The following is a 64,663-nucleotide window of genomic DNA, read 5'->3' as shown; positions in this document are numbered from 1 at the left end:
AGAACCCAGATGTCCCTCAACAGAGGAATGGATACAGAAATTATGGTACATTTACACAATGGAGTACCACTCAGCTATTAAAAAGAATGAATTTATGAAATTCCTAGCCAAATGGATAGACCTGGAGGGCATCATCCTGAGTGAAGTAACACAATCACAAAAGAACTCACACAATATGTATTCACTGATAAGTGGATATTAGCCCAAAACTTAGGATACCCAAGATATGAGATACAATTTGCTAAACGCATGAAACTCAAGAAGAATGAAGACCAAAGTGTGGACACTGTGCCCCTTCTTAGAATTGGGAACAAAACACCCAGGGAAGGAGTTACAGAGACAAAGTTCGTAGCTGTGATGAAAGGATGGACCATTTAGAGACTGCCGTATCCAGGGATCCATCCCATAATCAGCTTCTAAACGCTGACACCATTGCATACACTAGCAAGATTTTGCTGAAAGGACCCAAATATAGCTGTCGCTTGTGAGACGATGCCGGGGCCTAGCAAACACAGGAGTGGATGTTCACAGTCAGCTATTGGATGTATCACAGGGCTCCCAATGGAGAAGCTAGAGAAAGTACCCAAGGAGCTAAAGGGATCTGCAACCCTATTGTTGGAACAACATGATGTACTAACCAGAACCCCGGAGCTCTTGTCTCTAGCTGCATATGTATCGAAAGATGGCCTAGTCGGCCATCAATGGAAAAAGAGGCCCATTGGACTTGCAAACTTTATATGCCCCAATATAGGGGAATGCCAGGGCCACAAGAATGGGAATGGGTGGGTAGGGAAGTGGGGGGCGCTATGGGGGACTTTTGGGATAGCGTTGGAAATGTAATTGAGGAAAATATGTAATAAAAATATTAAAAATAAAAAATAAATAAATAAAACAATACTGAAGAAAAGCAAGCAAAACGCTCAGGGATAAATCTGAAACACATCTGTGTTACAGGATGCCAAAGAACTTCCAGGAGACCCGTTTCCATGAAACTTTTTGCCTCAGGACTGAGGCCAAACTTTTGGGCTTGACACACAGATTCCACTGGATTGGGTGTGGCATACTACACCATCCTTCCATTCATAATCATTGTTATTAGTCTTAAAGTACCCTTCACATGTGTTTTTCCTTATAAATATAAAAGGAGTAACCAGTCTGATTTCTCTTTACACATAATTTTAATATAAGCCAATGAGGGAAGAGAGGGATTTAGATGTGAGACACGTGCAAAGGTTTCACAAGGTTTTTGCTCTAAGAATTCATAGACACTTCATCCAAACTATCTTCGCTTACTAGATGACATTATCCCATACCACTATGACTTCTAACACACATATTGACTCTAGTCCTCCCGCTCTCAAGTGTACTCTGACAGTGACACTACTTTGCCTGTTACATCCAGTCACTTTCTATGAATATTTATCACTTTCACTTTTAACTCTTTTCCCAGAATCCCACTCTATCTATGATAATAAATTTCTTCCTTTTCCCACTCAATAAGCCAGAAAACTTCCACCCAGCTAATGCCTTTTTCTTTACCTTCTTGTGTGTGACTTCTTTATGCTCCTATCTCAGCAGCTTGAAATTCTATTACACATTTCTGTACTAGGGATCCTAAACAGGAGGATAGCCTCAGACTCATACTGAGAGTTGTTGATTTCCAGACTCCCTGGGATACTTTTCAGAGTAAACTGCTTCAGAATAGTCTCAAGTAGGCATTTCAGACAGGAAGAAAGCTTCTGACCTGGCACTACCCCTGAAAACAATCTGGTGTCTCTAAGGGACATGGGTGAACATGGGTGAGCTGATGTACCAAGTTCTTAAGTGACAGGAGCAGAGCCCTCTTACAGCCCAGTGGGACTTAGCGGAAACCACACCAGGCTTTCCCGATGTACATCTACCCTATGCCATTTGTCTCTCATTCATCATGTGAATCTTTCTCCATTGCCTTATATTTAATATTAGTAATTATGCTAGGGGTAGATGAAAGTGTATGGTGGGAAAGTTAATGAGAGCAACTTACACTGACCTCAGAAGGAGAGCAGGCCCAGGCCTGGTTAGCAGTTGGAGGAGGGAATTCTTACCCTGAGACATTTGTATAACGTTATTTCCCACTTTATCGGTCCCCTGCAAACTCTGCTCTCCATGTGTCTCACATTCCTTTCATAGGCAATGCTCCACTTAGCTTGATTTGTCAATTCAAGCCTAGAGTCATCTAGGAAAAGCCTAGATCTTGTTGCCCTGTGGAGAGCCTGTGAGGAATTGTCTTGATAGTTAACTGAGGTAGAAGGGCCCAGCCACTGTGGGTGACACCATTCCCTGGGCAGGTGATCTTGAGCTGTAAGAAAACTAGCTAAAAATGACTCAGAGAGTGGACCAGCAAGCAGTATTCCTCCACAGTTTCTAGTTCAAGTTCCTGCCATGCTGGAAGCCCTGACCTGCTTGGGCTTCTGCCTTAACTTCCCCTAACAATGGACTATGATATGGAAGTGTAAACTGAGTAAACTCTGCACCTCCCCCCACCCCCACCGCCCCGATTTGACTTTGGTCAGTGCTTTGTCACAGCAATATAAGTCACACTATAACTGCCAATAACTTCATTTTGTTTAAAGTAAAACTCATTGCAGTGGCATTTATGTGCATTCCTGTCATCCATGTTCCATATCACTATCTGTGCCCAAATACTCAGCTTTATCTGTGCTACCATAGCTGAATGTCATATGCTCCTAGCCCAGGAAAAATCATCTACTTGTGTACCACTGGAGGATCTAACTCGAAGCCTGTGGGCCACCTGTGGTCCAAGACAGCTGTGAATGCAGCCCTACACAAAGTTGTAAACATTGAGGTATTTTTCTTTTTTTATAGTTTCTTTGTAACTCTAGTACCCAGTTCTAAAGAGTGAACTTTGTGGATGACAACATCATGCCCCAGTGTGATAAAATATAAACCTACATAGACTCTCACTATTTAGAGGTTTATATGGCTTCGGTTTTATCGTGATGTCTGGCCTCCAGCACTATCTTCCAAGCATAGTCAGTCAAATTGGTACCAGAAGGCATCGCTGAGCCTTGGCAGTGAAAGGCCATGATTATCAATTACAAGCAGTAAGTATTTAATGTTGTTTAAAGGGCAGGTAAGCATTCTCACTTCATTAGTAAGTGTCCTTCTGCACCTGAGCCATGTCTCATGCATCATCCCCTCCCCCATGCTGTACGATGAGCCTCTCCATGTCACTACATTAGCAGCTGGGAAGTGGAGGGACACAAATCTTGCTTTCTATGTTCCTGTCAATTAATTTTCATTCTATAAATAAATATAGACTCTTCCTTATAACTATTTTTTAAAATCTCAGCATCAATTTTATAACCTCTCAAGTAATAACAGACCCCTTCCAGCCCTCCAACAAAAAAAGAGAAAAATTACAACAAAAGGAAACTTGTTCAACAAAATGTTGACAAATGGCCTTTTTTTTTTCTTTCTTTTTTTTTTTTTGTTGGTTTTTTTTTTTGTCAAGATAAGCAATAAGGTGTGTGTGCTGCCTAATTTGTAGGGAATTTGACTATCAAATTGCATACATACCAAGGATTGTGTCATTGTACTGGCTAGTTTTGTGTCAGCTTGACACAGCTGGGGTTATCACAGAAAAAGGAGCTTCAGTTGAGGAAATGCCTCCATGAGATCCAACTGTAAAGCATTTTCTCAATTAGTGATCAAGGGGGAAAGGCCCCTTGTGGGTGGGACCATCTCTGGGCTGGTCTTGGGTTCTATAAGAGAGCGGGCTGAGCAAGCCAGGGGAAGCAAGCAGAACATCCCTCCATGGCTTTTGCATCAGCTCCTGCTTCCTGCCCTGCTTGAGTTCCAGTCCTGACTTCCTTGGTGATGAACAGCAATGTGGAAGTGTTAGCCAAATAAACCCTTTCCTCCCCAACTTGCTTCTTGGTCATGATGTTTGTGCAGGAATAGAAACCCTGACTAAGACAGTCATAAAGATGAATTTTTTAAAAATTAACAAGAGCCTGTCCTTTCAGAAAAAGTTTGTTGCAACTGAAATGGATTCTATTATAAAAGCTAGTAATGCATTAGTATATTTAATATCAAAAACAAAGCTATTTACAGAGAGTGAATGTATAAGCAATATATGAGAGCATGGTAGATAGAACATGCTCTTGAAAAAAGTGGAGGGCAATGCATTTAAAACCAGTTTATTTTGCTGGACTATAGCCAGACCGGTTGAAAACACTGGACAACTAATCAAAGGAAGTATGAAGAGTCGCTGATGGCTTTAAATTCTGTACTCTGGGGGTAAGTATTGCACTGATACATTGAATATGGCTCTACTTGCCACCATTACTGGCAGTATTAATGTCAAATGTAATGTCACTGAAGGGAAAGCTTCTTCAATGTCATTACAAAACACAACTAAGGGGGCAGGAGAGATGGCTCTGCTCTTCCAGATCCTGAGTTCAATTCCCAGCAACCACATGGTGATCCTATGCCGCTTTTTGTGTGTCTGAAGACAGTGACAGTGTACTCATATAAAATACATAAATACATAAATAAATAAATCTTTAAAACAACTCAATTAAGAGACTTCTACAAAGCATAAACTGGTGACTGGTAGTACCTCAGTAATGACTGGAAAAGAAGAAGGACTTGTAAAGTTATTAGCAAATGATACAATTACTACCCAAAACTGACTTGCAGTGAAATATCATTGCACAATATAGAAGAAAATGTATGAGCAAAAGTCATTAAAAATGGATATTGGGCAAACCATCATCAAGACTTTGAATTTCACAAGTAACAAAGAATTAAAGGTTCACCAATTTCAAGAATCCCTTGAAGTGCTGATACAGACGTCTCAGTTAGGGTTTTATTGCTGGGAATAGACACCATGACCACAGCAACTCTTATAAAGGAAAACATTTCACTGGGACTGTTTTACCATTTTAGAAGTTTAGTCCATTATTGTGGTGGGAAACATGGTGGTATGCGTGGTGCTGGAGAAGCTGAGAATTCTACATCTTGATCCAAAGGCAGCAGAAGAAGACTGTGTGCCACACTGAACATAACTTGAGACCTCAAAACTCTCCCTTATAGTGACATACTTCCTTCAACAAGGCAACACCTACTCCAACAAGACCACATCTAAGAGTGCCACTCGTTATGGGCCAAGCATTCTAAGGCATGAGTCTATTGAAGCCATACCTATTCAAACGAACAAACAATGACAATTGACTTTTCGGAAGTAAGTCAAATACTAAAAGGAGTTTGAATTGTAGTATCTAATCAGGTCAATTACCATACTAGAAACAAATATCTGTGCCAGAACTTGACAATGAAAACCAGCTTAGAGATTTAGCATTGTTAGTGAATTTGGCCAATTCTTTTGAAGGAGTTGAACATGTATCTTCAAGGTGAAAAACAGCCTATGAACAAAGTGTTTCAATTCATAATAGTGTTGCAAAGGATACTAAAGTAATAGCAAGGGATTAGGGAGAAACAATTATGTGCATTTTGACACACTGGCTAAATACAGTCAAGAGCAGCAACAAATATGTACTATAGCCGTGATTCTTTTTTTTTTAATTCTTTTTTTTAAGATTTATTTATTATTATATCTAAGTACACTGTAGCTGCCTTCAGGTGCACCAGAAGACGGCGTCAGATCTCATTGCGGATGGTTGTGAGCCACCATATGGTTGCTGGGATTTGAACTCAGGACCTTCGGAAGAGCAGTAGGTGCTCTTAGCCACTGAGCCATCTCTCCAGCCCGCCATGCTTCTTTATTTGATAGAAGAAGTTGAAACACATTTCAAGGTTTCTGGAAAGCAGTCAGTACTTTCGTAAATTTGCAACTCTGTCTTTACTTGACATAAACATGTTACCTGCCAGTGTTCAAGTGGAATTGACAGAGTGATCTGATTCAGCTAAAAGGAAAATGGGGTCATGTGTCTTCAGGGGAACTTTGACAGGCTCTATCTTCCTAGAGAAACATATCTCCACTTGACAATCACCTCTTGTTTATGCCACCACCTTTTGACAGCACCCACATTTGTGAACAACTATTTTGAAGAATGAAGCACACTAGGGGTTGAGTTAGAAAGGAAACATCTGCTGAGTTCCTGGAGAACTACTGAGAACTGTAGCTGCTTCCATTGAAGCAGATATTGGTATATTAATTTCTCAAATAAGATGACCATTGTCCCACAGGTGGCTTGTTGATATATTAATTTCTCAAATAAGATGACCATTGTCCCACTAGTGGCTTGTTGCCCTCCTTTTTTTTTTTTAACTTTCACAATTAAAAAAATCAAAAGTGAAGTTTTATAACTTAGATGTGTTCACTCTTGTTGTTGTTGTTAGTGGTGGTGGTGGTGGTGCTGGTGCTGGTGGTGGTGGTGGTGGTGGTGGTGGTGGTGGTGGTGCTGGTTTGTGGTTCGTGCTTGGGACCTGCACAAAGATTTCAAAGGCCTCAGATCAGGGCACTGCATAATTATAGGATTATGATGTAGGGATGTTTTTGCTGATCTGGATTTGTTTGGTTTTGTTTGGTTTTATTGGAGACAGGGTTTCTTTTTGTAGTGGAACTCACTCTATAGACCAGGCTGGCCTCAAACTGAGAGATCTGCCTGCTTCTGCCTCCAGGATTAAAGGCATGAACCACCACAGTCAAGTTGGTTTTTGCTTATCTATAGTGGCAATTATTGCAAAACAATTATACACAGACCTATTTCTTGCTCATCAGTTTTTGTTAGGGTCCATGTATTTAATTCTTCCAATGTGGCTCAGAGAAGCTAAATATTGGACACACCTCACCTAGTAAATACAATGTTGTCCATTCACAACAGAAAACAGAAAAGCCAGCCCCAGATCTCCTTTTAAAATGGTGGTGATACAGGCCTGTAATCTCAGAAAATGAGAGGCTGAGGCAAGTTTGAGTTCAGCCTGAACTACATAGCAAGACTCTGTCTCAAAGCATAGAATTCAGTCTGGATGGTGGTACCTTTCCTTAGTCCCAGCACTGGGGAGACAGAAGGAAGAAAAACTCTACGACGTCAACGCCAGGCTGGTATACATAGTGGATTCTGGGTACAGTGGAAAGAGATGTCATGTGACCCTTTAAGCATTTGGTTAAAGAGGCTGAGTTTCTGGGACTCAGCAATGCTTCGCATGGGCACACAGTAGGTATGCAGAGAGTTGTGCTGAGTGAGTCAGTTCTAGACACAATCTGCAACCCACAGTTTCTCACTTGTGCAGGAAAAAAAAAAAAAACACTTTCCTTAATGCTCAATCTGTTACTGATGAACGCCTTCAGTAAAGTACTATATAAAGTAGCCAGGCGATGGTGGTGCACGCCTTTAATCCCAGCACTTGGGAGGCAGAGGCAGGCGGATTTCTGAGTTCGAGGCCAGCCAGGTCTACAGAGTGAGTTCCAGGACAGCCAGAGCTACACAGAGAAACCCTGTCTCGACAACAAAAACAAAAACAAGTACTATATAAAGTATCTGGAAGTGACCCACACCAAAAGGGGACAAAAGGTATCTCCCAAAGTCCAATTGTTTCTGTATCATGAGTGACTGTCCTCCAGGCTGAGCAACCTCCATCCTGGAACGCCACAGATGAGTTTGTTGATAGTTGGCACCTAAGAATGGAGGGACAAAGGAGACACACAATTCTCACCTGAGTATCCAGCTACTCCCTACCATCTGCTGAGCACAACTCTTCCTCGCAGAGCATAGGTGTGGAGTTATGTACAAGGATGTGAGCACTTTCCCCCACAGCTAGCTGCTCCTGAAAAGTCTTCCCCAGTCAGCATGAGGGCTTTCCCATAGCTGCCTAGCCCCATCTCTAGTCTTCCCTGGCATGTGTATACATATGTGTATATGTATGTATAAATTGTCATCCCGGGGCTGGTGAGATGGCTCAGTGGGTAAGAGCACCCGACTGCTCTTCCGAAGGTCCAGAGTTCAAATCCCAGCAACCACATGGTGGCTCACAACCATCCGTAACGAGATCTGGCATCCTCTTCTGGAGTGTCTGAAGACAGCTACAGTGTACTTACATATAATAAATAAATAAATCTTTAAAAAAAAATTGTCATCCCACTCTCAGTCTACAATCAAGGAGTGGCACTATTTGAGAAGGGTTAGAACAATTGGAGGAGTGGCCTTGTTGGAATACATGTGGCCTCATTGAAGGAAATGTGCCACTGGAAATGGGCTTTGAGGTTTCAAAAACTTAGGCCAGGTGCTCTATCTATCTATGTATCTACGTATCATCTATCTCTCTACCTATCATCTATCTATCTATCTATCTATCTATGCTTGAAGTTTAGGATATAGGTCTCAGTTATTGATCCAGCACCATGGTTGCCCCATGCTCCCTGCCATAATGACAATGAATGGACCCTCTGAAACTATAAGCAAGCCCCTAGTGAAATGCTTTCTTTTATAAGAGTTGGCATGGCCATGGTTGTCTCTTCACAGTCATAGAACAGTGGGTGACTAAGATACCACTATCTCCCGGATTAAGACTTTAAGGATAAGCATATGTGTTTTTACAAGACTAGGCAAGCACACACTGTTCTAGAGTAATCATCTTTGCCATCCGGTCTTGGGTGGAGCAGCTAGCTACAATCCACTTCTCTTTTCTTCATCTACCACCAGATTATTCCCAGAACACAGAAGGCAGCTGATACTGTGAAGACTTGTGGAATAAGGAGAATGGGAAAGCCTGAACGACTTGTGAAGAGTCAACAGATCTTGCACTATTTGAAGTGCTGAAGAATATATCCGTGAGTAGAGTGCTTGGCATGCAAGCATGAGGACCCGAGCTGTGTCTCTAGCACTCATATAAAAGGGAACCTAGACACAATGGCATACACTTGTAACCCCAGTACTGGAGAAGCAGACATAATGGATCCTGGGTCTTACTGGCTCCTCAGTTTAGCCTACTAGGTAAGCTCCCTACCATTGAGTGACCCTGTCTCAAAAAAGAGAGGTGGCTTTTCTGAAAATGATACATGAAGTTGTCCTCTAACCCCACACGTATGTACATACATGTCCCTGCACATATGTATGAACACACATGCATCCACATATAAAAATACATACACTTTAAAAGATTTTATAAGATATAAAGTGACTAGAATGTTCTGAAGCTAAGACATACTGGATGATCTCCCACAGGAGGATGCCATCATGATAGCCAGGGATGGTACTGGTAGGCAAGGTCTGCTGTATACCAAGACTCAGAGCCAATGGTTGATATAGTATGGGTACAAGAGAGCTGATATCACATATACTGGGACTCTCACTCTGTGCCCTGACTGGCCAGGAACTTATAATCCAGACTGATTTGAACTTACAAGATCTGCCTGCCTCTGGTTTTGCCTCCCAAGTGCTGGAATTAAAATCATATGCCACCATACCTAGCATGGAAAATTATTTTAAAGATTGTTTTAGTACATTTTCTGTTATTATAACAGGACATCTGAAACTGGATATTTTATAAAGAAAGGAATTTCTAGAGGGGGCAAAGTGCTGTCCTGAACAGGGCAGAAAAGCAAAACAAATAAACAAAAAGAAAAGGTGGGTGGATAGGGTAGAAATCAGCTGGATATCCTATGATAGCTGCCCCCACTCTCATGAGAGAAGCCTCATTGAGCATCCACTCCCCAATGCCCACTTACCCTTCCATCACCATTCCATTGAAGAACTAAGCTTTAAGATGCATTTCAAAAGGGCCACATTACATCATACCACAGCAAATATGGAGAGGAAAACCCCTTTTTGAGGTACACACCCCCAAACTGCCAAAACTTAGGCAGAGCCTCTGTGCTTGCAAGGTACAGAGAAGAAAAATCATCTCAGTGTGGTCTGACCAGAAATGGAAAACAGGCAATCATGTAGACCTCCATACTTAGTCAGGGAGTCAATGGTACCTTGGGAAATCTCTGGTACCATTTTAGCCAAGGTGGGTTTTATTTATAGAATAAAGGAAAAACATCAGACGGCTTGTATCCTGCCTGGTCCAATGTGTTTTGATTACTTAATGTTGGGCAGATGAAGAATGGCGTCAGTTGTGTACACAGAAGTGAAATAGCTCACATAGAATTAATAAGTGTCTACATAGGAAAAATCATTGGCTAGACAAGCCTGACACCCTGATTTCAACCCCTGAAACCCAAGATGAACAATGATAACTGACTCCTGAAAATGTCTTCTGCCTAGCCCACGTGTGCTGTGGCACATAAGTACTGTGTTTACATACACACAGCCTCATCACCATCACCATAATAAATAAACTCTCAAATGTTGCAAGATCCTAATTTATGTTAGCATTTATTTTTCTTTCTCATTAAGCTTAACCTCCCTGGCCCACTTACAAAGCTACAGGATGTATTAGAGTGTGTGTTATAAAAATAGCAAGTTTTGGAGGGCTGGAGAAACGGCTCAGAGGTTAAGTGGTTAAGTGACTCATAACCATTTATAATGAGATCTAGTGCCCTCTTCTGATGTGTAGATATATATGTAGGCAGAACACTGTATACATAGTAAATAAGTAAATCCTTTTCTTTTAAAAAGGAATATTTAAAAAAAAAATGGCCATTTTGGAACACTAAAAATCAAAAGAAAAATATATGCAAATAGAGATAATTTTTCTTATTCTACTCATTGTCTCTATAGTAACTCTTATCAAAAATTGATGTGAGAAAAGCACCGGGGCAGCTGGGGCGCAGGGTCGGCTGACACCCGCCAGCTACCCACAACACCCGCCACAGGATCTTAAAACTTCTGGTGAGTGGAGCACAGTTTCTGCTCCAATCCAATTGCACGCGGGACCTGAGACTGCATTAGTTAGGGAAGCAGAAACCGGCCTGAGTAGGGCCACAGGCCTCATCCGGCAGGATCAGCGCCAGTGTAGCTGGAGCGCAGGGTTGCCTGACACCCGCCAGCTACCCACAACCCCCGCCACAGGATTTTGGGACTGCTGGTGAGTGGAACACAGCTTCTGCTCCAGTCCAATCACGCGGGACCTGAGACTGCTCTGGTTGGGGAGAGAGAAATCCGGCCTACATAGGGCCACAACCCTCTTCCGGTCAGAAAAGCACCGGGGCAGCTGGGGCGCAGGGTCGGCTGACACTCGCCAGCTACCCACATCACCTGCCACAGGATCTTAAGACTTCTGGAGAGTGGAACACAGCTTCTGCTCCAATCCAATTGCACGCGGGACCAGAGACTGCATTAGTTAGGGAAGCAGAAAACCGGCCTGAGTAGGACCACAGTCCTCTTCCGGCTAGACCAGCACCGGGGTACCGTCAGCTACCCACGACCCCCGCCGCAGGATTTAGAGACTGCTGGTGAGTGGAACACAGCTTCTGCTCCAATCTTTAAACAGTGACAACGATAACAACTAACCCCAGAGATTACCAGATGGCGAAAGGTAAACGTAATAATCTTACTAACAGAAACCAAGACCACTCACCATCATCAGAACCCAGCACCCCCACTTCGCCCAGTCCAGGGCACCCCAACACACCGGAAAAGCTAGACACGGATCTAAAAGCATATCTCCTGATGATGGTAGAGGACTTCAAGAAGGACTTTAATAACACACTTAAAGAAATACAGGAGAACACTGCTAAACAGGCAGAAGACACTAAAAAGGAAGCACAAAAATCCCTTAAAGAATTGCAGGAGAACACTGCTAAAGAGTTACAAATCCTTAAAGAAAAACAGGATAACATAATCAAACAGGTAGAAGTCCTTACAGAGAAACAGGAAAACACATCCAAACAGATGATGGAAATGAACAAAACCATACTAGACCTAAAAAGGGAAGTAGACACAATAAAGAAAACCCAAAATGAGGCAACACTGTAGATAGAAACCCTAGGAAAGAAATCTGGAACCATAGATACGAGCATCAGCAACAGAATACAAGAGATGGAAGAGAGAATCTCAGGTGCAGAAGATTCCATAGAGAACATCGGCACAACAATCAAGGAAAATGTAAAATGCAAAAAGATCCTAACTCAAAACATCCAAGAAATACAGGACACAATGAGAAGACCAAACCTACGGATAATAGGAGTGGATGAGAATGAAGATTTTCAACTCAAAGGACCAGCAAACATCTTCAACAAAATTATAGAAGAAAACTTCCCAAATCTAAAGAAAGAGATGCCAATGAACATACAAGAAGCCTACAGAACTCCAAATAGACTGGACCAGAAAAGAAATACCTCCCGACACATTATAATCAGAACAACAAATGCTCTAAATAAAGATAGAATACTAAAAGCAGTAAGAGAAAAAGGCCAAGTAACATATAAAGGCAAGCCTATCAGAATTACACCAGATTTTTCACCAGAGACTATAAAAGCCAGAAGATCCTGGACGGATGTTATACAGACACTAAAAGAACACAAATTCCAGCCCAGGCTACTATACCCAGCCAAACTCTCAATTAACATAGATGGAGAAACCAAAGTATTCCACGACAAAACCAAATTCACACATTATCTCTCCACGAATCCAGCCCTTCAAAGGATAATAACAGAAAAAAACCAATACAAGGACAGGAACCACGCCCTAGAAACAACAAGAAGGTAATCCCTCAACAAACCTAAAAGAAGACAGCCACAAGAACAGAATGCCAACTTTAACAACAAAAATAACAGGAAACAACAATTACTTTTCCTTAATATCTCTTAATATCAATGGACTCAACTACCCGATAAAAAGACATAGACTAACAAACTGGCTACACAAACAAGACCCAACATTTTGCTGCTTACAGGAAACTCATCTCAGAGAAAAGGATAGACACTACCTCAGAATGAAAGGCTGGAAAACAATTTTCCAAGCAAATGGCATGAAGAAACAAGCTGGAGTAGCCATTCTAATATCTGATAAGATTGACTTCCAACCCAAAGTCATTAAAAAAGTCAGGGAGGGACACTTCATACTCATTAAAGGTAAAATCCTCCAAGAGGAACTATCAATCCTGAATATCTATGCTCCAAATACAAAGGCAGCCACATTCATTAAAGAAACTTTAGTAAATCTCAAAGCACACATTGCACCTCATACAATAATAGTGGGAGACTTCAACACACCACTTTCACCAATGGACAGATCATGGAAACAGAAACTAAACAGGGACACAGAGAAACTAAGAGAAATTATGAATCAAATGGATCTGGCAGATATCTACAGAACATTCTATCCTAAAACAAAAGGATATACCTTCTTCTCAGCACCTCATGGTACCTTCTCCAAAATTGACCACATAATTGGTCACAAAACAGGCCTCAACAGATACAAAAATATTGAAATTGTCACATGCATCCTATCAGATCACCATGGACTAAGGCTGATCTTCAATAACAAAATAAATAATAGAAAGCCAACCTTCACGTGGAAACTGAACAACACTCTTCTCAATGATACCTTGGTCAAGGAAGGAATAAAGAAAGAAATTAAGGACTTTTTAGAGTTCAATGAAAATGAAGCCACAACATACCCAAACTTATGGGATGCAATGAAAGCATTTCTAAGAGGAAAACTCATAGCTCTGAGTGCCTCCAAAAGGAAACTAGAGAGAGCACACATTAGCAGCTTGACAACATACCTAAAAGCACTAGAACAAAAGGAAGCAAATTCACCCAAGAGGAGTAGACGGCAGGAAATAATCAAACTCAGGGGTGAAATCAACCAAGTGGAAACAAGAAAAACTATTCAAAGAATCAACCAATCAAGGAGCTGGTTCTTTGAGAAAATCAACAAGATAGATAAACCCTTAGCCAGACTCACTAGAGGGCACAGGGAAAGCATCCTAATTAACAAAATCAGAAATGAAAAAGGAGACATAACAACAGATCCTGAAGACATCCAAAACACCATCAGATCCTTCTACCAAAGGCTATACTCAACAAAACTGGAGAACCTGGATGAAATGGAGAAGTTCCTAGACAGATACCAGGTACCAAAGTTGAATCAAGATCAGGTTAATGATCTAAACAGCCCTATATCCCCCAAAGAAATAGAAGCAGTCATTAATAGTCTCCCAACTACAAAAAGCCCAGGACCAGATGGGTTTAGTGCAGAGTTCTATCAGACCTTCAAAGAAGATCTAATCCCAGTTCTTCACAAACTATTCCACAAAATAGAAACAGAAGGTACTCTACCCAACTCATTCTATGAAGCCACAATTACTCTGATACCTAAACCACAAAAAGACCCAACAAAGATAGAAAACTTCAGACCAATATCCCTTATGAATATTGGTGCAAAAATCCTCAATAAAGTTCTTGCTAACCGAATCCAAGAACACATCAAAACAATCATCCATCCTGACCAAGTAGGTTTCATCCCAGGGATGCAGGGATGGTTCAATATACGCAAATCCATCAACATAATCCAGTATATGAACAAACTCAAAGACAAAAACCACATGGTCATCTCGTTAGATGCGGAAAAAGCATTTGACAAGATCCAACACCCATTCATGATAAAAGTCTTGGAAAGATCAGGAATTCAAGGCCCATACCTAAACATGATAAAAGCAATCTACAGCAAACCAGTAGCCAACATCAAAGTAAATGGTGAGAAGCTTGAAGCAATCCCTCTAAAATCAGGGACTAGACAAGGCTGTCCACTTTCTCCATACCTATTCAACATTGTACTTGAAGTCCTAGCCAGAGCAATTCGACAACAAAAAGAGATCAAAGGTATACAAATTGGAAAAGATGAAGTCAAAATATCACTTTTTGCAGATGATATGATAGTATATATAAGTGACCCTAAAAATTCCACCAGAGAACTCCTAAGCCTGATAAACAGCTTCGGTGAAGTAGCTGGATATAAAATTAACTCAAACAAATCAATGGCCTTTCTCTACACAAAGAATAAACAGGCTGAGAAAGAAATTAGGGAAACAACACCCTTCTCAATAGTCACAAATAATATAAAATATCTTGGCGTGACTCTAACTAAGGAAGTGAAAGATCTGTATAATAAAAACTTCAAGTCTCTGAAGAAAGAAATTATAGAAGATCTCAGAAGATGGAAAGATCTCCCATGCTCATGGATTGGCAGGATCAACATTGTAAAAATGGCTATCTTGCCAAAAGCAATCTACAGATTCAATGCAATCCCCATCAAAATTCCAAATCAATTCTTCAACGAATTAGAAATTGCAATCTGCAAATTCATCTGGAATAACAAAAAACCTAGGATAGCAAAAACTCTTCTCAAGGATAAAAGAACCTCTGGTGGAATCACCATGCCGGACCTAAAGCTTTACTACAGAGCAATTGTGATAAAAACTGCATGGTACTGGTATAGTGACAGACAAATAGACCAATGGAATAGAATTGAAGACCCAGAAATGAACCACACACCTACGGTCACTTGATGTTCGACAAGGGAGCTAAAAACATCCAGTGGAAGAAAGACAGCATTTTCAACATATGGTGCTGGCACAACTGGTTGTTAACATGTAGAAGAATGCGAATCGATCCATTCCTATCTCCTTGTACTAAGGTCAAGTCTAAGTGGGTCAAGGAACTTCACATAAAACCAGAGACACTGAAACTTATAGAGGAGAAAGTGGGGAAAAGCCTTGAAGATATGGGCACAGGGGAAAAATTCCTGAATAGAACAGTAATGGCTTGTGCTGTAAGATCGAGAATTGACAAGTGGGACCTCATGAAACTACAAAGCTTCTGCAAGGCTAAAGACACCATCAATAAGAAAAAAAGACCACCAACAGATTGGGAAAGGATCTTCACCTATCCTAAATCAGATAAGGGACTAATATCCAATATATATAAAGAACTCAAGAAGGTGGACTCCAGAAAGTCAAATAACCCCATTAAAAAATGGGGCTCAGAACTGAACAAAGAATTCTCACCTGAGGAATACCGAATGGCAGAGAAGCACCTGAAAAAATGTTCAACATCCTTAATCATCAGGGAAATGCAACTCAAAACAACCCTGAGATTCCACCTCACACCAGTCAGAATGGCTAAGATCAAAAATTCAGGTGACAGCAGATGCTGGCGAGGATGTGGAGAAAGAGGAACACTCCTCCATTGTTGGTGGGATTGCAAGCTTGTACAACCACTCTGGAAATCAGTCTGGCGGTTCCTCAGAAAATTGGACATAGTACTACCGGAGGATCCAGCAATACCTCTCCTGGGCATATATCCAGAAGATGTCCCAACCGGTAAAAAGGACACATGCTCCACTATGTTCATAGCAGCCCTATTTATAATAGCCAGAAGCTGGAAAGAACCCAGATGTCCCTCAACAGAGGAATGAATACAGAAATTATGGTACATTTACACAATGGAGTACTACTCAGCTATTAAAAAGAATGAATTTATGAAATTCCTAGCCAAATGGATGGACCTGGAGGGCATCATCTTGAGTGAAGTAACACAATCACAAAAGAACTCACACAATATGTATTCACTGATAAGTGGATATTAGCCCAAAACTTAGGATACCCAAGATATGAGATACAATTTGCTAAACGCATGAAACTCAAGAAGAATGAAGACCAAAGTGTGGACACTCTGCACCTTCTTAGAATTGGGAACAAAACACCCAGGGAAGGAGTTACAGAGACAAAGTTCATAGCTGTGATGAAAGGATGGACCATTTAGAGACTGCCGTATCCAGGGATCCATCCCATAATCAGCTTCTAAACGCTGACACCATTGCATACACTAGCAAGATTTTGCTGAAAGGACCCAAATATAGCTGTCTCTTGTGAGATGATGCCGGGGCCTAGCAAACACAGGAGTGGATGTTCACAGTCAGCTATTGGATGTATCACAGGGCTCCCAATGGAGAAGCTAGAGAAAGTACCCAAGGAGCTAAAGGGATCTGCAACCCTATTGTTGGAACAACATGATGTACTAACCAGAACCCCGGAGCTCTTGTCTCTAGCTGCATATGTATCGAAAGATGACCTAGTCGGCCATCAATGGAAAGAGAGGCCCATTGGACTTGCAAACTTTATATGCCCCAATATAGGGGAATGCCAGGGCCAAAAGAATGGGAATGGGTGGGTAGGGAAGTGGGGGGCACTATGGGGGACTTTTGGGATAGCATTGGAAATGTAATTGAGGAAAATATGTAATAAAAATATTAAAAATTAAAAAAAAAAGAAGTGGTGGGTGGGAGGTATCCAGAAGTCGAAAGGGGTACATTTCAGCCAAAGTGGTTTTCATGAAATCTTCCAAAAGCAGTCCCACCTCAGGCATGCCTTCAAACCACAGGCTGCCCCCTTTTTTCCTCTCTCAAGCCATTGTTGCACCCACTGGGCAGTTCTGTACCGTGTATTCTATCTCTACAGAGCTTTTTTCATAAACGTGATATTTTCATAAACGTGATATGTGTGTGGCATTATTAGTCATGTCTAACCCAAATTTCAGATGTAAGTCCATACAAGACAGAAGTAAGAATAGACAAAGCTTCCCAGATCTCTGTTTTCTGACTTCTGCATATTTAATGTGCTGCTCAGGTGGTGGTACAACTAGGATAACAAGAACTTTAAGATAAGATTATCTCATAGACAACTTGAGTTTTTTCCTCATTTAATGTTTGTCTTTCGTATAAAGGGCACCGAACACCTTATCCTCGAATTATCTTAGATCATTTCTTTTTTCTTAAAGGATTCATTTTATGTATATGAGTACTCTCCAGACAGGCCAGAAGAGGGCGTCAGATCTCATTACAGATAGTTATGAGCCACCATGTGGTTGCTGGAAATTGAACTCAGGACCTCTGGAAGAGCAATCAGTGCTCTTAACCGCTGAGCCACCTCTCCAGACCGTTAGATCATTTCCTGTACCACAAAGTTAGCATTATGCTTTGCTCCCCGCTTCATTTCCTTAAATCTTAGTGTATGTTCTGATTAAGCTTTCTTTTGCTGTAGTAAATCACTCTAACCAAAAGCAAAGTTGAGAAGGAAGAGGTTTATTTCGAGTTACAGCTCCTGCACCACAGCTCATCACTAAGGGAAGCCAAGGAAGGAACGGAAGCAGAGACCATGGAGCAATGCAGCTTACTGGCTTGTCTCCGTGGCTTGCTCAGCCTGCTTCCTTACATCACCCAGGACTATTTACCAAAGGTTGGCACCTCCCACAGTGGGCTGACGCCTTCCATATCAGTTACTAATTAAGAAAATGTCCCACAGATTCTCCAACTGAGGTCCTCTCTGCCTAAGTGATTCTGCTTTGCTTCAAGATCTAACACAATGTGTCATGTGTCTAGTATCTAGCAGAAACTCAACTGCAACTTTTGTTGCATACACATCTGCCAATGGTTAAGGTAGAGGATGCCACAAGTTTGTGGTCGGCCTGATCTACATATGGAATTCCAGGCCAGGCAGAGCTACATAGAAAGACCCTCAGAAAACACCAAAAACAAAAAATAATAAACAAATAAATATCTGCCCATTAAAAAAAAAAAAAAGACAGGCCACATAGCTCAGGGGAAGCACCTGCCTAGCTTGTTGGAGATTCGAGCCCCAGCACTGTATATGTACCCATACACACATGAGCACACAGACACATAGACAGTCAGATAAGCACATACACACAGGCACACGCACACACACACATGTACACAGGTGAACAATGCTTATTCCACAAGCTCAAAATATTTAAAATAGTCTATTTATATCATCTTTAATGAGTTGAACAGAATTGCATTGCATACACATCTTGGATTTTTCTAAAATTAAAATGAGTGTGGTGTGTGTGAGGAGGTGTGTATACATACACATTTGCGAGCATGTATGTAGAATGAATTCATAAATTTCCTAGGCTATAGGAAGTAGATTTTACTTCTTACCAATGTACTTCTTACCAATTTTCTTATCAAGGGGCAATCGCAATTTATATTCTCAATAACACTGAGTATATTTTTACCCAACATGTGTGTGACCATTCATCTTAGAGTAATCAGAAAAGGTTAGAATCAAGGCCAGAAGACGGCAGCTGGATTTCTTAAAGAGATCAACTACACAATTTTCTCCTTCCTCTGTGAATTAATATAGATTGGTGGATAATTTGTTTTTAACACATGTGTTTGGATGTTTTAAAAGACTGCCCCAATTAACTGAAGAGATATTTTTACTGTACTTCCTTTTAAAGAAGAACATCATGTGTCAGCCCACAGAAGAGTTACATGGACCAAGTCTGGAAAAATCTAGGCAGATGTTTATGTGTAAGCATTGCAAGCATCCAGGAGATGGCAGTATAATGATGTTTTTCAAAATGTTGGCTCTAAAGAGGGGGGAAATTCTTAGGAAAATCCAATCTATAAATTGTTCATTCTCTTTCTCTCTCTCTCTCTCTCTCTCTCTCTCTCTCTCTCTCTCTCTCTCTCTCTCTCTCTCTCTCTCTCTCTCTCTCTCTCTCTCTCTCTCTCTCTCTCTCTCTCTCTCTCTCTCTCTCTCTCTCTCTCTCTCTCTCTCTCTCTCTCTCTCTCTCGTATCACACTATGTAGCCTAGATTGGCGTCAAACTCACCATGTCCAGATTTCAAATTCTAGTTCTTCCCGCCTCTGACTCAGATTTCAGCACCATATCCCTCCGTGTCTGGTAAGACTTAAATTACTTTTGAAACTGTATTCAAATGTGAGATGCCAGGAGGAGAAATAAAAGCATGAACTGAAGGCAGGGGTGGGAGGTACACCCGTGTTGAAGATTCTACAAGAGTGGTTGACTTAGTTAGAACCGAGTGATTGTATGTGGAGAGTCAGGATGCTATGTTCTGAGTCCAGGTTATCTGGAGCTGCCTGTATTCCCTGTATATCCTTTATCCCCCATCTTCCTGTCTCTTCCCTTGCCCAGTTGTCCACCTCCATGTCCTACCTAGCAGACATTTGTGTGACTATTGTTTTGAAATGTTCAAATAAGACCGAATACCTGTCAATCCAAAGTCTGGAAACATTATCAGATGTTCCTATAGTCTCTAACAGAGATTTCCCAGAGGTAACCCACATACCTGATATTCCAACTAATGTATTTTTTAAGACTTATTTATTTATATGAGTGCTCTATTTGCATGTTTGCCTGCACACCAAAAGAGGGCATCAGATCCCAATTTAGATGGTTGTCAGCCACCATGTGATTGCTGGGACTTGAACTCAGGACCTCTGGAAAGACAGACAATACTCTTAAATGCTGGGCCATCTCTCCAGCCCCAAGCCAACATATTTTTTAAGTTCTTCGTTTATTATTTTCTTTTCTTCTGTTACAAAATGTCACAAAACTGCTAATAAGTTGGAACATGGTATTAAGTGTAACTTAAATCCATGTTCCAGGGTCATCATCATGGATGATTAATTCCAGAATAAATGATCTCATTCCCTTTAAGATAAATTAGCAACAAGCATAATTTTTCTTTAAAAAATATTTATCTTTAATCTTCTTTTACAGTCCAGTCATTATCCCCCTCCTAGTCCTCCCCCAACAGTTCCTCCTACCATTCCTCCTCCCCCTTGTCTCCAAGAGGATGTCCCCATCCCCCTACCCCACCCCCTAATCCCACTCCACCCTGCCATGTTTCTCCACTCCCAGGGGGTTCAAGTCTCTAGAGGGTTAGGTACATCTTCTCTCATTGAAGCCAGACCAGATAGTCTGCTGTACATGTGTCGAGGGTCTCAGACCAGCCCTTGTGTGCTGCCTGGTTGGTGGCTCAGTGTCGGAGAGATCTCAGGGGTTCAGGTTAGTTGAGACAGATAGTCTTCCTATGGTGTTGCCCACCTCCTCAGCTTCTTCCAGCCTTTCCCTAATTCAACCACAGGGGTTCCAGACTACAGCCCATTGGTTGGGTGTAAGAATCTGCAACTGTCTCAGTAGGCTGCTAGTTGAGCCTCTCATCGGACAGTCATGCTAGGCTCCTGTCTGTAAGCACACCACTGCATCAGTAATTGTTTTAAAAGTCAAGTGGTAGAATACTGTCTTAGTCAGGGTTTCTATTCCTGCACAAACATCATGACCAAGAAGCAAGTTGGGGAGGAAAGGGTTTATTCAGTTTACACTTCCACATTGCTGTTGATCACCAAAGGATGCCAGGACTGGAACTCAGCCAGGTCAGGAAGCAGGAGCTGATGCAGAGGCCATGGAGGGATGTTCTTTACTGGCTTGCTTCCCCTGGCTTGCTCAGCCCGCTCTCTTATAGAACCCAAGACCAGCCCAGAGATGGTCCCACCCACAAGGGGCCTTTTCCCCTTGATCACTATTTCAGGAAATGCCTTACAGTTGGATCTCATGGAGGCATTTCCTCAACTGAAGCTCCTTTTTCTGTATTAACTCCAGTTGTGTCAAGTTGACACAAAAACAGCCAGTACAAACACAGCCCACAGAATCAACTGACTCAAGTGGGCTCACAGAGATCAGGGAGCATGTATGGGTTGGATCTAGGTTCTCTGTATATATGTAGTGGTTGTGTAGCTCAGTGTTCTTGTGAGATCCCTAAGAGTTGGAGCAGGGGCTGTTTCTGACTCTTGCCTTCCTTTTTACCCTTTTCCTCCTATTGGGTTGCCTTGTCCAGTCTTCATGTGAGAATATGAGCCTTCTCTTATTGTAACCCCTTTATGCCATTTTTTGTTGATGTCCCTAGAAAGCCTGCTCTCTTCTGATGGGAGGCAAAGCAGGGGATGGATCCCAGGGAAAGAGGAGGTGGGAGGGGAGAGAGAGAGGGGATAGGGAAAATTGACTTCGGGATGTTATATCTGAGAGAAAAATAAATAAAAAGGAAAAAGCCAAGTTGTTAAAAAATATCTGTGCAGAATTAATATAAAATGACATACTGGAAAATTACAGTTGGATACTCACAGTGTCTAGAAATTCTACATTTGATCTTAGCCAAAAGGCCTAGAGGTGATGTGTCCAGAATTCTAAATGGCATGAAATGTGAACCTGAAACCTAATCTCTGAATAAGACTGACGAGGAGAAGCTCACGGGCCCAGTCATGCGCAGACAGGAAGGGGAAGCATCTAAGACACTAGCGTGCTTCCCTGAGGGGAGAAGGGCTCTGCATTTGAAGCCTAATTTGAATAAAGCAACTATGAGCTTATTTGGTGGCAATTGAGAAAGGCAAAACATACTTAATAATTCATTAGGTGGCATCAAGAAACAATTGTTCATTTTTACAATGTTACAGGGTTACAATGATATTCTGGTTATACTTTGAAACCCTTCTTAGAGATGTCTACTGAAATATTTATGGGTGAAATAACTGGGGAGTAGGCCATGGCTGTGAGACAGAAAAGAAGATGGCACCCTATCAGGGAGTTAGACAACACAGCGTGGGCCTGGAGCATTTTTAACATCATAAAAAGAAACAGACTCCTTTCTGGCCTGCCCACCAGTCATGAAATGGCGTGGCAGTGCACAGTACATTCAAATTAACTATGTGATCCATTGCCACAGAGCCCACAGCCCCCTAGAGACCAACATTGACCAATCAGGACTGCCCTGAATTGCATAGTAGAATTTATTGCTAGGAACACCAATCGTAGAGGACAGCTTTCAAACAAAATCGCCATGATCGGTTACCGCCTTAGCCCACTGCTTTCTTGCAGTACACAAAACAAAACCACATGTTGCCTTTTTCTCCTCTGGTCTTACATGGGTGAATTTTTCACTACCCACCTGTGGGGAAAGTGGCTGGTGCCACCAGACAGAAGAACTTGTAAGGCTGGGGGATCTCAGAATTGAGAACAGCAGGCATGGGGGGCAGTTCCCTGCCAAGCTCCCCTTGTTCTGGACCGTGTAGCCATGACACCCCACTAAGAGGGTCACACAAGAAAACACCTGAAGTCCTTCCCCATGCAAACCGAACATCCCTAACATCTCAGACTGAGCCAAGGGAAGCATTTACCTTCGAATCCCACCCTATCTATGTGCAATAAAGCACAGAAGTTATCTCACTGAGAATCGTCTGAGAGTGGCTGTTTTATTGAACTGTAACACTCTGAGGAAGTTTTCTCTCCTGAAACACTCATCACTAAACCTGGGATCTACCCAGCAGGCTGGGGACGCTGCTGAGGCTCCCAGCTGACTGCAGCTACATGTTGTCTTTCGCTATCAATCACTGAACCCGCTCAGGTTCTCAGCTGCTTACTGCAGCTTGCCACCACTGCTGCTATGGGCTTTAGCACTGCTACGGGCTTCCCTTAGGAGAGCTATAACACTTTGGCCTTTCTGACTAGACCAGAGCCCCAGAGAACTTTCGTTCCAGCCAGGCTAGAGATCCTCGGAATTTATTGACTCTGGTCCCTCCAAGAAGGACACCTGAAGACCCCTATCACGGACTACATTCTGCCTTCCCTGAACAGCTGTAACAACCCCAGTGGCAAGGGAGACAGGTGGCCTGACACTCACCAATTCTGTGCCACAAAACTTTGGATTTACTAAGAAAGAAAGAAAGAAAGAAAGAAAGAAAGAAAGAAAGAAAGAAAGAAAGAAAGAAAGAAAGAAAGAAAGAAAGAAAGAAGAAGGAAGGAAGGAAGGAAGGAAGGAAGGAAGGAAGGAAGGAAGGAAGGAAGGAAGGAAGGAAGGAAAGGAAAGGAAGGAAGGAAGAGAAAGGAAAGGAAAAGAAAGAAAAGAAAAATATGGGGACTGGAAAAATAGTTTCAAAGTTTACTAGCACTGGCTGCTTTTCCAGAGGACCCTACCCACATATAGGCTCATAGGGACCACCTTGAGTACAGCATGCATATAGCACACAGACATACATGCAACCTAAATGTTGGGAGCGACCCTGTTTGAATATTCACTGCCTTGTCAGCCAAAAGTGCTTACTTACAAAGTCTGTGTAAAGTAGTAGCCCAGCTGAGTACAAATAGACATAGATGCTGAAGTCAGCGGAGAACAAATAGCTATACATCTTGTGGATAGGTGCCTAATAACCCTTTCTGTTCTGATCTTTCTGCTGAACTGTTTACCCAGTCAATATCCTGTTCCTGGGAACAGGTGCATTACCCAGAGACGAAGCGACCCCCTCCACCCCCTTCCTGCTCCTACGAGTATATAACCTGTGTGGGAAAAATAAAATTCGTCACCTTGAACAGAACCTTGTCTTGTTGTCCGTATTTTGTGTTTCTTTGTCCCCCATTCTCTTCTAGGTGGCCCCTCAAGTCCCTGTTCGACTGTCCCGCGGGTCAGAAGAGCTAAACACCTATACACATAAACGTTCTATTAAAAAAAAGAAAAAGAAAAACATTTGCCTGATGAGTAAGGGTGTTGAACATTTCTTTAGGTGCTTCTCAGTCATTTGGTATTCCTCAGTTGAGAATTCTTTGTTTAACTCTGTACCCCATTTTAATAGGGTTATTTGGTTTTCTGGAGTCCAACTTCTTGAGTTCTTTACATATATTGGATATTAGCCTCCTATCAGATTTAGGATTGGTAAAGATCTTTTCCCAATCTGTTGGTTGCCATTTTGTCTTATTGACAGCGTCCTTTGCTTTACAGAAACTTCAAGGCTTTCCCCCACTTTTTCCTCTATAAGTTTCAATGTCTCTGGTTTTATGTGGAGGTCCTTGATCCACTTAGACTTGAGCTTTGTACAAGGAGATAAGAATGGATCGATTTGGGGCTGGTGAGATGGCTCAGTGGGTAAGAGCACCCGACTGCTCTTCCGAAGGTCCGGAGTTCAAATCCCAGCAACCACATGGTGGCTCACAACCATCCATAACGAGATCTGACTCCCTCTTCTGGAGTGTCTGAAGACAGCTACAGTGTACTTACATATAATAAATTAATTAATTAATTAATTTTAAAAAAAGAATGGATCAATTTGCATTCCTCTACATTATAACTGCCAGTTGTGCCAGCACCATTTGTTGAAAACGATGTCTTCTTTCCACTGGATGGTTTCAGCTCCTTTGTCAAAGATCAAGTGACCATAGGTGTGTGGGTTCATTTCTGGGTCTTCAATTCTATTCCATTGATCTACCTGTTTGTCGCTATACCAGTGCCATGCAGTTATCACGATTGCTCTGTAGTATAGCTTGAGGTCAGGCATGATGATTCCACCAGAGAGAGGTTCTTTTATTGTTGAGAATAGTTTTGGCTATCCTAGGTTTTTTATTATTCCAGATGAATTTGCAAATTGCCCTTTCTAACTCAGTGAAAAATTGAGTTGGAATTTTGATTGGGATTACATTGAATCTGTAGATTGCTTTCATCAGGATAGCCATTTTAACTACATTAATCCTGCCAATCCATGAGCATGGGAGATCTTTCCATCTTCTGAGATCTTCTTCAATTTCTTTCTTCAGAGACTTGAAGTTCTTATCATACAGATCTTTCACTTCCTTAGAGTCACACCAAGGTATTTTTTATTATTTGTGACTATTGTGAAGAGTGTTGTTTCCCTAATTTCATTCTCAGCCTGTTTATCCTTTGTGTAGAGAAAGGCCACTGATTTCTTTGAGCTAATTTTATATCCAGCTACTTCATGGCAAATCAAAACAACCCTAAGATTCCACCTCACACCAGTCAGAATGGCTAAGATCAAAAACTCAGGTGACAGCAGATGCTGGAGAGGATGTGGAGAAAGAGGAACACTCCTCCTTTGCTGTTGGGACTGCAAGCTGGTACACCACTCTGGAAATCAGTTTGATGGTTCCTCGGAAAATTGGACATAGTTCTACTGGAAGAACCAGCAATACCACTCCTGGGCATATACCCAGAAGATGTTCCAACCAGTAAGAAGGACACATGCTCCACTATGTTCATAGCAGCCTTATTTATAATAGCCAGAAGCTGGAAAGAACCCAGATGCCCCTCAACAGAGGAATGGATACAGAAAATGTGGTACATTTACACAATTGAGTACTACTCAGCTATTAAAAACCATGGATTTATGAAATTCTTAGACAAATGGATGAATCTGGAGGATATCATCCTGAGTGAGGTAACCAATCACAAAAGAACACACATGACATTCACTCAATGATAAGTAGGTATTAGCCCAGAAGCTCATAATACCCAAGATACAATTTGCAAAACACATGAAACTCAAGAAGAAGGAAAATCAAAGTGTGGATACTTCGATCCTTCTTAGAAGGGGGAACAAAATACCCATGGAAGGAGTTACAGAGACAAAGTATAGAGCAGAGCAGAGACTGAAGGAATGATCATCCAGAGACTGTCCACCTGGGGATCCATCCCATAAACAACCACCAAACTCAGACACTATTGCACATACCAACAAGAGCTTGCTGACAGGAGCCTGATATAGCTGTCTCCTGTGAGGCTCTGCCAGTGCCTGACTAATACAGAAGTGGATGCTCACAGTCATCCATTAGATGGAGCACAAAGTCCCCAATGAAGGAGCTAGAGAAAGTACCCAAGGAGCTGAAGGGGTTTGCAGCCCCCTAGGAGGAACAATAATATGAACTAGCCAGTAACCCCAGAGCTCCCTGGAACTAAACCACCAATCAAAGAAAACACATGGTGGGACTCATGACTTTAGCTGCATATGTAGCAGAGGATGGCCTAGTTGGTGATCAGTGGGAAGAGAGGCCCTTGGTCCTGTGAATGTTCTATGCCCCAGTATTGGGGAATGCCTGAGCCAGGAAGAGGGAATGGGTGGGTTGGGTAGCAGGGGGAGTGGGGAGAGGATATCGGATTTTCAGAGGGGAAACTAGAAAGGGGGATAACAAAAAAAGGGATAACATTTGAAATGTAAATAAAGAAAATATCTAATAAAAAAAAAGAAAGATAAAGCTTTACAGAGAGAGAGATCCATGGCCCTATTTAGACAGTCTCGTTTTAAGTCAGCTTGACAAAAGCCAGAGTCATTTGGAAAAAATTTAAACAGGACAAAAATGTCCCCATCTTGTGTCAGCTGGAGCCATCTTTGGTGTCTAATCCCTGCCCTGAAGAGTACTGTTGGAAATCACCCAACCCTGTTCTAGAAACTCAGAGTCAAAATGCTCCCCCAGCTAACTGTATGATCTTGGCTTCTGTTAAACTGCTTGCTTGCTTGCTTCTTCCAATAGTTGCCAATCAGGATATTGTTTTCTTCGTCCTTTATCTTTAAAAGATAAAGAAAAAAGAAAAAAGAAAAACTTCCTATATGCATTTGAGACTGCTCTGTGAGAAATGCTTTTCTCCACATAGGTGTCAGCAGGTTCAATACAGACTCTTAATTTGAACTCTGGTTGTGCTGAGTGGTATTTGGGTCTTTACCCCGCAACAAGAGAGACTTTCAATTGAGAAACTATCTTCACCAGATTATCTGTAGACATGCCTGCACTGTATTTTTTTTTTTTTGATTGGCCACTGATATGGGAGGACCCAGCTCACTGTGTGCAGTGCCATCCTAGGGAACTATAAGGAAACAGGCTGAGCAAGCCATGAGGACCAAGTCAGTAAGCAATGTCCCTCCAAGGCTTCTGCATCACTGCCTTCCTTCGTTGATAAATTGATGCAGAAGTGGAAGTGAAATAAACCCTTTCTCCCAAGTTCTTTATGGCCTTGCATTTTAGAAGCCCTAAGACAGCTCAAGCTGGCCTAGACCTCCAATTTTCCTGTCTTTGCTTCCCTGGTGCTGAGATCACATGTCTATGTCAAAATGCCCAGTGTAGGATTTCCATGTCTTTTTGTTTCATCTATTGATTGATTGATTGATTGATTGATTGATTGATTGATTGTAAGGTATAAAGATCTTCACTTCATAACAAAAAGCTCTGGAGACTCAAAAAAGTAAGTGAGGCAGTTTTATTTACAATCTTGTACAGTCTGGTGCCAAGTCAGAGAAAAGCAGGAGGCAGACTGAGCACAGATAACAGTTTTATACCCCAGAACCGGGGTCTCGCCATCCTTACCACACTGGCCGAGTGTCCTGGGGTCTGGTGTTTTCAGGTCATCTGCCACTGACATTTGTCTGTTTCTCAACCCCACATGATGTGTGGCTTAATTTACATGTTTTATATCCTGCTTATTTTAGGGATTCTCAGGACCATAAACTTTATGTCCAAAAGTCATCAGGGAAGCTTGACTCAGTCATTTTCTTCTCTAAACTTTCGAGTTTGGGGTGGGGGTAGCTAGACTAGCCAAGGCCATCAGGGCCCAGACGTAAGTGAGCTGGCTTAGGCTGAGAATGGACCATTTTATTTTATTTCTTACATGTGTCATTCTAAAAGACAGAATTCACAAACAAAATTAAATACTAATATTGTCCACTATTTCTTTTTTCATCTTTACAATAATCGTGAGAGATTAACTACTCTGAAAACAATATTATTTAACACATGTACAAATACACTAGTGTGATATTAGACTATTCTCAGATGATTGATTCCTTTCTAGAGTTCAGTTACTATCCATGGCTAATATGATTCCTTTCTAGACTTCAGTTACTATCCATGGCTAATATGATTTCTTTCTTTGAGACTTTGACAGCCTTTTTTTTTTCCTGACTGACTCCTTGGAACTATTTTACTATTTAAAATTAGCTTTATAGGGATGGGTCACATGGCTCAGCAGGGAAAACTTGTAACACATAAAGGTGAAAGGAGAGAACAGTCTCTATAAAGTTGTCTGCTGGCCTCCACATACACGTGGCATGCACAAGCACTCACACACACACACACACACACACACACACACACACAATACCCACACACAATAATAAAATTAAATTTTAAGTCAAAAAATTAAAGTCATAAGTTCAAAAATGGGACACTTAGTCCAATTTATAAATCTTACTTTATTTCTAAATGAGGCAAATTTTTAAATCTAACTTAAGGTGGCTTGTTTTTGTTTTCTGAGACTTGGTCTCACTATGTGCTGCTGGCTTGAACCTCAATTCCCCTTCCTCAGTCTCTTATATGTAAGGTCACAGGTGTGTACCAACATGTTCGGCTAATGTAGCCTTTTATTGATACTTGGTGACACTTAAAAACTTAAAGAAGCTCTGGTTAACTATCTGAATCAAATACATTCTTTTTAACACAGCTAACTAGCAGAAGTTATCCAAATGTTCAGAACAACAGGAGTCTACAAAAATTATAACCCTCTCAATCATAAGCTCTCTCAAACATTACTTATACCCTTTATAAATTCCTCTCAATCTTTTCAACTAACTCTAAAATTAAAAACTCACTAACACATTTCTGATTTCAAACCATTAGACTAGTAGAATAGCAGGACCTCTAATGAGGTAAATTTTCTTAGCTATTATATAAAGAATGAAAGATACACAAATCAGTAATCAGTACCAAGGTTAATGTAAAAGTATGTTTTATTGAACACTCATTATTTCCGTGTTTAAGGGCTAAATGAGATAGTCATATCAGGCATGACTACTGTGGCTGTTAGCAGAAGCAAGCTGATTTAACTGTACCAATGGTGCAGGCTGTCTATCTGCTCAGTGCCTGATAATAAACCCAAACCAAGGCACCTCTGAAGCTGCTTTTCTTCAACACTGAGATAAGCTGAGCTCCATATTTTCATCATTTTACAGTCACACAGACTCCACTCCCTGGGTTCAAGCCCCACACCATCGGATATCGAGGGCTGGGCTCAGTGAGTTCATGTATCCTTAGATCCTGTTCTTTCCTCATCTTGCACTTATGATTTGGCAGCTTCATATATGTATACAATGATCATATCCATCCTCAGCTATTCTCTCTTCCTGCTCAGCCTGACCCCCACCCACTCCTTCCTGCTCCTTAGGAGGGTTAGTCGTTGCTTTGGTTTGGGTAACCCACTGAGTGTAATTAATGATGTCTTCTGGAATACTGACTGAACTCTTCGGTTTGATGCTAGATCCAAACCAGACAGGGTCTCATTATATACTCTGGCTGATCTAGAACTGGCTATGCCATTGTTTTGTAGACCAGATTGACCTCGAACACACAGAGATCTGCCTGCTTCTCCTGAATTGGGATGACACAGCCCTCATGCTAAACCCTGTAGGTGTGTGCCACCTTGCCCAGCCAGACCCTACTGTTAACTGCTTCCACAGTTCCCACACTTAGAAACTCTGCTATGCACTTAAGACTTTGCATATTTTTTTGTTTGGCTATTTTTATCAGTCTTCCACTGAAACTTTTCTTCAGACTGTTATATGAGAAGAATAACTTAAGCAAAGATCATACTTCCTAGATCTCTAGAGTATGTTCTTTAACGTCTCCCTGCTCTTGGGTGGAAGGCCTTGGCCTGTGAAGGCTTAGTCTGAGATGCTTTAGGCTGAGTGGGTCTTGGTTGAAAAGGCTTCGATTGGGACTGATGGGGTTTATGTGCCTTAAGCTGAGTAGATTGGGATAGGGAGGGCTTAACTTGGGAGGACTGTGGATGAGTGGGCTTAGCATGAGAGGGATTCTGATGAGAGGGCTTAGCATGGGAAGGATGTGGATGATGGGAGTTAGCTTGAGAGTGAGTGGGTTTAGCTTGGGAGGCCTGGGAGTGAGTGGGTTTAGCTTGGGAGGCCTGGGAGTGAGTGGGTTTAGCTTGGGAGGCCTGGGAGTGAGTGGGTTTAGCTTGGGAGGCCTGGGAGTGAGTGGGTTTAGCTTGGGAGGCCTGGGAGTGAGTGGGTTTAGCTTGGGAAGGCTGCCCCTGAGTAGGGTTTGCATGAGAGGGATTCAGATGAGGGGGTTTAGCTTGGGAGGGACGGGAATGAGAGGGTTTTTTCTGAGAAGGCACAGGTTGAAAGGGCTGAGGCTGGAAGTGTTTGCTCTGGAATTTGGGTTGATGGGAACTGGACTGGGAGGTAGATGAAAGTTTACTCCCAGATGTAGATTGAGACCCTGGTTTGAAAGCTAAGTCTGCAGGCCTTCCCTGTGTTGTTTGTTGGGCTCCTTGATGAGAAACTGGCATTATCCGTTCTTGAACGGCTCCTGCTGGCTGACAGGGCTGAGGGTGAGGATATTTAATATGGGGCAGTGTCCTTATAGACTTTCCAGCTGCTTTAGTCAGCTGCGGCCCCTGGGCACAGGCTTTCTCAGGTTGTGGCTTCCCTGCGGCTCTCTTTGCTTGTGAGCCAAGAGTACGTCTGTGACCTACTCGAGAGACCACTGTCTCAGACCTCTCAAGAGTTCTGGACATCTGCCTGCTCTTAGGATGGGTCTGTACATGAGAAGTCTGTCTCTGTGATCTCCCAAATGGTCCATTCGGGTGATACTGCTGAGGAGTTGCTGAACATCTTGTGAATCTTCCCCTTGAATAACATCTCCAGGGTGGGAAGTATTTAATACCAAAGTTTTGACCTCTGCTGTGAACACCTGTATTCTGATGGGGGAATGGAAAGAACCACTTAGCCTTCTGCTGTGATCTAAAGTGGGAGCTTATAGCCCAGGGGGCTCTCAAAGGAACACGGTAAAAGTTACTTCCAGCCTTAATGGGCAAGGGCCATGCATGTGCTGGATAAGGCATGAATACTGGAGTCTGATGGAAGATTAGAGCATTCTGGCTATCCTCACATTGAGTTCCAGGCTCTCTGAGTGGCTTCTGAGTTCGGCTTTCAGATGGGCTTTTTGTCTGACTCCGTGCTTGGTAGTCCTCACCTTCAATTGTTCTGGGGGAAACTTGAGTATCTTGAATAACTTCAAAGTCTTGGTCTACCTGAATCCCCAGCTCCCTGGCCAGACAGGCCATATCTTCAAGGGACACACATTTGAGTGGAGACGACATTACTTCCTGGAGGGCAGCTTGAAGGGCCTCCATAGCTCTCCTTCTATCCCCAGCTTCCTCTACTTCCCAAAACAGTAGCTGTGATGGCTTCAGTTTTAGGATCTCTTGGAAAATCTGAGCGTCTTCACTCTCCTTGGCCTGGGGACTGAGGATGAAGTAGCACCTTTCAATGACGTCTTCTCCTAAAAACATCAGCAAGGCCCACTCCTTCTCACCGAGGCAGTCTGTGAGAAAGAACACAGCGGAGGAAACTTCTACCAGAAACCCAAATTGCACCCAAAAGCTTTCTAGATCGCCACGAAGGTTGGCCACAGCAACAGGTTTCTGGAAAACGTGTGTGCTCGTTGTTAGCTCCACATTGTCGGGAAAGTGCCACATCACTTCCACCAGGCCATCAGAAATTTGCCGAGGCAGCACAGGAACCGACAGGTCCCGATGGAGGAAAAACGTGTGTGGTTTCTGTTGAGAGGAGCTGAGCAGGGTGTTCAGAATTCTGGACTTGGAGAAGCTACAGTGTCCCAGTCGCACAAAAGAGATGACAGGCATCTTCATGAGACTCAGAGACGCACCTGTTTCCCTGGGGGGCCCGCCTGAGGACTGGGTTGTGTGCTGCTTTAAGTCCTTCATGGCCCCCATCATTAAGATGCTTTTGTTGTTCTCTGCATCTGGCAGTAGCAGGGGAAGAGCAAACCAGCACTGGTACATATTTGACATGACTTCACGTTGCAAAGAGCTGTCTGCGCAAAGCATGCAGGCGCAGAGGACATCCAGGGGATTGATGGTTTGTGCGTCTCCAATTCCTAACTTCTCCATTCCAGCCAGCAGCAGTTCTTTGTTCTCTTCATCCACCATCTTGTGCCTAAGGGTAAAATCTCTGGCTGTCAAGTCTAAAGCCTGAACCTTCATCAGGAAATTCCAAGCTAAGTCCCCTGGGGTCTCGGGCGTCCACTCACGTCCTCGGTCTGTGGAAAACTGCTTCACAGAATCTGGGAGAAGCTTCCTGCTTCTATCCATGTTCAAACAGGACAGGACATGCTGAAATACTCTTTTTCTCTCTGTAAAGCACAAAGGACTCATTATTGCCTCGTTCCCTTCCCTTAAGAATCCATAATTGACAATTCATTGCATAGCATAAGGTGTAAGACTCTGTCTTGGGACACAGCTTCTTTGGGACAGTGCTTACTTACCTAAAGTATATGAAGCCATGTGTTTGATCTCCAGCACTTCAGAAAAACAAACAAACAAACAAACAGAAACAGGAGTGATAGCATGGGCCAATAATCCCAGTGCTTGGGAAATGGAAGCAGAGGTATCTTGGAGATCAAAGGCATTCTTGGCTGCAGTCAGTGTGGGGCCAGCCTGGGCTACATAAGACCCTGGCTCAAAGGGGACAAAAAGGGGGGCTCTTGAGTCATGTTTGCCAGAGACCACTCCTGTTCTGTGGAATCCACTCTATATTTTTACTCTCATCTAAAGAATCTTTTTATGTTTGGTGTGGTGCGTGTGCGTGTGGGCGTGCATGCCGTGGCGTGCGTGTGACAGTCAAAGAACAACACTCAAGAGTTGGTTCACTCCAAGTCAGCTTGCCTACTCTACTTTCATTTTTAGCAAATCTATACTTAAAGTACTCAAAAAAAAAAAAAAAAAGGTTGCACACATAGGTGTCTCTTTGTCAGAATGGTGCTGAATGGACCAGACCAGGCATCTCGAGACCCTAACTGTACACTGTAAGCTCCTTACTAATGATCTCCACTTCCATGCTTAAAACTAAAAATTGCAGACGGGCTTGGTGGCGCACGCCTTTAAACCCAGCACTTGGGAGGCAGAGGCAGGCAGATTTCTGAGTTCGAGGCCAGCCTGGTCTACAAAGTGAGTTCCAGGACAGCCAGGGCTATACAGAGAGACCCTGTCTCGAAAAAAGAAAAAAAACAAAAACAAACAAACAAACAAACAAACAAAAAACCTAAAAATTGCAAAACCCAATTTCTTTCTGGTTACAAAGCCGCTAAAATTACCAAGGTGCCTTAAGCTGAAACAGAAGGTAACGTCAAAGTGGCTACTGACTAGAGATGTAGATTGGGAGGTAAGATGCTTGTCTGGCATGCACACAATATCATCACTAGCACGAAATAAAACCATCAACAGTGAATCGTGCCTGCAATCCTAGAACTTCAGAGGTGAAGGCTGGAAGATCAGAAGCTCAAAGTCATCCTCAGGCTCATGATGGCTTCAAGGCTACCCTGGACGTCAGGGGACTCTGTCTCTGGGTCTGAAGGCCACTGCATAGGAAGGTGTTCATGGCTGGGACTAGTCCATATGTGACTAGTAAGTGCTTAGCACTTAAAAGAACATCCCTTCGATGCTTTCCAATACACAGAGAACATTGTGGAAGAAGGGACAGATGGAGACAAGGGCCTTGAGAACACTGTCTGCTATTGAACTCATGTCATTGTGCTCATGAACTCAGAGCCATCTGAACAGAAACGTGCCTGTTGGCGCTGTCAGTGGTGGTTGTGGGAAGCTACTGGCAGTCGGTGGCTGCTAGGAGGCAAGTCTTCAGTATAACACCAGTGAGCTGCCCATGTTCCAATGTTTAATGCACACTAGTGCCCTAAAGGTGACCCTGGACAACTCAATGGGTCACAAAACCAGAGGACCTGATAGTGGGCAGGAGGCTTGTTGGGTACAGGAGGGGCTTGGGGGTATGTAATAATAGAAGGTGAGGAATGTGGCCAGAATACATAATCGTATACACATAAATGAAATTGTCAATGAACAGATTAATTAAAAACAGAAAAAAAAAATGGACTGAAGAGATGGCTCAGCAGTTAAGAGCACTGACTGCTCTTCCAGAGGTCCTGAGTTCAATTCCCAGCAACCACATGGTGGCTCACAACCATCTACAATGGGGTCTGATGCTTTCTTTTGGTGTGCCTAAAGAGAGCAATGGTGTACTCATATACATAGCATTAGAACTCATGTACAAAAAATAAATAAATACATCTTTAAAAAATAACAGAAATAAATGAGTAAGGTAACCCCTACTGCACAATGGGAAGCGACTATAGAAATCACTAGGCCAATAATCCATGTTTATTTCTGCTCATATGGACAGCTTCCATATGCAAGATTAGGGATCTGTTGTTCAAGAAACTGCAGATCAAAAACGTTTGGGAAAATATGTTTATTCTGAACACATTGACTGACTTTTTTCAGGGAAATAGTTCTATCTCCCTGAAAAGTAACTATTTACATAGAGCCTGTATTTTTTTTCTTTTTTTTTTTTTTTTTTTGTTAGTGTGAGTGTTCTAGGAGTTTGGAGGAAGGAAGGGAGGATGGAGAGAAGATGGCTAATGGGTACTGGAGTGCAATAGTTAAGAATAACTTCTAGGGGCTGGAGAGATGGTTCAGCGGTGAAGAGCACTGACTCCTCTTCCCAAGGTCCTGAGTTCAATTCCCAGCAACCACATGATGGCTCACAACCATCTGTAATAGGATACGATGCCCTCTTCTGGTGTGGCTGAAGATAGCTACAGTGTACTCACATATATTAAATAAATAAATTAAAAACAAAAACAAAACCTCCATCTTATTTAAAAATACATAAATAAATAAATAAATAAATAAATAACTTCTAGGCCAGGGAGACAGCCTTGTACGTACAGGCATTTTCTGCCCAGCCTGATGACCTGAGCTGGATCCCTGGGACACACATGGAGAAAGGAGAAAAACAACTCCTGAGAATTGTCCTCTAACTTCCAGATCCCCCACCCCCACACACACAAATAAATGAATGAATGGATGATGTAATTTAAAAGCTGGGTATGCATATAAAAAGGAAGAATAACTTCTAATATTTTGTTTCACAGTGAGACATCTTTGGTTGAGAATAATTAATTTCTCTAGATCAGCTAGCATAGAGAGCTATTTTATTTTCTGTTTGCTTTGAGATGGGACTTCATTAGCCCAGGCTGACATCAAACTCCCAGTCTTCCTTCTGGTCTCCAGAGTGCTGGCCTTACCTACGTGTACCCCACACCCAGCGAGAGGCTTCTGAATGTTCCCCAACAAATCATCTCAGGGGCAAGAGACATGCCGATTACCCTCACCTGACTATTCCACGCTGTTCACATTTGTTGAAATATTATACTTATACTCCATAAATACATGTAATTACTATAGAGCAGTTAAACCTAAAACATAATGAAATATATTTTTAAAAATGTATAGAGGATACATATAAGTATCAAGTCTCTTTCTCTTTCTTTCAATTTTTTTGAGACAGGTTTTCAGACTTAGCCCTGACTGGCCTGGAACTCAGTCTGTGTCTCAGATTAGGCTCAAATTTCCAGTGATCACCTTGCACCAGCCTCTGAGTGCTAGGATCTCAGGCATGAGCCACCAGGCCTGGTTCACTATGCCATTTTAAATAAGGGATTGGAATATCCACAGATTGTGGTAGTCAGAGGAGGTCCTCAAATACGCTTCCCTCAGACACTGAGTCTTTTAACGGTACTGTCTCCCATTGGCCCAGACCTGAGAACTCCTTCATTCAATACCCTCCCCTGGAGAAAGCCACCGTCAGAGAAATGCCAGGTTTCTGATTAGTTGATTTGCCCTATCATGTCCCCTGTCCACTATGTCATGGCACCTTCTTAGTCCATAGATAAGTTGATACACACTGTCTCCATACCTTCAGCGCTTTTCTCCTCTTCCTCGAATGAGAAATCGATCTCTGAACAGCTACTGGCTTCACTGGAGAACCCCATGGTCTCTTCATTCTCCCATTCCTCTTCATTATCATATACAAAGCACTGGGGGTCCTTGCCGGCCTCTTCCTCCAGGACAGTCTCCACATCTTCTGGGAACCCAAGGTATTCTTGATGTTCCCCTTCCTCTAAGTACAGTGAATCATCTGGCTCCTCGTATCTCTGCCCATTGCTTAAGAAGGTGATACATGCTGGGACTTCATACTCAACTCTTTTTACTGAATGGGGAGCCGTGACTTGCGCTGTACCACGCCCTTCCTGGTTCTCCCAGGAGGATACTGCAAGTTCCCTGTGGCCACTTTCCTTGTAGGTGAAGAACTTCGAAGCTCTCAGATCTAGACATTCTTTCTCTTCTGAGAGCTCTGCTATCTCCGGGGTTATTGTCCCAAGAGAAAGGGCATCTTCAGAATTCCTGTACACCCCCACAGTCTCTTCAGCTTCCTGCCGTGGAACTTCTGAAAGGAAAGCATTTCATTATTGCTTCTGCTTTTCCAATGTAACAATTTTAAATTACCGGACATCTCTGATCTTCAAAGCATCACCCTTTACTTTTATTGCCTTTTCTTCCTTTCTTTCAGACAAAAACTGTAGTCTGTGTGACTGGGCTGGCCCAAACTCTTGAGCTCAAATATATTCATACCTCAGTCCTCCTTACTAGCCGAGGCTACAGGAACGCACTCAATCTCTCTTCTTTGTTTCACTGGATGATAGATCGAATGCCTACTGCATTTGATCAGTAGTAACAAATCACTTCACGTAGTAAATAAGCAAAAAGAAGTGTATTTGTTATGAACAGTATTTAATTATACACTTGACGTGACCCGCAGTCAGATTTCTTTGGGCCATTGCTAAGCAAATCTGATCCCAGTAATTCTTAAAGAGTAAGACAATTACTGTATTCTAGATATAGTAAAGGCCATTTTTGTTCTAGGATTATGAGGTTTGTTGTAAAAGGTTACTTTTAACTGTCAGCACAACTTAGAGAAGAGAGTTTCAGGTGAGGAGTTTTCTGCATTGAGTTGGCCATTGGGCATGGCATTGCTATAAGTTAACTGTTGTGGGAAGACCCATGCTAGCCATTGTGGGTGGTCGTGATCCCTAGGCAGGGGATCTGAACTGTATGAGGTACAGAAGCCAAGCTAAGCACAAGCAAGCAAGTATGTATGCATTTGTCTCTGCTCTTGACTGTAGAAATAATGTGAGGAGCTGTCTCAAGCCTCTGCCTCTGTGACTGCTCCCACAGGGATGAATGTAACCTATAATTATAAACTAAAAATAAACCCACAAACACTTTGTGTTTGTCAGAATACAGAAACTAGAAAGGAAACCAGAACAAGACCTGTCTGACACTAAGGATCCTGAGCACACACTGTTTTAACCTAAGCCCCTACCTTTCTATCGTCTCTTACAATCATCTTGAGCCATCTTTTAGATTACTTTTGTTAAAAAAAGAGCTACGACTCCCTCTAGTGATCATTTCCTGAATTGCCAAACAATACAGTAGAATAGGTCCCTGCTCCATGTCATGAGTTATCATGTCATTTTTTAAAAGATTTATTTATGTATTTTATGTGAGTACACTGTTACCGTCCTCAGACACACCAGAAGAGAGCATCAGATCCCATTACAGATGGTTGTGAGCCACCATGTGATTGCTGGGAATTGAACTCAGGACCTCTAGAAAAACAGTCAGTCTCTTAACCGCTGAGCCATCTTTCCAGCCCAACATGTCATGTTTTTTAAGATGTTATAAATTTTTATTAGTTCTTACTAATCAATTGAACCACAATGAATTGTACTCATTGTGGCATTCTTTCTGTTTCTGTCTGCCTGTCTGTCTCTCTCTTACAAACACACTCTTCCCACTCTCCTCCAACTAGTCCGTCTATTCCCAAAAGATGCTTTCTCCTACTTTCTTTCTTTCTTTTTTTTTTTTTTTTTTTTTTTGGTTTTTCAAGACAGGGTTTCTCTGTATAGCCCTGGTCCTGGTTGTCCTGGAACTCACTCTGTAGATCAGGCTGGCCTCAAACTCAGAAATCTGCCTGTCTCTGCCTTCTGAGTTCTGGAATTAAAGGCGTGCGCCACCACTGCCCGGCTCTCTCTCCTACTTTCTTGTCATACATATTTAGTATGCATATATAGAAATGTAGGTTCTACATATGACATTTAAAAAGGAGACCAAGCAAAGATATTATTATGTTACAAAGGACAGAATGCAGGTAAAAGGGCATGCGTCATGAAAGAAGATATAAAGCTATTTTTTATTTTTTAAAAAATCATACAATTTTTTTCTGAGAGGGATTAGGATAGAGAAAAGTATAGTCAATATTTATTATAGAAGAAAAACCTACTTTTCCTCCACCCCCAGTTTGAACTCCATCATCATTTCTTCCTCCTCTTTTTATGGGGATAAGTAAATAAAAATGTAATTAAAAGTCAAAAAGTCGAAGACTAAAACCCTGAGTGAAGTTCCGTGGTTCATGGTCATTCTAACTGTTTAGCTGTTTACAGCAATGGATAAAGTTTGGGACTGAACAAATTTTTAGAATAAACAGATTTTTTTTAAGAAAGAAAAATAACCATATTTTATAAAGCATCAATTTCAAGACCTTAAAACCTTTATCAGTAATCAAATGGGGAAGCTACACTTGTAGAAACTACTGTTCCTATCACAGACAACAAGCTTCTGATCTTCCAACTGGTTCATTTAAAATGGTTTTCCCTGTACCTTCAGCGTGGCTATCCAAAGGTCTCTGGGGATGTAAACATCTCCAAATTTACTCACACAAACAGGAAAGCCCTAGATGGTGCCATTATTAACAATGGGCTCTTTTCAAATCCCTGCCAAAGCAACAGGCACCAGACAGTAGCTCAAAACGCTGGAACAGTGTGATCAGCCATTGCCAAGCTCCTGAATCAGAGAGATCCACTGCTCCCTCCCTGCCTTAGAAAGGACATACATTCTGTCTCACATTTCAGTAAAACTCGTCTCAGGAAGTCAAATCCAAACAACCAGAAACAATTCTCTTTCTGTTCTAGAAAACCTGCTTCCTCCCCCTTTGCTTCAAACTTTAAAAGCTCCGCTTACCGTGCTTGAAGCCCACGGTGGACGCTGACTCTGGAAAGGCATTAGACAAACACCTGAGGAAATGCCGGCAGCTGTCCTCTCCTTTCTTCTGTATCAAAATCAACAGCTTCCGACTTTTCTTCAGGGGATCTGTGATTTCCTCCAGAGTCTCGTACTCCTCCTCAGAAATCAGGCTCCGAGAGGTTAACGTGTCCAAGATAGAGTCCGGATCTTGTTGGAGGACACTGAGCAACTTCGTTCGTTTTTTTTCTATGAGTTCTGAGGAAGCACCCTCTGTAGCCATTGCTCCCTACAAACCAGGAAATGGATCAAGTCATTCTGGCAGGTAAAGAAATCTATGTTAACAAAGAAAGGCAGAAATCCTACTTAGCAAAGATAAAACGCGTCAAAAATACCTGCTGTTGGAGAGGGCAGAGAGTACAACAGAGAGTACAAACACAGGAAGTCAGCCCGGAGCACTCTTTGTCAGTGGTTCTGTGGTTTCCTGTTGCTGATCTTTTATCTGTGTTCGTTCTCGTTCTCTCTCTCTCTCTCTCTCTCTCTCTCTCTCTCTCTCTCTCTCTCTCTCAGTGTGTGTGTGTGTGTGTGTGTGTGTGTGTACACTTGTTGAGGTTGGAATCCAAGGTCTCATGTGGTTCTGCCAGCATTCAGAAAGCAGAGGCAGGAAAATGATAATCATTACAGTTTCGTGGCTGGCTAGTCTACACAGTGTGTTCTAGCCCACCCAGGACCACATAGTTAGACCCTCTCTCAATAAAACAAAATGAGATGAAGTGAACCTGGGACCTCCTCCAGGGTGTTTCGCTTGAACGTTGAATTGGGCTAGGTATCCCTGCTCTGGGCCCCACACTGTGATGTTATAAATGCAAATCGAATGATTTGTGGAGAGTAATCTTCAAAACGCAGGTAAAAAATAGGACAAAATTGTAAATGTATAACACTTCTCTCTAGCAGTCGCACCTTTAGAGATGTAGGAGCTGGAGAGATGGCTTAGCAGTGAGAACACTTTTTGCTCTTACAGAAGACCTGGGTTCAGTTGCCAGCACTCACAAGGTGGTGCTTCATAACCATCCATAAATCCAGTTCCAGCCACGCCTTTAATCCCAGCACTCGGAGCCAGAGGCAGGCGGATTTCTGAGTTCAAGGCCAGCCTGGTCTACAGAGTGAGTTCCAGGACAGCCAGGGCTACACAGAGAAACCCTGCCTCAAAACACACGCACACACACTATATATATATAATCTAGTTCCAAGAGCTCCAACTTCCTTTCTGACCTCCATAGGTACCAGGCACACACATGGTACACATCTATACACACAAGCAAAAAAAGCACATATGTAACAAAATTAAAATAAATCTAAGAATCTTTAAAGAAGATATTAAATGCATGCCAAAAATATACATAGGAAATATCTATTCCAAGTGGATAATAGCAGAAAAGTAAAAATATCCTAAATTTCCATAAATCAGAGATCTGTGAAATAAATGATAGCAGGAAAATACCAAGGAACTATTAAACTGGTAAAAAGATTTTACTAATTTGTGACACATCATGTGGGTGATCAGAATTGAACCCTAATTCCCTGGGAGAGTAGCCAGTGTTCCTAGCCATCTCTCCAGCTTCCTGCGAGGCTGTTTTAAAGGATAAAGTAGAACCTAATAGTGATGATAAGCACATTATATTATTTTGGAGAATAGCAAGTTACCAATCCTATTTAAAAAAATAAACTGGGCAAGATAATACACACCTTTAAGCCCAGCTCTGGGAGGCAAAGGCAGGTGGTTCAAGGCCAGCCTGGTCTACATAGAGAACTCCAGACCATTCAGGGCTATATAGTATGATATAAATATAGCGTCATCTCAAAATTAGACAAACAAACAAACAAGCAACAGAAGCAAAGCAGTGTGTAAGCTACGTGTGGTATATGCCTTTAACCTCTGAGGAGGCAGAAGCAGATCTCTGTGAATTGGAGTCTGTTCTCCATAGCAAGTTTCAGACCAGCTAGAGCATCATAGTGAGGCCCTGTCTCAGAAAAGCAAAACAAGCAAAACCAGTATGTGTACAGCATATGCCTATCGCACATACAGCAGACATTTTTGTAAGAAGATAATTAAGAGAGACAGCCCAGGTTTTAATACTGCCTACTTCTGAGCATCAGAGTATGAATGGATTTATAGTTTGTACACTAATACATTTTACATTTGAGAAGGCTCAACAGTTAAGAGCACTTGCTGTTCCCGCGGAGGACCTTGGTTTGATTCCCAGCACCTTCGTAATGGCTCACACAGAGCAGGAAGTCCACTGCCAGGAAATCCAATGCCCTCTGCTGAGCTCTCTGGGCACCATGTGGTATACATACATACATGGCGGCAAAACACTCATGCACATTAAATAATTTTTTAACTCAGATTAATTTTTTTGAGACAGGATCTTTCTCACATAGCCCTACTGTCCAGGAACTCATTATGTAGACCAGGTTAGCCTGGAACTTACAAAGACACATTTGCCTCTGTCTTCCAAGTTTCTGAAATTAAAGGCATGTGCCATAACACACAGCAAGAATTTTAAGTGTTTTTATTAACAGACATTTTCTCATTTTTATTAAAATTATATGGTCGGTCTTCAAGAACCTGAAAACAACCTAAATATCAGTATGAAAATAGATAACCTGTAGAACTTCATGAATACTATTTTTTTTTAAGATTTATTTTTATTAGGGCCAGAAAGTGGCGCCTGCCTTTAATCCCAGAACTTGGGATGCAGAGGCAGAGAAATCTCTGAGTTGGAGGCCAGCCTGGGATATGGAGTAAGTTTCAGGCCAGCTGTGAATTCCAGAAAATCTGTCTCGAGAAACAAAAATAGAACTAAACAAACAAACAAAAAAAGATCTATTTTTATTTACCTGCATGTCCACCTGTCATATGTGCGCAGGTATACCCTCTGTCTGTCTGTCATATGTGTGCAGGTACATCCAAGGCCAGAAGGCATTAGATCCATGGAGTTTCAGGAAGTTATAAGTTGCCTAATGTGGGTGTTGGGAATCAAACCTGAATCCTCTGGAAGAGCGGCAAGTGAACTTAATTGCTGAGATATCTCTCCACCCTTTTTATTTAATATATTATATAGCATTCATCAGGAAAAAACATTCAATACCCTACAATATAGAAAAATCATTAAAGAGTATCTAGGAAAAACTAAAGGTCCCCAAAGGGTCACACTCAGCATAAAATCCTTTTAAAAAATTAAAATTGAATATATATACATATATATGTGTATGTGTGCATATATATATGTGTGTGTGTGTGTGTATATATATATATATATATCACATGCACACACACACATATATATATGTGTGTATATATATATATCACATGTACACACACACCTAGGAATACTCATGAAGTCATTAAGATATTATTAGCTGGGCAAAGTAGGCAATGTACAGAGGAGCCTAGGACAGAAGGATTACTTGACTCTATTGCAGGCCAGCTGGCCCACTTCAGAAAACCCACCACTAGCCAGGCTTGGTGGCCCATACCTTTAATCCCAGCACTTGGGAGGCAAAGGAAGGCTGATTACTATGTATTGAAGGGTTACCCTAGTCTACATAGCAACTTCCTAGCGAATGAGGGCTACACAGAGAGATTCCGTGTCAAACCCTCATAGGGGAAAAAAACAACACACAAACATACCCAAAGAAATAATGAATATAAAGTTGAGAATTATATTTATTCAAGTGGGAGAAAGATGGGGCATGTACAAGATGAGAAGGGTAGTGGAGCCTGTGTTGTCTTCTTGGGCCAGGTTATTGTTATTGGAAAGAAAGAGTATGTAAATAAAGGTAAGCCATGTACGGAGGAGCAATGCTAAGCACGCATTTGCAATTAAAGACATTACCTCTCTGACTATGGCACCTGAGATTGAATAAGAAATTTGAAAATCCTTCCCGAAGATTTATTTTTAGGTGCAAAGTCTTTTTTTTTTTTTTTCTCAAAGAGCTTTTTCATTTTTTAAAGTTTTATTTGGTTGGCAATTTATAATTTCATGTTCTATATACTTACGGATCCATGATGATGTTTGATATGTAAATACACAGTGTAGGCAGACTGAATCAAGGTAATTAACGTACCCAACGCCTTGCTTCTTTACTTAGTTTTCTTGTCTAGCTGCAAGATTGGGTCCTCTAACTGCTCCTCAGTTTCTGATGCTCACAAGCTTAGTAAAGAGGTTTGGCTGCTTTGTGTCTTAGGCAGTGTTTTATTGCTGTGAAGAGACCCCATGACCACAGCAACTCTTATATAAGAAAGCATTTAATTGGGACTTGCAGCTTCTGAAGATTAGTCTATTGTCAGCATGGAGGGGAGCATGGCGGCATGCAGGCAGACATGCTGCTAAAGTAACTGAGAATTCTAGAGCCAGATCTGTAAGTAGCAAAATAGACAGAGGGGTCTACTTTGGGTTTTTGAAACTCCAAAGCTCCCAAACCCCCAGTGACATACTTCTTCCAACAAAGGCCACACCTCCCAATCCCTCTTAAGAGGTGTCACTCCCTGAAGACCAAGCATTCAGATATGATGGTGAGGCCCTATTACTGAAGACAACACTGACTCTTGCTATCAAACACAGAGAAGTCGAGCTGGGGCCCAACCAGAAGCTCCACCCCTACTGACTTAATATTTGTGGCACTGGATGCGCTTTGCACAGGGGCAGAGTTGAGAGCAAGCATCACCACCACTCAGCCACATAGCCTGTGAGCTACCACAGTAACTTGCTGGAGAGATATACCGGTACAATGGTGGCATAAATATGGGAGTAACCAACTTTCTGATGGGATTTAAGGCCCACTCTGTGAGATGGTACCATATCTGACACTGCTTGGGTGGCCAAGAACCTGAGACTAGACAGGTCACCGGCTTAGGGGGAAAATCCATTGCTTTTATTCTGCTAAAAGGTCACAGGAATATAATGGTCCCTAATGACATATTACTATACCCATAGTTGAGTGCTTGGCTTAACCGTCATCAGAGAAACTTCTTGCTGCAGTTGGGAACTAACAGACCCACAGCTGGACTGTGTGAAGAGAATGAGAGATTTTGGAGCACATCATCCTAAGTGGGATTTCTTCATCACACCCCCCTCCTATCAAGGCTCAGGGACCTCGATGGAAGGGGAGATGAAAAGATTGCAAGTACTAAAAGTGACAGATGACTCTGAGGAAACAGTGTCTTTCAGATACAGTAGGACAGGTGCATGTGTGAACTCACAGAGGCTGGGGCAGCACCTACAAGCCTTGCACAGGTTCAAGCCAGAAGGAATCCTGGCACTGAGAGAGGGAAGTGGACATTGCTGGCAAAGGGAATAATCAGTTTTCTCCAGTAGACTCTCACTGGGTATATCAACACCACTTCAGGGCAGTCCTCATGCCCAAGGGGGCTTTTGATCTTTTATTTGTTTGTTTTTGTTTTTTGAGACAGGGTTTCTCTGAATAGCCCTGGCTGTCCTAGAACTCACTTTGTAGACCAGGCTGGCCTTGAACTCAGAAATCCGCCTGCCTCTGCTAGGATTAAAGGCGATCTTTTGTTTGTTTTGATTTTCATTTTTGTGGGTTTGTGGCAGGAGTTGGGGGTTGATAAAGGTTTTGTTTCTTTTTATGTTTGTTTTTAAAGAGAGAAAAAGAACATAAACTTGGATGGGTAGGGAGTTGGGGAGAATACAAGAGAAACTGGAGGAGAAAAACAGGAAATGGGGAGGGGGAGGGAGATAAAGGGAGGGGAAGGGAGGGAGGAGAGGGAGATAAGGGGAGGAGGGGGAGGGAGGGAAGAGAGAGAAGGGGAAGGGAGAGAAGGGGACAGAAAGGGAAGAGAAGGGTGGGGGAGGAGAGGGGAGAGAAGGGAAGGAAGAATAGGATACACAATTAACCTGGGCTCTATAGCTGCCAAAAAAGAAAAATTATAGAGAGTGTGTACTAGGCTAAAAAATCTTCACCTGGGGCTGGAGAGGTGGCTCAGTGGTTAAGAGCAGTGACTGTTTCCAGAGGTCCTGAGTTCAATTCCCAGCAACCACATGGTGGCTCGCAACCATCTATAATGGGACTTGATGCCCTCTTCTGCTGTGTCTGAAGACAGCTACAGTGTACTCATATACATATAAATCTTTTTTTTTAAATCCTTAATCTGAAATTGGGTGTGGTGGCACACTCCTTTAATCCCATGGATCCAGAAGCCGAGGCAGAAAGATCTATGTGAGCTCTCCACTAGCCCAGTCTTCATAGCTAGTTCCAGGCCAGCCAAGGATGGAGACTTTGTCTCTAAAAAAACAAAACAAAAATGGCCCACTCAGTTTCAGAAGCTGCCAAACTCGGTGCAGTACCTTAACACTACCTGCCAGCACCTGGGAGGCTGAGGCAGGGGGATCACTTGGCCGCAAGAGTTTGCGATCAGCCTGGGCAACACAAACCCTGTCTTAAAAATGTGAAGGAGAACAAAAAAGAAAAAGTAATGTCCCGCCGCCACGGACACACTCCCGCCGCTGCTGCGGACCTACCTAAACCTAGCAGTTGGGTAGAAGCCTGGAAACTTGATTGGGCTTCCTAGAAGCCTCTGGAGCATAAATTTCAGGACAAAAAATGATGTGCGGATTTCCTGCACACCACAAAGAACAAACTCACTTTAGAGAGAAAAAATAATTTCACTGTCTGATATCTTCAGCTGTAGGCACATCTTTGGATAAGGTCAGTGACATCCTGCCTCTAAGGGTGGGCTCCTTGGTGGTTAACGCCCAGCCTACCCTTTCTTCACTAATGTCATTTTTCATAGTCAATGCTGTAGACACAACTCCATGATCCCATCCCAAAAGAGCTGTTTAGTACTCCAAACGTGAGCGTCCAGTGACGTGATAAATCATGAGGTGGCAGAGAGCATTAAGGTTTCAGATTAGTTAACCTGGAGAAATTATCTAGGTGGGGTGGATGTAGTAACAAGGGGTCTTAAAAGTAGAAGAACGCAGAAAACTGTAATACAACGTAAAGTAGGTTATTCCTGGCCTGAAAGGTGAAAGACAACAATTAAACAGAGACTGGGCAGAGCTACACCTCAGCATTACATTTCAATTTTAGTCAAACTAAGCCTCACTTGTGCTTTTCAGCAGAACTGTGAATGAGGCCAGGCAGTGGTGGTGCATGCCTTTAATCCCAGCACTTGGGAGGCAGAGGCCATACAATTTTAAGTGTGCGATACAATTTTGTTATCTGTAGGTACAGTAACGCCAAGAGGACCGCTAGAATTTATTTCCCATAACTGAAAGTTTGCACCTGTTGACTAAATCTGTGTTGCTTCATGCTACTAAATTTATAGCAATTTGCCACCCAGTCTCCTGAGACTTATTTATAGTCCAGTTCAACCATTTGAATACTTGTTTGCTCTCTCTTGTTTGCTTTCTCTCAGGTGTGCCCTATCTCCTCCCTCCTTTGATTTCAGTTTACTACTTCTAAGTGGAAAGGGTTTTCTTTCTACTCCCTTCCCCTAGAAGAAACTGGTACGATTTGCTAACAAAAACCAAACAAAATAAAAAGCTTCCTTGGTGTTTGCTTTGTTCTGCTGTCCACTATCTAAGATTTTTGAATGTGATAGACTAGCGATTCTCACATTTGTTTTAGAAAGTATGTAGATGGTATGACTGAGACTTTTTCCCCTATTCATCAATATTCGTACTATATTCTTCATGTTTCCTACTGGGATTGCGGACAGACAGTTGCATTAGCGTTAATCAAGGATGTCTAGGGTTACTTATTTCAAAATGATCCAGAAAAGTTTTTTATACAGTACAGACTTACAATCTGTACTCAAGCCTAAAAGGGTCAGATTTCCTGATGGCAGCGCGCTGGCTGGCTGGAAGCTGTTATTTAACAAGTTCCGCGTGTGATTCCTTGAGTGAGATCAAACAACTGGCCTCTGAATGACCACCGCGTGAAATCGAGTCGGCCCGAGTCAGAAGCTAACTAAGCTCCTACCCTCGCCGAGACACTTCGTGACTCCATCCTCTCACCAACTCTCCATACAGGCAAGCGAGCGGCCACATCAAAACGAACCTGGAAAGGCTGGCTTTCCCGGATCGGGATCCCAGTCCCAGCACTGCACAAACCGCCAGGGGCGCCGCCACGCACTGGGTGTCCGAGTCTCCTCGAGCCCCGGGACCAGAATCCAGCCCGACTGCCAACAGCGCAGCAGCCGGGACACCGCCAGAAACCCTCTCCACCCAGGAGGCTGGGCCGCTCGGGAGGGCGGAGCCACAGCGCCAGGCACGACCCCTACCGGTGTTGCAGCCCAATCGGCTCCCTGGCTCTCTCGCCCGGGAGACTACACCACCGCACCCGAGGCCTGATAGGGCTGCACCAAGACCCGCCGGAAGTAGTTTCCCGGGCGGAAGCTTATCCACAGGAAGTGGCGAGGCAGCTTTCTTTTCCGGTCTCTTTGGCCTCGCCGGTAGAAGCAAGATGGTGAGTATGGTTTCTGGGCTCTGTAAATCTCTCTCCATCCTTCTTCCCTGGGCTGTCCTGCCTGTTGCTAGGCGCGTTGGTGACAAGGTTTCGAGTGAGGGGAGTTGATGGGCGAGGAGACGGCGTGCTGTGGCCCGCAGGAACTGGAAGGACGGCTGCTGTGTGCAGAGCCCGGCCCACGGTCCTAGCGCCGCTTTTGGTCTCTCCGGACTTTGGAGGAGACATACGCACTGCAGCCCCGGGTGGGTGATCAGGACAGGCTTGGGGACATCTGTCCCCAGCCGCCGAGAAACTGGCTGCTTGGTGGGCAGTACCCGGGACTGAGAGACGAGCAGAATGTTGTCGTCCTTAACGCTTAAAAGCCAAGGAGGCTTAAGTCGTGTGGATAACCGGTAGTGCTTCCTACCTACCCTACCTGTGTGCTAAGATTTAAATCTTTACACCGTTTTGTCCCGTGTGGATCTTGTTTACGTCTCATCCATACTCATTTGCCGAGAAAATGCCAGAGTACATTAAGAAGTCAGATTTCAGAGTTGCTTATATGTGCGGGGTTTTTTCCTGTTTTTTTCTTTTAATGTGCAGACGAAGGGAACGTCATCCTTTGGTAAGCGTCGCAACAAGACGCACACGTTGTGCCGCCGCTGTGGCTCCAAGGCCTACCACCTTCAGAAGTCGACTTGTGGCAAGTGTGGCTACCCTGCCAAGCGCAAGAGGAAGTGTAAGTAGTGTAGTCTGCAGGCTGGTTTCTACCTTGACCTGAGGTAGCGATGTAATACAAAATACGTTTGGCACGCAACAACTTTGAAGGTTGGTTTGTTGGCTGAGTGGTTAAAATGTAGTAATGACACTACTGAGAAAATGGGCTGACAGTGGGTGCTTGGGGAAACCATTTGGAATCCTATTTTTTATTAGATAACTGGAGTGCCAAGGCTAAGAGACGAAACACTACCGGGACTGGTCGGATGAGGCACCTAAAGATTGTCTACCGCAGATTCAGGTACAGTTTTGGCTAAATGTCATTGGTCCTCCGGGGTAGGATGAGAGTTCTCCTGTGTACTTGTAACCTTGCACTCTTACTGAATGGTAGGAATGATACTGGGGTTTGGTGTGGGCCTGAGACGCCCACATTTGTCAGGACTATGGGTGGGATCTGGGGGGCAGCTTACTTGGATCTGCCTCCAGATTTTGCTCAAGTCTGCTAAGCTGTTCAGGGTGCCAGTCATAACATAGATGGGTTTCTTTCTACTGGAGGCTAGGCCTTGATGTTCCTTAAAAGTACAGAATTCCCAGCCCCCCTCTTAAACTTTGCTGTTGGGGTCTGTGCTTTGACAGTTGCTTTTGTGTTTGTCTTTGTTTTAAACTCAGTCCAGTTTTGTGGACTTGCTGTGTGGTGGCTTGCTAGTGTTTGATAGGCTAGTGGCATGTTTTAAGCCTGATTAACCTTTATGTGCTTAGAGTCACCAATCTTCCTATGTAGTATTGAGTAGAAACGAGTGCTACGTACCATTTAGACTTCTTAGATGAGCACCTTCAAGGTCCTGTTACTAAAGGAAAGGTGCCAGGACCTGTCCTTTATAACTTAAGGAATAGCTTCATAAATGCTTTAGTTCTTGTGGAAATAGGGAAAATGAGCCCAAAATTGTTGAGACAGTTGACTATAATATAATGTGGGTGCCTTGATGGGGGTAAACTAATAGCTTATCAATGATGTCCTAAAAAATAAATGTCTGAACATATGACTGCTATAATGATTTCAGCATTTAACTGAGATAAGCTCATTGCGGTCTGCTTGATGAATTTGGAGGCAATGTTTTGATATTGCTGCGTTAACTTTTCTTATCTTTAACATGGCACAGACATGGATTCCGTGAGGGAACAACACCGAAACCGAAGAGGGCAGCTGTTGCAGCATCCAGTTCATCTTAAGGATTTCAATTAGTCATAAAATAAATGTTCTGGTTTCAAAAATTCTGTGGCGTTCTAAGGTATTTTAACGTCAGTTCAGTGTTCGGTTCTATGATTGCTTTGGAATCCTACACTTCTTCCTTCGTAGTTCCTGTGGCTCTGAAGTTGGTAGGGGCTGGATGAATTCTCTTGGGAAAGATAACTCTGAGCCTGTCTTGGGTCCCATCATGTTTGCTTGGTCCTGGGCATGGAAGTGGATGGGTGATAAGCTGAATGAGCAGGCTTGCTAGAGAGGACAGTTACTAGTGTGGTTATATTACTCTCTACCATGCCTACAGTGTCTTAAAATGCTTACAGTCTGTAAGGGACTTAAATGATTTGAGCTCTTACTTATCCTGTAGTTTCTGATTTTTAACATTTACTTGAATAAAGCCAAGCGAGATAAGCCTTTATTCCCAGCACTTGGTGACAGGTGGATCTATGAGTTGGAGATCTGAGCTTCACATTAAAACTTTTATTTCATCTTACTAGAACTCATAGTCTATATAGACTTAAGATTGGTGTGTGGTATCCTTACTAATTGGCTGAATGTGTAATTTCTATCAAGAGGTAAATCAGACACTGAGGCAAGTGGGAATTAAACTCTGGGTGTCTGGACTTGACCAACTCTAGAGATGGAAAAGATTACTACAACTCTGCAAGATAAGTGGGGCTTGAAAAAAAGCTTGTGTTAGGATTTGCAAGGTGACCTCAAGCTTGGTGGTGGCTGCAGCAGCTCGGGCCTTTAATTCCAGCACATGGGGGCTCAGAGGCAAACTCAAAATCTTAAGTTTGAGGCCAGCCTGGTTTACAGAGTTAGTTGCAGACCTACAGAAAAATCCTGTCTTCAAAATCCTTTCTTAAGCTAATGCCTGTGGGAGAATTTGGGTGTTTGTGATGTCAGTTCTAGTGTGTAATGGGGTTGAGAAAAATTAAAGCCACAAAGCTAGGCAATAAAGACTGCTAAATTGAGGGTAGGGTGCAGATCTATAATCCGATACTCAGCGTGTCTAGAATTGTGACACCAACAAACATTGGGTATCCTTCATAGCATAAGGAGTACGTGGAGTCTACTAGTCTCAGGTTGAACATGCCTGGCACTAAATTTTGAGCAGAGAAGTGGCTAGAGCTAACTTGGAACTCTTGGCCCTGCTACTGTCTCAAGTGCTGGGGTTTAAGATGAATTTACATATTTTATTTGTATGAGTACACTGTAGATGTCTTCATACACCAGAAGAGGGCATCTCTCCGGTGCATGACTTTTAATTTTGCTTTTTCCAAGACAAGGTCTCACTGGAAGCTGTCCTGGAACTCAAAGGATTGATTGGCTTACCTTTCTGGGACTGGGATTATAGGCATGAACACACGGCTATGCTTAGATGCTTGAGTTGAGAGAGAGGGCTCAGAAGTTAAGGACACTTGTTTCAGGGGACCCAGATTTAATTCCTAGTATGCACATGGTATTTCACAACCATGACTAGTTCTGGGGAATCCAACACCCTCTTCCCTGGGCCAGGCACACATGGTATACATAGGCACTCAAGCAAAGCGCTCATGTGCATAAACTTTAAGCAGAAATCACGCTTTATTACTATTTTGGATAATATTCAAAAGTTTGTGGTTTTCAGTTTGTAAAAGGGCTGTGACAGGCCTGTGATCTCAGCATTTGGGGTGATAGAGGAACTAGGAAGTGAAGCCATGTCTCTAAAAACAGCTATTTTAAGTCTGGAGTAGTATGTCAAACTTGTAGTGCATGCTAAGTAACCAAGGCAAGTTGCCAGCTTTGCTGGAATTGTCACCTCTGAAATGTCTCATGCCCCAAGGGGGCTCTCTTTCCATTCCTGTGTATATGTGTGGGCACAAAGGTCAGGACAAGTTGTGAGTTCCAAGGAAGTACAAAGGCTTGGTGACACATTTTCTATCTTGTCCTCTTAATTCTCCCTTTTGCTTCCGCTGTCTTGATCAAAAGTTGCTCTGGGCCAGCTATGATGAGGAAAAAACCCACTGACCACCAGCACTCAGTGCAGGGTCCGGGAGAAAGGGCTGCTTTTCTGAAGTTAGAACAGTTACCTGAGAACTGGCCTGGTAGCAGTTCTTAGTGGAAAGCAGCTTATAATTGCACTTCTGGGAGTAGGGAAGGCATATGGAGAGCAGCAGCCCTCGGAGGACAAACAATCCCTAAGGGAAGAGAGAAAACGAGAAGCTGCATAAGAACATTCTATTAGAGACAGCTCTTGAGAGAACAGCGTGGCACACTGACTTATAACCACAGGAGTCCTGAGATGGCGTGCTGCAAATATACCACGGAACAGATGAACACCACATATGTAACTTCAGCATTGTGCTAACACTATAAATGAGCAAAATGGTCCATGGTGGTACATGCTTACAGTCCAAGGACTTCTGAGTAGGCAGGAGAGTCTGTCTGAACTACTCAGTCATGGTCACAGCAAACTTACCCTTTCTTGGTCACCTTGCATAAGAATGAAAAGCAACCTTACTTTCTCAATACAGCCTTCTTGGAGATGCAGTGTCAAGGTATGGTGCTTTAAAAGAGACGGCTCTCTCCTGGCATAGCCTACCAGGACTTTGATCTTAGACTGGAAATGTGAGAAGCAGATTGTCATTAGAGTACAACAGGGCTCTGAGTAAAACTTAGTTGGCTTGACTAAACTGTCCTGAAAGGATTGTAGACCAGCATTGTCTAGTAGCAGTAGCAGTACAATGTGAGGGCCAGAGAGATGGTGCAGCAAAGTAGGAAAGAGCAGACACCCTGCCCAGCAATAACCAGCAACCCAAGTCAGTGAAAAGCCAAGGTCAGTGGCACACGTCTGTCACCGTGGCGTTCCTAGGGAGACTGAAAGCTAAGGTAGAATTGCCAGGAGGTTTTAGGCCTAGCAGGGCTTAAGTATATATAGTGTGGAAGAAAGGGAAGGCAGCAACAGAGATCCCTCAGACTGCTCTGTGCTCAAACATGGCATGTATATATCTACAAATACAGAAAGGCAAATATTAAGAATGAAATGTAATGAGATGCAAATCAAGTATATAGTTTAAATTTTGTAGACACATTTAAAATGTAAAACTAATAATTTATTAGTCTAATGTAGCCAACATGTGTCACCACACAATTGGCATAAAAATTGAGACATCTTAGATTTGTTTTTTCCTACTAGATGACAAAACCATAATATACTTGACACCATCAGCACATCTCCCTTTTGACTAGTTAGATTTCAGTGCTCATGTGGCTGCTTGCTACCAAATAAGGAATGTGAACCTCAACATTAAGTTTAGAGCTTTGAGTTTGGTCATTTGATAACACTTTCTTCAACAGAAATATGTTGTAGTAGATGTGTTGGCACACATGAATCCCAGCACATAGGAAGGACTGGAAAGACCTGTTTGGAAAAACAAGCAACACTATTAAGCACATAAGATTATAAATAAACCAGCACTCGGGAGGCAGAGGCAGGCGGATTTCTGAGTTCGAGGCCAGCCTGGTCTACAAAGTGAGTGCCAGGACAGCCAGGGCTACACAGAGAAACCCTGTCTCGAAAAACCAAAAAAAAAAAAACAAAAAACAAAACAAAAAAAAGATTATAAATAAAATTAAAATACAAAAACTACTAGCTTCTGTATCAATTCATGTAAGCTCAGGGATCTTTGTGCTTTTTATTTTGTAGAGTGATAACTTTTTGCCATACCTAATATTTACCTTTATTTCAAAGTATCACTGTGAGAATAAGGCATACTGACTGGCTTACTGTAGCTATTTGTATATATTAGCAATCATATAGTATCATTCTAGAAAATGAGTATTGTGTGGATGATAGCAAGGAGAGAGAATGCTGAAAGATTTTCTTTTTTGTTTGTTTTGTTTTGTTTCTTTTCAAGACAGTTTCTCTGGAACTCTAGACCAGGCTGGCCTCGAACTCAGAAATCCGCCTGCCTCTGCCTCCCAAGTGCTGGGATTAAAGGCATGCACCACCTCTGAATGGTGAAAGATGTCATTTTTGATTGTTTTAGTTTGTCAAGACGGTCTCTCTGAATAGCCTTGGCTACCCTGGAACTCACTCTATAGAAAGGTATCATTTAACTTGATGAGGTCAGTCTAGGCTATTTGCTATTATCCATGAGTATCCAGTCTGTTGACATTGTCACATGACAACATCAATAAAAGTATTGTTCCCCTTTCATAACTATACCGGGGCACATGTGGTCCAAGGGCCAGAGGATCAACATAGCTGCATAACAGACCGTGGCCCTGTGGACTTAGAAGGTTGTTTGGATCAGAACAGTAAGAGCAGCTTAGCTCTCCAGAGGAGTTTATGTTAACGAAGTCCCTCAAGTAAATGTACATTCAATGAATAAGATTTTATCATAGATATATATTGAATGTTATGTACATATTGGACGCTGATGTTAGATTGGGGATATGTTAGTGAACCAAGAGATAAAGTAGTTATGGGTAAGCCCAAGTCATGTGTAAAACAAAATTATAGTCAACAAAACTGGTTAAAACTAAAATTTATAAATTAAAAGAAATAATTGCTAGATATTATAGCATATACCATTAATCCTACAATTAGGAGAGGAAGTAGAATAAGGAAGAATATTAAGGCCAACCTTAGCTACCTAGTAAGTTTGAGGCCAGCCTGAGATACATAAAACCCTTATAAATACAAAATCCCAGAAAACAATAACAAATAACACTATTATCTGTATATCTTCTATAGATATGAAATATATGTACATGATATATATTACATATTAATATATGATATTAGTAATATGCATATTGTGGTTATGTGTGTTATATACAACATGCAATATATATCAAATATAATATGTAACATTGTTTTTCTGAGACACATGTACATTATATATATGTATATATATATATACACACACACATACATACATACATATATACACACATACACATATATGTATATATGTTGGGTTTTTTTGAGACAGAATCTATAAAGCCCTGACTGTTCTAGAATTCACTCTGTAGACCAGCGTGGCCTCAAATTCACAGAGATTCACCTCCTTCTGCCTCCTGATTGCTGACATTAAAGGTATGTGCCACTGTCCTGGCTTGGCTACTTCTCTATTCTTCTGTTGCTGTGAAGAGACATCGAGATCATGGCAACTTAGAAAAGAGTTGTTGGAAGCTGACAGTTTCAGAGCATGAGTCCTTCCTTGTACATCGTAAGTGGGAGCATGGAAGCAGGCAGGCAGGTATGGTGCTGAGCAGCAGCTGAGAGCTCACATCCTGAGCCACAAGCAGGAGGCAAAGAGAAAGCTACCTAGGAATGGCCTAGGCCTTTGAAAACTCAAAGTTGGCCGGCCCCCAGTGACATACTTCATCTAATAAGACCACAACTCTTAGTCCTTCCCAAACAGTTGTACCAACTGAGGACCAAGTATGCAAATATATGAGCCTATGGGAGTCTTTCAAACCGCCACATGACACCAGGGAAATGTAAGTTAAGCCACCATGAACTAGTACTATGGAGAATGGGACCATCCTCACAGTAGTGCTAACGAGGAACAACTGGAACACTCATTCAGTGCAAGTGGAAACAGGCTGTAGGCACCCTGAAAAAGACTACTTTTTACACAGCTAAACATTCCCAGCAGTTCCTAAACTATCTACTCAAAAAACAGTAATAGTGAAACAGCCTGTATGTGGAAGTTTATTGCAGGACGTTTTTGCTTCTGCTCTGTTGTATGACAAAACTTTTCTGAGGGAGGCACAACACACATGTCTACTCACCCAAGTTAGGAAAACCACAACAGACGAAAGTACAGGTATCAGCAAAATTCAGCTTGGTGAACCCGTGAATTTTATTGGTGTTAGTTACAGGAGTAGTGGTGAGGGTTAGTGACTTACAGGAGCAGAAATGACTCAAAAACAGCTGTATCACCAAGGCCCACTCCAGCATGCATGACAGCTCACAAAAGCAAGGGATTTGGAGACACTGTCCAGCTTGCAGGAAGGTTAAGAGGTTGGAAGATGCCCTTTCCAACTGACTCTAGTCCAAACCTCTTCCTGACAGCTCACGTGCTCTCTGTCTAAAGTTTGCCTGGCTCTTCACGTTTTCATAGTTTACTCAGACAGGAACCTAGTGAATCTAGTTAGATTCAGGGACTTCCTGGAGCTTTTAGTTGTTTACTTCTGTGCTTAAAAGAGCTTTCCTGAAGGGTGGAATATTTCATTCTGGGAGGAAACTGTCACACAACATCCCACCACTTCCTCTGGCTCTTGCATTCTATTTGTGCCCTCTTCCACAATGATCCCTGAGCCTTGAAGGGGAAACTAAATATGTTCACCTTTGACTAAGAATTAGGCTACTGCACCGGGCATGGTGGCGCATGCCTTTAATCCCAGCACTAGGGAGGCAGAGGCAGGCGGATATCTGAGTTTGAGGCTAGCCTGGTCTACAAAGTGAGTTCCAGGACAGCCAGGGCTATACAGAGAAACCCTGTCTCGAAAAAAACAAACAAACAAACAAACAAAAAAGAATTAGGTTACTGCACCGTAGGCACAAGTCACTTGCTCTCAAGAGCATCAGTGATGTTGAGGTTGATATCAGCAGTGATCTATGAGTGCGAACACATGTGCTTAGGAAGCAGTCTGATAAGCACACCGCATCCCTCTAGGAAAACAATACAAGTTCCTTTCCCAGTGGGTCCTCTGACATCCCCAGCCACAGGTTTCTATCCTGGCTTACAATGCCAGATGTGAACTCCCTTTTATGCAGCAGGTCTGCTGTGACAGGCTCTCTCATTGCTTGTTTAAAAGTCTCCTCTAGTTTCAGCGTTTGAAGCACTATTTCCCAATCTCTGTGGTTTCTTGTACTGGACTATTGTAAATGTCCAGTCTTAGTCATTGTTCTCATGCTGTGAAAAACACGATGACCACAGCAACTCTTACAAAGGAAAGCATTTAATGGAGGACTTATTACAATTTCAGAGTCTCTTAGTCCATTATCCTCAAAAGAGGGAGCATGGTGGCAAGCAGGTGTGGTGCTGGAGAAGTAGCTAAGATTTACAACCTCATTTATAGGCTAAAAGAGACACTGGGCCTTGTGGGACTTTTTAAACCCTATCCCCACTTGTAAAAGTATCTTTTATTCAACTAAAGTAATTTTCATCTCCGAGGTTTACTGCCTCCATCTGCTAACCTAGGACTAGTCCTGCAAGCTTCTGGCCTTCTTACAATCTTATCTAGGGCTAGAATGTTTTCAGCCTTTGAGACTTAACTGCTGAATAAGCTTTTTTTTTTTTTTTTTTTTGTGAACTCTGGCTGGCTGCTCAACTCAGCTGTTCTGGCTGAATCTCCTCTTCAAGATGACTGATTCAACATGGCTTCTCTCAGTTTCTCCTGAATTGCTCTGCTTGGCCTCATGTTAACTGTGGCGATATGTTCTAATCATCTGGCTCCTCTTTCTCTAGTTTGTTCTGTCTTCACCTGTGTCTAGCTTATCTTCTCTGTAACCTGTCTCTGTACATCTGTCCCAGTAAAACTGCCTTTCTTTCTCTCTCTTTCTCCATTGCTCTATTAAGTAGCTTCCCTTTCCTCTCCTGATGAAAGTTGGGCATATCCCATTCTGTCAAAATTTCTCTGATTCATCACTTTGTCTGCCATTCATCTAGATGGCACTTTCAAACGTGGGTGCTTCCTTCTACTTTACCTTCATTGTTAGGGGAGTTGTAAAGGTGTGTACTAAGGGCATGTCTGTATTCCAGCTAGAGGAATTAAAGGTGTGTACTAAGAACAGAGCCACGCCACAACTAGAAATAGTTCCCAGTAAACAACACAATCTCAGGGTTCACAATGTGATGAAATATCCTACAACACACCATGACACACTTCCTCCAACAAGCCCACAGTACTCCAAGGCCACACCTAAACCTCAAATCGTGCTACTCTCTAATGACTAAGTATTTAAAAAGATGAGCCTATTGAGGACATTCTTGTTCAAACTGAAGGAACCATTATTGGCCCAAAACACCCCAAAGCCAAATTCTCAGCACAAAGGAGATTTATTTGCCTCACAAGGACAAAGAGCAAGGAATACGTGACAATGATTGGAGATAGAGGATGAAGGAGAAGGAGGAAGAGACATCAGAGACAGGGTTGGGGTATTTGTCCCACAGAGGATCAAGAGACTGCTTCTGCATAGAGAGGAGTCAGATGTGGCCCATAGGCAAATGACAATTTATAAAGATAAAAAGGGACACCCCTGAGTTAGAATGTGGTGATTAATTTTGATTGGGCATGATAAATAAAGTAGCCACAAGGATTTTTTTTTAAGATTTATTTATTTTATATATTGTGAGTACACTATAGCTGTCTTCAGACACAGCAGAAAAGGGCGTCAGATCTCATTACAGATGGTTGTGAGCCACCACGTGGTTGCTGCAAATTGAACTCAGGACCTCTGGAAGAGCAGGCAAGTGCTCTTAACTGCTGAGCCATCTCTCCAGCCCACAAGTGGGCTTTTGATTGCTGGGCTTCAACACTTTGATAGCTAGACCTTGATAATCAGCCTCTGAAAGAGGAAGTGGCCAAACAAGGGGCTAGACTTTGGAGTCTAGTTTCAGGAATGTATTCTAATGGTTTCTAGTGAGGAAGAGGGGATGCAGGAGAAGGCCAAGGCCTGCCAGAGCCATGCTTGTCCTGCTTGGGCTGGCTCGAGTCCCCTCACAAACCACCACCAGCCCCCTTCTGTACAGTGGATCACAGACTTTTTCTTCTTTTTCTACAAAAGATTGGACTTGAGAGGCCTACTGTTTTTCTATCCCTCCCCCTCCTCTTCCCCCTCCCCCTCCCTCTCTCCCATCCTCTCATGTATCTAATTTACTTTCCAACTCTGAGGCTAACATGGAACATGCCAGGAACATCTGCCTTTCTTAATGTAATTGCTCTTTTACACAAACAATTTCCTGCTCAGCCAGCATCTCAGCCTCAGATTCATATCTAAGGCTGCACAGCCGTGGCCAAGCTGTTCCTTTGCTAATCTCAAACACTAAACGTTTTCTGTAAACCTTTAACTATGTTCAGAGTAACTCCATATTTACTTGGTAGACCTCACTTATCAAGCAGGCATGCTAGCTTACACCACATAGACAAAGACTATCCCACAATTCCTCCCACGGACACTCCTCGTTTTGATGGCTCAGTCTTAGTTGCATGTCAGTACTCATAGCAAGAACCATGCAGCAGCTGCCATAGCACAGAGGCACGTTAGCACACAGCACACAGGAAAGGACGATTGTGTCAGAATGCCCTCCGTATGGAGGCTCCCTGCTAGGACCTCTCAGCCTCAGTTGCATGCCTTGCCTCTGATAGCCAGGCCCGTGCACGCTCTTCTCCCCCACTCCTCTTTGGTTCTGTCCTGTACCTGTCCTGTATAGCAAAACTTGTCCTTGGGAGATGTTACACCCATGACTGCTCTCCCCAGATACCCCATTACAGACTGAAGTTCAACTTGGCAAACCAATGAGTTTTATTGGGGTTACTCACAGGAGTATGGGTGAGGGGTACCTCACAGGAGCACAGGAGCAGAAATGACTCAGACACAGTTGTATCACCAAGGGCCACTGCAGCATGGGAGACAGCTCACAAAAGCTAGGAATTTAGAGCATACTGCACAGGACATAAAGAAGCTCAACAGGCTGGAGAGTTGTTGGTTCCAAGCGACTCTGCTCTAACACTTTTCCAAGCAACTCAATTACTTTCTGCTTCTCCCGGGCTGCTGATATGGTCTCAGAGACTTCTCAGTAATTTGGCTTATTTAAGAGAAATCTTTGTGGCTTGGTTGAGGGATTCTCAGCATTTATTGCTTACTCTGGCATGGAGGGGCCTAGTAAATCTGGCCAGTTTCAGGGACTTCCTGAAGCTATTTTTTTTTCTGTTTTCCTTTTCCATTAATTAATTAATTTATTCACTTTAATCTCTATCATCACCGGCCCTCTTATTCCCCCTCATACAGACCTTCCCCTAGTCGCCCGCTTCCCTTCTCTTCTGAGAATCCTGAATTGTTTACCTTTCTGTTTAAGGAGCATAGCTATAGGCTAGAATGTTTCCATTTCAGAGGAAACTGTTGCACAACATGCTCTAAGCCCATCCTAAAAGAATGGGCCTTCTGAAAGAGGCAAGGCTGGAATTTGTTGTTGTTGTTGTTGTTTTTTAAAGATTTATTTATTTATTATATGTAAATACACTGTAGCTGTCTTCAGACACACCAGAAGAGGGAGTCAGATCTCATTACAGATGGTTGTGAGCCACCATGTGGTTGCTGGGATTTGAACTCTGGACCTTCAGAAGAGCAGTCGGGTGCTCTTACCCTCTGAGCCATCTCACCAGCCCTGTTGTTGTTTTTTTTTTTTTTAATTTACTTATTTTATGTGAGTACACTGTTACTGTCTTCAGAAACACCAGAAGAGGGCACCAGATCCCATTACAGATAGTTGTGAACCACCATGTGGTTGCTGAGAATTGAACTCAGGACGTCTGGAAGAGCAGTCAGTGCTCTTAACCACTGAGCCATCTCTCCAGCCCAGAAATTTGCTGTTGTTGTTGTTGTTGTTGTTTTGTTTTCGAGACAGGGTTTCTCTGTACAGCCCTGGCTGTCCTGGAACTCACTCTGTAGACCAGGCTGCCCTCAAACTCAGAAATCCACCTGCCTCTGCCTCCCAGGTGCTGGGATTAAAGACGTGTGCCACCACCACCCGGCTTAGAAATTTTTTTAAAAAGAGAATTTCTGTGAGTGATGAAAGTATTCTAGATCATCTTGGTTCTGGTTAGGCAACCATATAGACTTTTCTAAACTCATTGAATCCTACAACTAAGACAGGTGAATTTTACTGCACGTCAGTCCATTTTACTTCAATAAACTTGTCAAGAAAACAAGCAAGCAAGCAGAGAGTAACCAGTCTGGTGGAGCACACTGATAATCTTAGAAACTGCTGTTTGCTTCCTCCCAAATATCTACAAACCTGAGCTTGCTTCTCTAGAGGGAAGTCTTATGGATATTAACCTAGCTCCTCCACTGGGACTGTACATAATAAACTCACTGAACAGTCTCTAAGAACATCCTAAATATTGTTCTTAATACCCAGATAAGTTTTGTCCAGATAAGTGATGCCACGTCAAGGGAAGTTTCCTTTGCAACAGATGGAGACCATTATAAAAAATCACAACCAATCAGACTGCAGAGTTGTGGAGCCCAGTACGCACTGATGTATCTACAACATAACTCTGGAACCTAAGGCTCACTCAGGGATCATTGCAGAAGAGGGGCAGGAAGATTGCAAGAAGCAGAGGAGTGGGGAGTTTGCTGTGAGATTGTGTCTCCTAGTAATTCAGAAGTTATACAGGTAAAGTCTCAGGAACATGACTGCTTAAGCATGAGCTGAACCCGGACAAAAACAATAGACATTCTAATTTAGAAGAGGAAAAGCCCAAAAGGCCCCAGCCTTACACAAAGGCAATTAAGGAATGCTCAGAGTGGGAAAATAGTCTTCATTAGGAAAGAGCACACCAATTGATTATCCAATATCAAATAGCCCTGCAAACATACATAGAAGTAACATTATACAGACTGAGCAGACTGTAGTTATGTATTTCCGAATACACACACACACACACGCTCACACACACTCACTCACTCACTCACTCACACACATATACATGCATTGTCTTTGGGGTTCCATTGCTATGAGGAGACACCATGATCAAGGCAACTCTTATAAAGGACGACATTTAACTGGCACTGGCGTACAGGTCCAGGAAAGCAGAGAGCACCTGCTGCTTTGTCTTTTTCCTAAGCAAGTGCACCTAGCAGTACCACCGCTAGCATCTCTTGCTGAGAACAGACTTCAGGTGCTTTGACTTTCCAATGTGGAATCAATACCAACACTCCAGGATGTCTAGGCCTTCAGTGACATATTAGAATTGCCTCATAGACTATGAAGCTTCCCAGTTCTCTTACACTCTGGAAGGTAGATAGCCACTATCTGACTGCCTAGCCCCTATCCTATCAACCATCCTAGTTGATAGTATATATATATATATATATATATATATATATATATATATATATATATAAAACCTTTTACAATATCTTCATGCACATTCTATAGGTTCTGTTCCTCTCAAGAACATTCTATAGGTTCTGTTCCTCTCATACACATAAGCGAAATGTATCACTGGCATTGCAGAGGCTGGAAAAGCCAAGATCCAGGAAGCATGACGACAATAAGAGCTTACTACCTCAGAAACGGCATCTTTCTGTCCTCACGTTACAAAAGGAAAAAGTAGCTGTTTGGGGCCTTGTAGCCTCACAAGGGTGTCATTGGGAGTTAGGTTTCCACATGTGAATACTGAATGAAAAGAAAGTTCCTGATTGGGCTGGAGAGATGGCTCAGTGGTTAAGAGCACCGACTGCTCTTACGAAGTGCAAATCCCAGCAACCACATGGTGGCTCACAACCATCCGCAATGAGATCTGATGCCCTCTTCTGGTGCATCTGAAGACAGCTACAGTGTACTTAGATATAATAATAAATAAATCTGAAGAAGAAGAAGAAGAAGAAGAAGAAGAAGAAGAAGAAGAAGAAGAAGAAGAAGAAGAAGAAGAAGAAGAAGAAAAGTTCCTGATTGCTGGGTGGTGGTGGCACACGCCTTTAATCCCAGCACTTGGGAGGCAGAGGCAGGCAGATTTCTGAGTTTGAGGCCAGCCTGGTCTACAGAGTGAGAGTTCCAGGAAAGCCAGGGCTACACAGAGAAACCCTGACTCCAGAAAGGAAAAAAAAAAAAAAGCAACCAAATCTTTATGTATTTAGGGGTTTATTTGTTTTGTTTTGTTTTTGTACTGTGTGAGTTACTGATGAAATAAAAACTATATGAACTGGCTGCTTTTGTGTGTGTCAACTTGACACAAGCCAGAGTCATCAGAGAGGAAGAAGCCTCAATTGAGGAAACGCCTCCATGAGACCCAGCTGGAGAGCAGCTTGTTAATTAGTGATCAATGGGGAGAGCTCAGTCCATTGTGTGCCATCCCTGGACTGGTAGTCCTGGGTTCTCTAAGAGAGCAGGCTGAGCGAACCATAGGAAGCAAGCCAGTAAGCAGCACCCTCCATGGCCTCTGCATCAGCTCCTGCCTCCAGGTTCCAGCCCTGCTTGAGTTCCTGTTCTGACTGCCTCCAGTGTTGGACTGTGACCTGGGAAGTATCAACCAAATAAACCTTCTCCCCGCTTGCTTTTTGATCATGGTGCTTTTGTTGCAGAAAAATAAAAACAACTAACTATGACTAAATGTGTGTATGTATGAAACATCGTTCATACATTTTAATACCTGGCACTCCTCTATCGGAAGGTTATGGAACCTTCAGGAGGTGGAACATTGCTGGAGAAAATCCATTCCTGGTGGAGGATTTAAAGATGTATAGTCTCACCTCTCTCTCCTTCTCCTCCTCCTCCTCCTCTTCCTTCACCTCCTCCTCCTACTCCTCCTTCTTGTGTAGATGAATTGTGGTCAGCTAGCTTACTGCTCCTGCTACCATTCTTCTCCTGCTCATTGCAGTGCCATCCCCATCAGGATGGTACTACAATCCAAATCAAACCCTTTCTTCTTCTTCTTCTTCTTCTTTTGGTTTTTCGAGACAGGGTTTCTCTGTGTAGCTCTGGCTGTCCTAGAACTCACTTTGTAGACCAGGCTGACCTCGAACTCAGAAATCCTCCTGTCTATGCCTCCCGAGTGCTGGGATTAAAGGCATGCGCCACCACGTCCGTCCCCTTTCTTCTTTACATTGCTTTTGTTAGGGCATCTTATTAGAACAACAGGAAAGTAACTAAGGCAAAAATTGGTACCAAGAGAGGACTGTTGATTGATGGAACTGAACAAGTTATTTTGTGGGGCTCTTTGGGATCCAGGTGACTCCTGGACTCCTTCCCCATGGGGAATCCCCATCTAGTTTACTCTCCTCCCTCCCTCCCTGGCTGGGAGGAACTCCAGCCCTATTCTCTCCACTGCCCAGTCACTGGCTCATCAGCTTTATTGACCAATCAGAGAATAATTGGGGAGTAATATTTACACTACATAGAGACAGGAGATCCTCAGACTAAGGATTGCAACCAGATACGGGGGCAGAGAAATCATTATTTGAATAAAACAAGGATAATCTTTCCACGGGGTACAATAATTTGCCTACATAGACTATTTGCTCAAAGGGTGCTAAAGAAGCGGCTATGGTTAACAAAAGACCAGTGTCGGATGGATGGACTTTGCTTGGACAATGGATGCTGCGCAGCTGGGGCTGAAAACTCACCTCTTATTAGTAAGGGATCTGCATCATTGAGGTAAAATCTTCTGTGAAGTATTGCCTCAGTGTCAGCAGACAGAAACTGTAGTCCAAGTGAGTCAAGGCTATGGGTTAAAATGGTGGCCAAACATGGAAATACATAAGAATCACTCCTGAGGTGCTGGTTGAAGGACGGAGTTGCTGAGGTGAGGCTAGGCAGATATCAACCCTCTAAGCTATTTTTCTCTGCTTTCATGCCTTGAATCACAATATATCACTTGCCATATATATATATATATATATATATATATATATATATATATATATATATATTCTTTTTGTTTGTTTTTAGACAGAG

General features: G+C 42.6%; 2 protein-coding genes and 1 non-coding gene across 7 annotated transcripts; 2 read left to right on the top strand and 1 right to left on the bottom strand.

Moving 5' to 3' along the window:
• Positions 1-28,743: 28,743 nt before the first annotated feature.
• On the bottom strand, positions 28,744-47,811 carry Card6 (caspase recruitment domain family member 6). Of its 5 annotated transcripts, XM_085831480.1 has the most exons (5): positions 47,633-47,811; positions 42,446-42,697; positions 39,545-39,833; positions 36,381-36,911; positions 28,744-32,742 (listed from the first exon to the last, which is right to left on the bottom strand). In XM_085831480.1, the coding sequence occupies exons 2-5, from the start codon at positions 42,449-42,451 to the stop codon at positions 30,182-30,184; spliced, it is 3,387 nt and encodes a 1,128-aa protein (XP_085687606.1). In that variant the 5' UTR covers positions 42,452-42,697; positions 47,633-47,811; the 3' UTR covers positions 28,744-30,181. The 5 variants fall into 5 exon arrangements, with proteins under 5 accessions (XP_085687606.1, XP_085687607.1, XP_029325842.2 ...); XM_085831481.1 differs by lacking the exon at positions 42,446-42,697 and having other exon boundaries at positions 47,633-47,770; XM_029469982.2 differs by lacking the exon at positions 42,446-42,697 and having other exon boundaries at positions 47,555-47,744.
• On the top strand, positions 39,781-50,011 carry Rpl37 (ribosomal protein L37). Its single transcript, XM_021183641.3, has 5 exons — positions 39,781-39,869; positions 47,605-48,040; positions 48,623-48,758; positions 48,953-49,037; positions 49,897-50,011. Exons 1-5 carry the CDS (start codon positions 39,796-39,798, stop codon positions 49,964-49,966), a joined length of 801 nt encoding a protein of 266 aa, XP_021039300.2. The 5' UTR covers positions 39,781-39,795; the 3' UTR covers positions 49,967-50,011.
• LOC115029496 (small nucleolar RNA SNORD72) lies at positions 49,736-49,816 on the top strand. Its single transcript, XR_003835065.1, has one exon. It is a non-coding gene; the product is annotated as a small nucleolar RNA SNORD72 (small nucleolar RNA).
• Positions 50,012-64,663: the final 14,652 nt, after the last annotated feature.

Source organism: Mus caroli, unplaced genomic scaffold, assembly GCF_978045245.1.
Source record: "Mus caroli unplaced genomic scaffold, Mus_caroli_1 scaffold_16, whole genome shotgun sequence".
NCBI lineage: Eukaryota > Metazoa > Chordata > Mammalia > Rodentia > Muridae > Mus > Mus caroli.
This window is presented reverse-complemented; position numbering and strand designations above follow the sequence as displayed.

Coding starts and splice junctions, on each gene's coding strand:
- Rpl37 (XM_021183641.3), top strand. CDS start 39,796: ATGAGTTCTGAGGAAGCACCCTCTGTAGCCATTGCTCCCTACAAACCA. Junction 39,870..47,604: donor GGATCAAGTCATTCTGGCAG/GTAAAGAAATCT, acceptor CTCTCCATACAG/GCAAGCGAGCGGCCACATCA. Junction 49,038..49,896: donor ATTGTCTACCGCAGATTCAG/GTACAGTTTTGG, acceptor AACATGGCACAG/ACATGGATTCCGTGAGGGAA.
- Card6 (XM_029469982.2), bottom strand. CDS start 47,581: ATGGAGTCACGAAGTGTCTCGGCGAGG. Junction 36,912..39,544: donor CACCGTGGGCTTCAAGCACG/GTAAGCGGAGCT, acceptor CTTTCCTTTCAG/AAGTTCCACGGCAGGAAGCT. Junction 32,743..36,380: donor AGAGGAGAAAAGCGCTGAAG/GTATGGAGACAG, acceptor TGTGCTTTACAG/AGAGAAAAAGAGTATTTCAG.